A 72,089-nucleotide genomic window follows, 5' to 3' on the forward strand; every position below is an offset into this window, starting at 1 on the left:
AATATCATTGACGGGGTGCTTGTTTTAGTCCGTATATAGATTTCTTAAGTTTGCAAACCAATTTTTCACCTTCACTAGAGAAGAATCCTTCAGGTTGTTTCATAAACATCTCTTCATCTAGATCTCCTTGAAAAAAAATAGTTTTTACATCCATCTGATGTAATTTCAAGTCAAATTAGCAACTAATTCTATTATAATATGAAATAAATCCTTTTTCAAAACTAGAGAACAAGTCTCATTATAGTTGATGCCCACTTTTTGAGAAAATCCTTTTTACAACTAATCTAGCCTTGTAACGCTCAATGTTGCCTAGTGAGTCTTTCTTAGTTTTGTAGACCCACTTACACCCAATGGCTTTTGCCCATTCAGTTAAGGGGGCGTTCATTTCAGGGAAAGTGGGGGGAAGTGAGGGGAAGTGGTCTGACATCCCCCACTTTTGGTGTTCATTTGTGCTGAAGTGGGGGAAGTGGTACTTCCCCACTTCCCCCACTTCCGACTAAAGTGGATTTTGAACTAAGCCCACTTTAATATTTTTTTTTTACTGAAGTGGGGGGAAGTGAATCAATCTATAAAAACCAACTTCTTTTCACTTTTAAAATTTTTTTCTTCCTGACTTTCCCTCACTTACACTGAAATGAACGCCCCCTAACTTGATTATATCCCAAACATCATTATATGGCATGCATTCCATCTCATCCTTCATAGCATCATACCACAATTTAGAATTACCACAACTTATAGCTTGTGAAAACATTTTAGGGTTATCAACGGCTCCAAAGTCATAGCCAAATTCTTATAAATATACAACATAATCACTAGATATTGCCGATTTCTTGATTCTAGTTGATCTTCTTATTGCCACATCATTATCTTTTTAATGAAGTTATTGCTCTATAACTTCAAATTGAAGTTGTGGGATTTGATTAACGAGATCAGCAGGATGTGGTTCCTCAATGATTGTTTGTTCAATGTTTTCCAAATCTTTATGGTTATCATGTGAAACAATCAATCTTTGATTAGTGTCCGGAGTTACTTTATGATCTTCTACAAGACCTAAGTCTAGAGATTGATCATTCCCACTAATCATGTCATTCTCAAGAAATTTACATTTCTTGATTCCATAATTCTAGTGCTATTTGATGGACAATAAAACCTATTGCCCTTGGATTTTTCGGCATAACCAATAAAATAACCATGAACAACCCTTGGGTCCAACTTTCTCTCATGTGGATTAAACACTCTTATTTCAGCTAGACAACCCCAAACATGCATATGTTGCAAACTCGGTTTTCAATTTTTTAAACAATTAAAATGGAGCTTCAGACACTGCTTTTGTTGAAACACGATTTAATATATACGACGCTGTTTTAAGAGCCTCAGTCTATATAGATCGAGGAAGTTTGGAGTTTCTAAGCACACCCCTTACCATATCCATTAAAGTGCGGTTTCTTCTTTCAGCTACACCATTTTGATCTGGTGAGCCCGATAAAGTGTGTTGAGCCATAATTTCATGCTCTTGTAGAAACCTTTCAAATGGATCTGGCACTTATTCATCTTCTGTGTACCCACCAAAATATTCTCCACCTCTATTTGATCTCATGATCTTTATTTGCTTACCGCATTGTTTCTCTACTTCAGCTTTAAAGACCTTGAAAGCATCTAATGCTTCACTCTTATTATCAAGCGAGTAGAGATACATAAAGCATGAATAATCATCAATGAAAGGGATGAAGTATCTTTAACCATACGAGTCCATTTTTGGACTGCAAATATCTGTATGCATAATCTCTAATAAGCATGAACTCTTCCTAGCACCTTTCTTAGTCTTGTTGGTTTGCTTCCCTTTTATGCAATCTTCACAAGTTTGAAAGTCAGTAAAATCAAGAGAGTTAAAAATTCTATCATTCACCAACTTTTCAATTCTCTTTATGGAGATATGTCCCAATCTCCGGTGCCATAACATAGAAGATTTATCATTCAAAACACTATTTTTAATACCAGAATTTACTTGATCATGCAACACATCATAAAAAACATTACTTTGTAACTAAATTTGAAAAAACCCATCACACAATGCATCATTCCTAACAAGAGAAGAATTATAAACAAACGAAAATATGTTTCATAAAACTTAAAGAAATATCCTAATGGTACAAGTTGTGAAACTGAAATAAATTTCTAGAAAAAAACTAGGAATATAAAATGTCTTTTCCAAATCTAGAATAAAAGCCTCGAATCTAAAAACTAATCTGCATGTCCCTGACAGCCTCCACATGTGAATGGATCTTATTCCACTGAATAAATAAAGCGCTCACTCTTTTGTTGGTTGATTTTTATAACGCAAGTATACACTATCTCAAATAAGTAATATAATGATAAGAGAGTATCGTCCCATGAGGATTGAGTTTATTAATTACCAAAATTAGTAACCCTAATTCTACTTGATTAATTAGATTGAAGAGGTTTAATTTAGAAAATCTAATTCAAGGACTAGAGAAAGATAGTTAGATGAGAAGAAATCAATGTCAAGAGATTTTTAGAGTTTACGAGTTCATCTAGACTAATTCCACCTAGATCATCTAGTTCAATCAATCAATGTTTGTTACTTATGTTGCTATCAAATTTCCCTAAATTACATATTGATTTTACTCAAGTATCAATAGCATATTCTATTAGCTAAGTTAACATCATCTCTAAGATAAATATGAATCTATGGAACTCATTAAGTTAAAGAAATTTATAATGATGCATACAATCTCATAAATATCTCTATCTTATGATGATTGTATGATATTTCAGCCAAGACCTAATTCGATTATCACATCTTAGTCTCAAATCAAATTACTTATCATGCAATTGGTGATTAAGCAATTACAAGCATTAAGCATAGATTAAAATATCCAACATAATCTTGAAATGAGCATCAGTTGAATTAAACAAACATGAATCTAGGTTTTCATAGTCTGGCTATATCGTATCCCTATAAAAAGGTTTTTAGAACATAATGATTGCAAAGCTTAAAATATTAACAAGGTTCATAATCAAATAAACAAAGAAAAACTAAAAACTAAAGCTTGATGATGATTCCCCGCCGAATCTTCGCTCTCGGCCTTTTGATTTCTAAAATTCTCTTTATTTTTCATCTTAAACCCTAGCCCTTTTTATAACTTGAAATCGCGGTAGCGCCTAGGCACTATAATTTTTTGTTTTGCACCTCTTAATGTTATAGTGCCTAGGCGCTAGATTTTCTGTTTTGTTTGTTCGCTCTTTGTTGAAACTTTGCTCTTTTTTCCTCCCATTTTGTGCTTTGATGTGTTCTTCCTTCAGATTATTCTTTTTCTTTTCTACAATGCAATAACAATAAGATTAGGAGTAAAATTGGTTCAAAATCATTCACATTTAATTCATCATGAGTTAAATAAATTATATATATATTGAGTGCAAATTATACTCATCATCTTCATTGGTATCCTTGGGCTTAAGAAGCCCTGCAAGGTATTAGAAATATGGATTGTAGTACCATAATCAATCCACCAAGTGTTATCACAAACATCAACCATATTAGATTTATAACGAACGAAAGAAATTTCGGTACCTTTTAGTAAGACGAGCCTTGAGTTTCGGACAATCCTTCTTCATATGCCCTTTCTTCTTACAAAAGAAGCACTTGGGCACCTTCTCGATTTGAATAGGAATTTTCCTTTATCATTTTTTATCTTGGTTTTTCCTTTCTTCTTACCTTGAGTAGCCACATGTGCACTTTCACTCTTTTGTAACAACAACCTTTCCTCCTCTTGAACACACATGGTCAAAAACTCATTAATAGACCATTCATCCTTATGTGTGTTATATGAGATTTTAAAAGGGTTATACTAATGTGAAAGAGAGTGTAAGATAAAGTGCACAAGGTAAGCATATGAAAAATCAATTTGCTCTAAAGCCTTAAGTTAAGCCGCTAAGTCTCTTAACTTCATGATGTGCTTTCACTTAGCTTTAACACTTGTGAGCTTCATAGATAATAATTTGGTCATGAGAGTGCTAGCAAGAGCCTTAGTTGAAGAGTCAAATTGATCATCAATTAACTTCAGCAAATCTCTTACATGTGCACAATCTAGGATTGCACCACGAATACTAGCACATATATGCGTCTTAATGTACATCATACTTAAGAGATTAGATTGCTCCTACTATTCATACAAGGCAATTGAACCTGGAGTGTTGTTTTCTATAAGTATAGTTGGTTCATCCTTCCTTATAGTATAGTCAAAATCCATGCATCCCAACTAGAGAACAATTAACTCCTTCCAAGTTTTATAATTATCACCCCTCAACATGGGAACATGACATTTCTCATCAAAAACATCTGATTTTATAGCTACAGTTTACAAAATAACATACATATTATATTTAATAGTCAAGGTTATAAAATAAGTTGGTATGCTTACCAACAGGGTGGAGCTAGAAAATTGTGAAAAAGGAGAGGCCAAGTATAAAAGTAAAAATGTTTAATTAACAAAAATTATTATTAATTAAAAAGTTTAAAATAAACACAATAAGAATAATATTTAAAATACAAAATAAGAATACCGCAAAATTAATAAAAATTAATAGAAAAATATATTTAATGTATTAAAGTTTGGTTTAAAAATAGGTAAGTATATTACTACTAGTCTATGGTTAATACTTGGAGGTCTATCTTTTCATGCACAACTCTAGGTGTCCAGGTGTAAGACATGTGATAGATCCATCCGAATTCAACATGATCTCAATGCATACTAACAAAGGTTGATTAAAATAACAAATAAACCCCCACAACATGAACTCATCATTGAAAAACAAAAACAAAATTTTATTTGTAAAGTTTTATAATTTTTTTTAATTTTAATTTTTGAAAAAATATATATTAATTTATAGTTTATGAAATACATCAATTTTAGGGATTAACATCCACTCTTCTTTTATCTCTACACAATATCCCAAACAAACTGTTATTATCATCACCTAAACTATATAAATTTTATTTTTATATTTTTAATAAATTAATTTAATTAATTCTTTTTTCTCTCAATTGGATAAAGTTTCAAAGCCAACAAAATCTCTCACCTCTCACACATAACGACCTTGCGGAATCATGGATAGAAGAAGCATAAGGGGCAACTAGTTAAGGAAGAAGGGTTAAAACCGTAGAGAAACTTGGGGGAGGATGATGTATAGAGAAAGAAACCAAGGAAAAACCAAGAAGAAGCACAGACAACAATTAAGAAGAAGAACAATGAAAACCCTCAGTTATTCACTTTCATAACAAAGTTATTCCCTTCATTAATATTACCCAGCTATTTATGTAAAATGAACGACCCAAATTATAACATCAAGGTGGGATCCCAACTAATTAGCCCATCCTACATTTGAACACACACCATGCATCCTTCTCATAGCCAATCTCGAGGCACAGACACTCATCAGCCACATGTACAACAACTAATCCCCATGTAACCCAATGATTAGCCATGACTTACAAATTAACTAATTTTTGAACAGTAGTTAACCCTTTCCATCACTCTGTCTTCATCCAAAGAACAACATACCAACACTCAGCATCAAGTACAACATCACCTTTCTTCTCCAAAGTCCACAAAACACTCCACCCTAAGAACTCCCAAAAACCCAGAGCAACACCACTAGCTTCCCTGTAACACACATCGAGGATGAGGGGGCGCTAGGCAAAGGGACGGGGGGCAAAGGGGTCGCCCGTGATGGGGGTCCCTGTCCCTCCGTCTTTGCTTATCAATGCAAGCCATACCAAAAAGAAAACATGAATCAATTTGTTATCACAATCTACCTATGGGTAAAAATATAGATACAAAAGTAGATTCACAACCACCGATAAAAGTAATGGATAATTGAAATTCCTTAATTCCTGTGGGCTACTTATGTAATAAAATTAACCAATATTTTATCTTGATTAATTATGTAAATATAACAAAATCCTTGTGGGGCAAAATCATTATGTCAAACATATTTAATCACAACTTGCCACCTGATAAAACTAATAAATAATTAAAACTACTTAATACATGTGGGCAACTTAAGTAATAAAAATTATTTATCATTTTATCCTAATTAATTATGAGAAACATATCCCTGTGGGGCAAAATCATTATACTAATCATAATTAATTATAATTCATGTCATTTAAGCTAGATGTGATCCATCACACTCATAATGTGTAATTTATACTTTTTAAAAATAAAATCATGAATGTTGTAGCCACTCCATAATTAGAAAAAATCCATTCAATCACATGACATACCAACCATATACATGAACAAATTTAATGCAAATTAAATAATTATACAAATTATAATTAATCCACTTGATATATGAATAATTCATACAAACAAAACCCTCAATAAATAAACATACATGGTTTAACATACAAAAGCGTACTTAATATGTTTAAAGCAAAGGAATTTTGCACAAACACCTATTATTCTATTTTATTTAAAGATATCCTAAATAATGAATAAAAATTAAAACATAACGAATTAAAATTACAAAATAAATAAAACAAAATCAACATTCGGATTTTATCCTAACTTTTTCACGATCAGCCACCGGTGGCCTGCGCTGGCTGTCGCAGGTTAGTAGGACATCGTCGGATCAACCGGCAGCAGCCAGCCATGTATCCGAGCAGCAAGCTCCTGCTTGGGCTGGACAACGCATGCACTTGACATTAGCGCATGTTGTGCAAGGTGTTGCGCTCGTTCCAGCCCGCTGCCAGCCGCGGCTTGTCAGCAATGCGTATGCCCGCGTTGCGTAGGCATGTTTTGTGCAATAGCATGCAAGGTTGTGCTCTACTAATTGTGACACACACACACACACACCAAATCTTAGATCCGCCTTGCGCGCATGGTTGCACACTTTGTCCAAGATGGGCTTAGTTTGACCCTAATACTCAATTCTTTTAAACCCTAAATCATGCATAATTTATTTGGTAATACATGCGTAAATATTAAAAGGATTCATGTCATACAAACCCTAGACCCTAGATTTCATGCATGTTTACTACAATTAACATGTATTTATGAGTATACATGAAAATAATGCACAAGATTCAAACAATATGTAATTATGAAAGTTACATATCCAAATATAATCAAGCTAGGCAGAGGTATGAAAAATTGGCTTGGATGCCAACTGTTAGAGTTTTTCATTAGAACTTGATTACGACATCTATGTCATATAATCATATCGCGAAGTAGGATCACTTGCCTCCATCCATAGCAGGTTGTAGAAGACAACGAGAGTCTTAAAGTCCACTCTCAAAGTAACCAGAGACTCTTCCAATCTATCCCGTCCTCTACATTTAAAAGTTCAAGTAGATCATTATCCAAAGTGCCAATTAGAATTAACTTAGAATTCCATTAGATAAAGTCATGGACCACTTTATTCAGTTTGAGTTCAGATTGGATTAATATCATCACGAAGTTAATTTAGAATAGAATTCAAACTAACATTCAATCCTTAATTGGCATTGCTTTTTGGTTGTTTTTCTTAAAATTATATTTGTTATTCAAATTTATACAACTAAATTTGAAGCAAAGAGTTTCAATGTTTCTTTAAAAATCACAAACTAGAAGATATATTTATTTTAAAATTTCAAATTTGCATATGGAGATAAGTATATGAATATGTATACGTACATAACTATATAGATAGTTGTAATTTATAACCTACTAAGAAATAAAAATATATGTATTTGAAAAATGACATTTTACCGAATGAATCTTGGTATATTAAAAATTTGTCTTTTTAGATATTTTTGGACTTGTCATTATTAATAGAATAAATTTTAACTACATTGAGAATTGTTGCATTGAGAAAAAAAAATACACAAATTTAATCCTTACGATGGGATTGATAACTTGTAATATTATTAAATTTATATTTGTTAGAAAATGTAAGCTTATATAACTAAATCCTACAAACGAATTTCAATGTTTTTATAAATTATAAATTATAAGATATGTTTAATTATTTAATTTTAAAGTTACATATGAAAATAAGTGTATGAACATGTGTGCGGACATACATAAATAGAGATTGATGATTAAGAATGAAAACAAACATATGGATAGAATTTAATACTACAAAATCATGCTTCATTCCTTGACCAAACATACATTTTGCCGAATGAATCTTAGTAGGAGAAAAATTTATTATTTTAAAATATCTTTAGGACTTTAGTTATTGATATAAATAAATATCAAATATATTGAGATTTCTTTACGTCGATGCAACTAATATTGTATATATATTCAATCCTTAGTATGAGAAAATTAATAAACCACATGCATTAAAAAAGAAATAGAAACAAACTAACCACAAGAAGTGGAGAAGGAAAAAGATGAAAACACAAAAGAAACAACAAGAAAATGAAAGAAAACAACACAAAAGCAAAATGACAGAAAACAAATGGTCACTCAGTCCCAAAAAGGGTAGTTGGAGAACACAACATCAAGAGAAACTACTCCATTGGAGCTACAAATACCCCTGTCTGGCCACCGAGAAACTCTAGCTATGCTTAGCAGCAAGAATTGATGCTTCCAATTTGGATTTTTTGGCATCCGGAGCTGCATAAATCCAAGACAAGAACATTTAAATAACTTTCAACATCATATAATGATGCACAGAGTGAATATTGCTAAAGATAAGAGCATTTCTTTCAAGCCAGACATTCCACAGCAAAGATCTAGCAATTAAGTCAGTAGCATCCCTAAATGGTTGAGGAAAAAGATAGTGCCAACTTTCCCACAAGTTATCAACATAATGAGAAAGGCTGCCCACTGTTTCGATATCCGTGTTACACATCACACAGGTAGCTGTCGAGAGTTTGTTGCAACCTTTAGTGGTAAGGTTATCCAAGGTAAGAATGCCATTATCCCAAATGAGCCAATTGAATAAAATGATTTTCTTCAGACAAGGGGAATTCCAAATCAATCAGGTAGTTCGACAGGTGACGCCTTTATGAATAAGAAAGCTATACATTAACTTGATGGAGAAGAATCTGTTAGCAGTAAAGGACCACCGCTTAATGTCACCGACTCCTTGATCGAGTAAGACCAAGGTTTGAGATTCGGGTAGCCAAGGAAGCATGGTCGGAAGAGAACCCAGGAATTTTTGGATGAGATGGAGAGTTTTTTGATCGTACTAAATGGCCTATCCGAGGCATTGAAAAGATTTAGCCATGATTTTTTTGGAGCACAGTTGTCAACCCGCTTATCGATAAAAAAATGTAGATTCACCATTGTGCACAAATATCAATTTATACACTTAATTGGCATGTATTAAAACCATATTATAAAATTCGATCCTAAATATAGTGTGTTGTGTATTAACGGGCTTAGGGTAGTGCTTAAAGATGAGGGATAGCCAAAAGAAGCATTTTAGACCTTAAAGCGATGAAGTTGGATCTCTCTTGACATTAGTAGAATAAGGACAAGACAAACTGCGTGGCTTTACGGGCAGCTTTACGGTGCGTCCCTTACGGTCAGTAAGTCAATTCCATAGGACCTTGCGGGCATGCTTATGTCCGCAAAGTTAATTCAGAGGACCTTACAAGCAAGGCTTATACAGTAAGGATGCCCGTAAGGGAGCATCTAGAGGAGTTTACGATCACAGTATACGCTCGTAAGGATGGTCACAAGGAGCAAAATAGTGAAACTTACAGTCTAGTGCTTATGGCCGTAAGCTGGACCACATCACAAATAAAAGACCTTACGGATGGGGCTTACGGCCGTAAGTGACCCCGTAAGACTCGTGACCATCTTCTCCAACTCCCTTACGGCCTCGTCCTTACACATGTAAGCAGTCGGGTAAAAATAGAAGTTATGAGGATTTCTAGGGTATTCTTCTATTCTATTCTTCTATTCTTTGGAGATGATTCGTGGTGGCAAGGTTGATTAAGATAAAGGGTGAATCTCCATCACTTAGGGAGAAATTTTAAGAGGGATTCGGCTCTACATTCAAGGGGATTGAAGATCGTAGCCGTCAAGCTCATCTTGGTGGCGTGCATGGAAGCTTACCTAGGATTTCTCTAGCGATTCTTCATCAACAAGATTGAGAAGGGGGTTTTCATGGCTCTCATGTTTTCCTCTATTCTTGAATGCTTGCCCTCCATTAATGGAGGTCTAATTTGTAGATGTTTTGGGCATAGTTGAGCTCTAGGATTTATATTTTTTTGACTTTGGTTGTTGGATCTTTGATGCTTTTAATTGATTTTTTTATTTGTAATCATATCTATTTAAGCCCTAAATGTGTAAATGAATGCTTGATTGCTAACGAGGTGAAAAGTCCTAGCTATCATATCTTGTATTGCTATGTGACCAGAAGAAATTCCCACCTAGCATGGACTTGCCGTAATTCAAGATGATAGTGGGTACATCTCTAGTTAGGGTATCTAGGAGACTTTGTCTCCCACTATCCTTCCGAGTGGATTGATAATAATTTCCATACTCTTTGCAATCATGTGGAGTATATTTTAAGAGAAATTACATTTTTTGCTCTGCATTCAGATCAGGGATAATTTCTCTTTAGGGGAAATTATCTACTTAAGAGATTATATTAGTCTATAATAAGGTTTCATAGAGTGTTAATGCGATTATGTGGATGTTTGTATTAGCGATGCACCTTTTTAGTTACACTTTGCATGAGAAATCCTGGTTTTGTATATTTCTGGAAACCTTACAGTTCAAATAGGGTTACATGCTTAGACAACCATTGTCCAGTGGCTTATAACCCTAGAGGGATGCTATGCTCGGACATCACTTTCTTCCTTGATTTCTCTCCTATTACCTCTCTTATTTTCTTGTTTTCATTTGCTTTTGTTCTCGCATCACATCACATCATCTTTTAAGCTAATTTTTCAGATTTAGAGTTATTACTAGTATCCACCTCCTTCCTCGTGGACCAACACTCTACTTTACACACACTTTATTAGGCGATCAACATGTTCGCTTGCGTCCCTATCAAAAATCGAAGAAACTCCAGCTTGAAAAGCCAAAAGACAATGGAGCAACCCATTCCAAATAAAAGATCTTCAATTCGGTTGTCTGCTGTGGAAGTTCCAACCTTAAGCATTGTTGGAATAGTTGAAATGAATGATTTTATCCCCATACCAGGGAACACCAGATTTCATTTTTCACCACCAGTTTGGCAACAGTGCTTTGTTAAAAAGTTGAAGATTTAGGATACCCCAACCACCAAGCTCATGAGGCCTATAGATTCGGTGCCACTAGACTAGTCTCATTTTTGGATGCTCAATTTTTTGGACTAGACTACAAAAAATCTTGTCGAATCCTATCAATAGCTTTAATAACTCAGCAAGGAAGTTTAAAGATAGACATTTAGTAGTTTGGGGTGGCTGAGAGGACTGAATTTACCAACGTAAGCCTATCTCCTAGAGGTAGGAGTTTACCTTTCCAAGTTTTCAGTTTTGCTCTAATCTTCGAAATTAGCTCCTCCAAGTCCTGGAGAGTAGGCCGACACCCAAAAATGGGTATCCCAAGATAATTCACCGGAAAGGTACCTCTACCATAGTTGAGAGTTCTAGCTAGATTTTTGTCAGGCAGAGTGACCCAATCAGCATACTGGAGGTGACACATTTAATCTTTAGTATGAACCATTCTTTATTAAATTTATATTTGTGATATATATGAAGCTATACAGGTAAATTTTGAGAAATGTTTTTTAGAAAACACAAATTCAAAGATATATTTATAAATTTCAATTAAAGTTGCACATGTAAATTAGTATATGAATATGTAAATACACAAATGCATACATATTGATGATTTTTAAGTTACTAAGATAGATAAAAATATATTTGTAGAATTCAATATAATAAGATCATATTTTAAATCTTTAAAAAAGACCAAAAGAACATTTTGACTAATGAATTTTTGGTATATTAAAACTTTATTGTTTTTAAATAATTTTAGATTTGTTGTTATTGATATGAATAAATTTCAATTATATTGAGATTTGTTTGTGATAAAAATAATATTGCATACATTCGAGTAAAATTTTCAGGAGGTTACCCAACTTTGACTTTTTTTCAATTCGGTATCCCAACTTTAATTTGAATAAAAAAGGATACCTAAGTATGATATGATTTCACTGGCTGGTAACCCACAAATTTTTGGGCCATATGCGCTGATGTGGAGACCGGAAATGTCCCAATCAGCAGCAGGGGTTTATAAAATAATAGCCACGTGTGTTGTTTTACCATGTTAGACCAACTTATACAACCGGGCTTGCCAGGTCAACATCCGATGTCCACCTCAGGCAAGGTCACGGGTGAAAAGAAGATGGCCATGCGTCAGTAAAACCCCTTCACGGTCGCCAACTTCTTCTCAGGTATACAACATAGATTCCATCATTCTCGGGCCCGAGAAGGAGACAAAGGAAAAACAGGGACAAGTAGCTAGGGTTGAAGATCGCCATCGAGATTGAACGAAGTAGAGCACTGGCTTATTGTAAGATCGTCAACTGGGAGGTACTATAGAAGTCAGAGAAAGCACTGGCTTATTGTAAGTGTCTTTGACCATCTTAGCTATACACCATTTGCAGTGTTTGTCAAACTTTATCTGAAAAGAAAGCTTGTGAAATTTGAATTGTAGGATGAGGTAAGCTTTGTTTGGAAAGAAAGGTTGTGAAGTTTTAACTAAAGGATGAAGTGGTTGTTAGGGTATGTAGGGTTTGTAATGTTTTAGGATGGAAAGGAGGGTAACAATTTTTTATTTGTTTCTTTTTCAACTATGGAAAGTTTTAATTTTTCTATTTTTTCTTTGGGTTTTCAAATTGGGGGGTTTGCTTTTTCTTGAAATATGATCTTTGTTTCTTCTTTTTAAAGAAATTTGAGATCTTTAACTACCTTTATTTTTCTTTATGAGATTGAGATCATGTTTTTTGAGTGTTTGTTCTTCCTCATTAATTCCCATTTGATATATTTATTTATTCTTTTTTTTATATAAAATTTTAGGCCTCTATTTTTCATTTGATATTTTTATTTATACCTTTTTTATATATGTTTACTCGCATTGTATATGTCTCTATCAAATTTAAATCTTAGCGTTTGTTTTCCGACTTATGAAATTTTTAGATCTTCAATTACCTTTTATTTTTGTTTGATGAGATTGAGATCATGTTTTTTTTGTAATGTTTGTTCTTCCTATCAATCCCTATTTGATATCTTTGTTTCTTGTGTTTTTTTTTTGTTTTTAAGAATTTTAGGTCTCCATTTTTTTCAATTATGTCCTAACCTTCTTTATATATGTTTGTTGCATTGTATGTGTCTCTATCAAATTTAAATCTTCGTGTTTGTTTTTTGACTTGTGATTTTTGAGATCTTCAACTACCTTTATTCTACTTGATGTGATTGAGATAATGTTTTTTTAATTGTTTGTTCTTCCTATCAATCCCTATTTGGTATCTTTGTTTCTTGTGTTATTTTTATTTCTAAGAATTTTAGGTACCTATTTTATTTTTTCAATTATGTCCATACCTTCTTTATATATGTTTGATGCATTGTATATGTCTCTATCAAATTTAAATCTTTGTCTTTACAGTGTTAAATGCTGAATTATTCACCGTAAGGCTTCATTACATGGTAGATAAAATAGAAAGTTTTGTTGGTTACATAGACTACTGTTGTGCTGACCAAATTTCCAAAATAGAGCTAGTAAGCATGGCTAGAGCATTAGGTGTGGATGTAGAAGGATTTTTCTCTATGGTGGTTAGATGAGTGGTGTTGGAGGTTATAAAGAGGTGAAGACTAATAATGATGCCCTAACAATGGCTCATGTCTGTGGCATCTAATTGGGAGGTTTTTGTTTGTGTTAGACTTCCCGAGTGGTGTGAAACATGTAGGTCAAGCTAGTGGAGTTTCCACTATTTGAAAAGCATGATGAAGAGAAAGTCGTGGATGAAGTAGATATGGAAAAAAATTATTGTAAGTGGTTGTGAAAAAGAAGAAAAAAATGTGGTTGAAGAGGATGATCTTAATGATTCAGATTATAGCTTGAGTGATGAGATAGAGGAAGAAGAAACTATCAATGTTGGAAGGTCTACAACATATCATCGATATTGGTGGTGATGATGCACATGTGGAAGGTGATTCAGAATTAGAATCTAGTTATTATGTTTCAGATGAACTCCACTCCTGTTCTTCAACAAATGAAGAGTCATTGGTCCAAAATAAGCCTAGGTATCCTGAGTTTAATGATGAAGTAGACATGAAGAACCCTCACTTCAAAATTAGGATGAAATTTAGGGACTTTAAACAGTTTAAACATTCTGCCAAAAATTATGGAATAAATAATAGACATGTTATGAACTTTAGGCCTAACACCAAGAAAAATGCAAGGCATACTGTAAAAGAGGTTGTCCATTCTACCTTTGGGCCTCACCAATGGTGAAAGACCGAAGCACAGTTCAGATAAAGTATGGAATTCTAGTACATGAGTGTTGTATAGAGAGCACAACAATAATCATATTAATGCAGACTGGATAGCAAGGAATTATCTTGACCAATTTAGGGTTGATCTGAGTTGGAAAATTGCTGGAATTGTATAGGCTATCAAGAGTAAGCAGGATGCAGACATTAGTAGGCTAAAAGCCTATTGGGCAAAGTGCATTGCACAAAGGTATGATGCTTGAAATAAATTTATTTCAATTCCAAGAATGTTCAAATTTTCTTGTGAATTAGTTTTGCCATAATTGAGTACTAACTTAATTGTTATGTGTTTTCTTTTTTTATGAAGTATCATAGACGGTGATGAAGAGTCACAAATGAGGGTATCATATAACTCTAGATTTGAATTGATGAGGACACACCCAGGGCCATCAATTGTTATTAAGTGCAATGATCAAGTCTTTAAAGGTATGTATGTTTGTCTAGCTCCACTTAGAGTTGGCTTCTTGGCAGGTTGCAGGAAATTAGTTGCACTTGATGGATGTTTTCTAAAGGGGTTAAATGGAGGCCAACTCCTATGTGCTGTTGGGATAGATGCAAAAGACTGCATCTATCCCGTTGCATGGGTTGTTGCAAGCAAAGAAAACAAAGATATATGGACATGGTTTCTGCAGTTTCTTGCAGGACTTCAGGATTGTCGATAGTAATCAATGGTCATTCACGTCTGACACGCAGAAAAGACATGCTTGAAAGAAATTAAATGTTTGAAAAGACATGTTCTGTTTTTTCAATTCATGTATTTTACTACAAACATTATCCAACCTACTTCTTGTTTTGATTTTCCAATTCATGTTTTTTACTACTTCTAAATGTTCTGTTTTTACAATTCATGTATTTTAATGTTCCAAACATTGTTCTGATTTTTCAATTCATGTTTTTAACTACTTCTTGCACAACATTCTGATGTTGATGTTTTGTTGTGCCTAAGGGGTATGGTGTGACCTTTACTTCACTCTTTTTGTCCAAAAAAACTATAAACATTAGGGACTAATGCCTACAGTAGCTGAATTGTTCCCAAACAGTGAGCATAGGTATTATGTTAGGCATATCCATACCAATTTCAAAAAAACATTTAGAGGTAAGGCACTAAAGGATCAACTTCGGTCTTGTGCTATTGCAACTTACAACTCAGCCTTTAAGAGAACAATGGAAGGTCTGAAAGAGATGTCATTGGGTGGATGTGAATACATTAAAAAAATTGATCTTAGGCATTGGAGTAGGTCACATTTTAAAACAAAATTTAAATGTGACATTCTTTTGAACAATTTATGTGAGGTTTTTAACAGCAACATCCTCGAAGCTAGGACTAAGGGCATTGTCACAATGAATGAAATGATTAGAACACAATTAATGAAGAGGATCCAAAGAAGAAGAGATGCAATGAAAAAAGTGAAAACCACCCACTGCCTTAAAATAATGATGAAACTTGAGAAGGCCAAACAATTAAGTTGGTTATACAACAATAGATGGTCTGGTGGGGATAAGTAGCAAGTATTAGGCCCTGATGGGAAGTTTGTTGTGGACAAGATTGAATGCAAGTGTTCTTGTAGAAAATGGTTGCTTAGTGGTATACATTGTAGTCATGCAATATTAGTCCTATATTATAACAGAGAAAAACCAGAGGATTACATTTACCCATGTTACAGTGTAAGCACTTTCATGGCAACTTATAGGCATATATTAAACCCTACACATGATAGAGACTCATGGCCAAATAGTGATGAAGGTCCCATCATCCCCCCCAACTAGTGAACAAGAGGAAAGGCAGAAAAGCTATACTTAGAAGAAAAGAATTTGATGATAATAGTGGCTTCACCAAAGGAAAGGTATCTAAGAAGCGAGTACAGATGAGGTGCAGCATCTGTAGTAAAACAGGACACAATAAGAGATTTCATTGAGTAAATCAGCTACACTTGTGATTTTAGTGATATTTTACTAAACATTTCAAATTGAATTTAATTATATACTTATCTCTACTAGGGAAACATAAGTATATCAAGTGGCCATGAAGGGCCAAGCCGAGGTGAATCATGTAATCATCAGGAACAAAATTTTCAGGTATCTTTTCTTCATTTTAATTTTTAATTTTTTATATCAAGTATGCTGATTTCCATTTTTTATAATGTGTCATATGAAGTCGAGTTTGATAACTCATCGATGTTATTTGGTTTCCCAATAATTGCGAGTTTTGTACGAGTACCTTCAAACTACACATGGCGCTAATAACGCAATTTTTTTAGTTGAAATACCAACCAATCATCTCAAGAGGCTAGATCACAAGTTAGTGCATGTAGAATTACTTAATTGTATTTATTGGTTATTTGGTTCATTTATTGTTATGGTCATAAGTTTTTAATTTAATATGTGAATGTAGGTGGACAGTGTTCAAGTGGAAAGATTACATATGGGCTCTTGCTAAGGAAACTCAAATGAGTAGGCCAAATCTATGTGGAAAAGATGCCACATAAATAGGGAAAAATTATAAGGAATCTGCAGCAATTGAATAACAAGGTGTGGAGGGTCCAATACAACAGGTCAGTGCTTTTAACATGTGTACTCTGGAGTTATCATGAACTCATCTTGAGGTTATTTACTTACAAAAACTTCTAAATATGTGTAGATGTCTCAGTCATGGACAAATCCTACAACCAAAATAGCAACTAGTGCTTCAATTATTCTTGTGGTAAGGTCTCAAGTGAAACAAAAACAAGTTAGAGATTGCAACACAACTGGAGGTACTGACAAAAAAAAGGAGAATATGGATGCTACCAGGAGTTGGACCCATAGGTGGTGTATCTAATCCTTATAGAAAAGCTCCTTGAGATACATAGATGTCTAGAGAATTCCATTTTTGTTTTTTGATTTTTGTAAGTAAAGCTGAATTTCAGTGTTAACATGTAGCAATTTTGTAAGCACTGTCCTACAGTCCCTTTTCTTTTTAATATACTACCATGTAAATTTTCAGTTTTAATATAATGATTTCATGCATGCTTTTGGGATTGTTATTTTAATTTTAATTAAACTATGAATGCAAGTTTGTATAGATTTGCAGATGCAAGAGACCTGATATACAATTATATTTCTTCCAATGTAAATTATTACCATAAAATTAATTGTTTAATTAATTGTATAGGTCTGCAGGATGCAGCTTCCAATAGAAATTATATGGATTTGTAGGTTTCTACAGATTTGCAGATGCAACAGACCTGATATACAATTATAGGTTTGTACCTTAAATTATTTGTTTAATTAATTGTATACATTTGTAGGGACGCAACTAATAATGGAAATTATATAGATTTCCAGGTTGCTAAAGATTTGCAGATCCAAGAGACCATTTAATTAATTATATAAATCTGCAAGATTTGCAGATTTGCAGATGCAGCTTACAATGGAAATTATTACCATTAAGTTAATTGTATAGGTTTGCAGGGATGCAGCTTCAGGAAGCATTCTCCTTTAAATTAATTAATGCATTGTTCCTTCGAAGATAAGAACTAAATTAAATTTTACAAATTAACCAAAATAAGAACCATAAAATTTTCAGAAACTCAAACACATTTATGTTTGCATGTAATAAGCCATTAACCCATTCAATTGCAATTGAGATTGTTAGGGGGAAAACTGAAACAAAAGTGATGATACAATTGAAACATTGTAGTTGGAGGTGATTCTCCTCAAATAAATCAACCTAAAGAAAATAAGAAAAATAAATGAACAGAAAACAAAACAGGACCATTGATCCCAACAATGATCCTTGACTCTCTTTGCCGGCAATCCTCGTTGTTGACCGCAAGGATTTTTCCATATTTGACACCAGTATCTCACTCTCTCCCTGGAGAATAGACATAGCCAAGTCGTCGTTCTTCCTCGTCATGGTCTTTCTCCTCCTTTGACAATTCCACACCTCAACTCTATCCCAGTGCCATTACTTGAGAAGAAGCTGGTGACCGAGAAAGGGCTTTACTGATGCGTGGCCATCTTCTTTTCACCCATGACCTTGCCTGAGGTGGACATCGGATGTTGACCTAGCAAGCCCGGTTGTGTAAGTTGGTCTGACTTGGAAAAACAACACACGTGGCTATTATTTTATAAACCCCTGCTGTTGATTGGGACATTTCGGCCTCCACATTAGCACACATGGCCCAGAAATTTGTGAGTTACCAGCTGGTGAAATCATATCATACTTAGGTATCCTTTTTTATTCAAATTAAAGTTGGGATACCGAATTGAAAAAAGTCAAAGTTGGGTATTCTCCTGAAAATTTTACTCGCATACATTCAATCCTTATCATGGCATTGGTACCTTGTTATTATATTAAATTTATATTTATAACTCAATCTATTGTATTGTACTACTCTCATCCACTCTTCTCCATTTCGTAATCCCCTTTAATTGATTCATATTGATTAATATTAGGAAAAATTACTTATAAGTTCTTGGTAAGTTTCATCCTTTCTATTCAGTCTCTCTGACATTGCAAAGTTCCATATAGTCCCTCTTTTTTTCAGGCAATTTCCTTTGAATCCCTAGCTTGAAGACCTTCAATTATTTGCATATGATTTTTCCGAAAACACCCATATGTGAAAAAGTAAATTTTTGGAGGGATTTTTTTCCTCCTCGCCACATCTTTTTTTGAAAAAAATGTACGGCCAAATCCCAAGCAAGCTTTTATTGTCCTAAGCTTTTTCATTTTTTTCTCCTCCTTGTTCTTTTTTTCTTCATCTTGTTTTTCCTTTGGAATTGTTGGTGAAGCTCCTGTTATTTCCTCCTCCATGTATTCTTGCTTTTGTTCCTTCTAGGAGCTCAAATTCGTAGTAGAAGTCCTTTTATTTCTCTCCACTTCTTCCTCTTATTCTCCATCTTTTAGAGGCCGTAGAAAGTGCTTTCTTAGGTTTTGTATCGTCTCATTTTTATAGTAAGACAAGTACTAATAGCCGATAACCTTATAAGCTTTTTCAAATTCCATGTAGGTGTTCATAATCTATGAAAACTTTTTGTGCTATGGAGCAATACCGAGGAGAAGGATGTTTACTTCAATTCACCATTATAAGCTCATAGCAAACAGTCGTGTGTGACATATGTGAGTGGTAAGCACTGGAAGTTTCTTGGGTAAGAGTGAAGTTCGTGATACTTAGCTCATACAAAACGCTTTGCCCAATTGAGTCAGATGCAGACTTTCAATGCATGTGTCACATATACCATACTTTCAATAAGACTGTCATGGACATCACTGTCAAGGACGTGAGTGGCTCAGCGGATGGCAACTCGGGCTCCTTGATCCCATCATAATACACCAATGAATGCTAGTGTTGGTTACTTTTAATTTGTGTTTCCCTGTGTATTAAAATGCTTTCATGTGTATTACATTAGTGTCCTGCATAGTACCAGCACTTTTGTGTATTACCGATACTTCCTATGTATTATAAAGTCTATGTGTTTTAAAATACAACACTACTATATATGACTATATGTTTCTACATAGTTTTTATGTTTTCTTTGTAATATACATTGTTAGTGATATTCTCTTTATTATGTATTGTCATGCAGGGACTCCTCCTCAGAAAGCATAAATGCTGTTGTCGAGACTTTTTTGTCCCAACATCCTCTTGTGGGGGCACTCAGTATTGCTCGGTGTTCACAAACATATGATGGATCGACTTTAAAAGTATACCAACGCTTTGACATTGTCGACCAATTCAAAGATGCCCTACACAGCAATTCCATAAGATAAAATTTTAACTTTACATTTATAAAAAAAAATGATAAACTTTGGGTGACTGTCTAGTGCACTGCTCCGAATTGCCAGTACCGCGTGCATATATCCAAAGAGAGAAACATAGGCAAGTTCTGGGTCAAGACAATGCAAGCAGCACACATTTGCAGTGGAGTTATAGGTACAACAACGCACCTGAAAGCAAGCAAAAAATGGGTCTCTCACTATGTTATACAGAAACTTAAGGAGCACCCATTGTATAGAGCTTTCGATATACAGAAGGACTTATTGCAGGACTATAGTGTTCGCCTAATGTATAAGTGTGCTTGGATGTGAAAGGAGGTTGCTAGGGTCATCATTTATGGTTGCTAGGTTAGTAGCTACAATTTGCTTCCTTGGTATGTAAACAAAGTGGCAGAGATGAATCCCTGTAGTGTTGTCATCATTAAGAATGACAGTGAGAAGTTTAAACATGCTTTCTTCTCTTTTCAGGCTTGCTTGTTGGGGTTCAAGCAGATGTTCAGGCCATTACTTTTAGTTGGTGGAACTCATTTACTTGGAAAGTACGATGGGATTTTGTTAGCTGCAATCGCCAAAGATGGCAATGAGGGTCTCTTCCATTCATCTTAGATCAGTTCGAGGGTTTTGTGAAAGCAGTTGCGAGAGTCTCCCCTTCATTGCCGCATGGTTATTGCCTGCACTGTTTGGAGATGAACTTCATGAAAGCCAATGCCAGAATTAGGAAAGCATTGAGAGAGCAATGCTGGGCAGTAATCATCAAAATTACGTATGCATACATATCAAAAGAGTTTGAAGATGTAGTCTGTGAACTTGCGTCTACATCAGGTGATGCACACACTTGGTTGCTACACAAGTCCAACATTGATTGTCACGCCACAACCAGCGGGCCCCAGGATGCAACAGCCGCCATGATGACCCGATGAGGGATACCTCACCACTCTACCCTCAAATCGCCGCAAGGCTAATAGAAACCCCGAAATTTCCACAATTCTGAACATGAATAAGCAAATATTAAAAAAATATATAACAACAACACATATGCTCCAAAAACCAAAGATTCTAGTGGATCTATGAACTTTACAAAAATATAAACATGATCAAAGATACACACAAGGGAACGGGGAATGAGAAAAGCGTAAAAGACAACACATGAGGGGTGCCTAATACTCCATGCCGCGACGCTGCTAACAACTATAACCTAGAAGAGAGGGAGAGGGTGAGTAACCTAAGTCACTCAATGAATGGGTTAACATAATTCTAAAAGAATATCAAAGGAAAACCATGATTTTCCAATAAACCAAGTTCAAGAAGTAACACAAATAGACAGGAAGTCTTTCAGTAAAAAAAGTATTGCAAACTTGCGAGATAATAACCATTGGCGCACAAAAACCCAAAATGTAAGCTTACACAATTGCACTCAAGGCAACAAAGCTTTTCAATAAGTAGACCAATACGAGTATATAAATCTCATATAGCATGTAAAAACACCAATCACATCAAATCACGATTTCAACTTTCACAAATATTAAACTTGGCAAAACATGAGTTTTTTTAAAAAAATCTCAAAAGAATTTATCCATGTCCTATAAATACTCTCCAACTTTGCACTGCGTCGCGACTAGGTCGAGAGCTGTCAAAGTCTTAATAACTTAAATGTTGGCTCACCGTTCCGCATGGTGACTCCGACCTCCGGTGTATCATTCAAATCGGGGTTCTACACACCACCGATGAGAGCTGGGGAAACAAGTCCTCCACGCCACCTCTAAAAAGGCGGCCTATGGGGACCCCAAGCTGCAGTAGGCAGGTTACAACTCCATCACCATCAATATCTAACAATGTAATAATATCTCAACAAACGGGTCCATAAATAGGACAATATCCACCTGCCGGTAATGAGCATCATTCTATATAATGAAAATCACAAGCATTACATGCTTAAGAGTGCCAAACCTTGCTTCCAATGTGATAAAATAACATAATAAATATCGGGAAAGAAATCCCCATCCATAGTTTTTCACAAGTCACATCACCTGGTCCTTGACTAGGGACAATAATCATAATTCAAAAAAATAAGAACATTTTTCAAGTAAAGCAATGCCACAATTGTAACATGTTCACAAAAAAATCACTTTAAACTCAACATATAAATAAGGTTGCCAACCTTTTGCAATTAAAACTCGATAATTTCTCATGTAAATCGATGTTAAAGAAAACATATTGCAATGACCATACTAAGGACATTCACAAGTATCACAAACCATTTTCCGAAGTAAAAACCAATGATAATGTAGGAAACAGTAAACATACATCTTGAAATACCTCACAAGCCTTGAACATGCACTGAGGAATCCCACAATACGAACATGGATATTGGTTTGACTAGCATTCAACCCATAAGTGACTGATTTCCAAATACCCAAATTAATAATGTATACGACAACCATAGTCAATATAAATATAATTAGGTCATTACCTCTGTCTCTGCATAACAAGAAATCAATCAAATCTTTTCACAGATTATCTTCCATTTAAGTTTATGATTGCCATCATATTTCACCATCAATTGACCTAATTAAATTTCTTTACATTAATCTTCCATTGAAAATAACCAATTTCTCAGATAAAACCTTCACAAATTCAATGGATGCCTCATCAAGAAATGATACGATTTCTCATCTAAGACAACAAGTATAAGATCAAGTATCTGACCATCTCCACTTGATATAAACCAACTTTCCCCTATGAACGAATATACACGTCAAGCTCATGAATTTCAATCAACTTATCTATTGTTGCTATCCCACAACTATTATATTAATTATAACCTCAAGCTACATTCGATCTCCATGCATTTTACTCATAATAACATACCTCAAAACTTTATCAATTATACAATACAAAGATAATTAGAATTCACATAATTTACACATAGTGTTACACCAATGCTACCTTCAACCACATGAAAAGGATACCCAATAACATACATATAATCATTATTCTTCCTCAATTATATCACAATACAAAGCTATCCATTAGCTTAATGAGTTGCTAATATTATTCACCAAAACATTTATGATCTACCTCCATTATTTCCAATAAGCTCATTATGGTTAGTATGCATTCACAATCCTCATTCAATTAACAGATGCCCATCTATTTCCCCAGAGTGTATAGACTTGACCAACGTGTCACTAATTCATAGCAAGGTTCTTCCTAATAAATTTAAAATAAAGCACTTAGCACCAACCTCATCATAGCCGCACTCTCACTACCTCCCCAACCAAACACACACAACCAACATCAAGAATTAAACAAAGAAACATGAATAAAACCCTAGGTTCAAAAATGTAAAGTAACCCTTATAAGGCCTAGGGCTGATTCGCAACTGAGTTTGAAGGTTGGCAAAGAGTTCCTTGGGTTTTTGGCTTCACTCTAAACTAAAGAAACAAGGAAAACAATCAAAGTTCACCGGTGCTATAGTAATGCTACAGAAATGACGATTCTAGGTTGCAACAATCTTGATGGGAAAGGAGCTACAAACACTTCTCACAAGTTTTACAACATCAATCAAGAAGAGAGAGAGAGTGAGAGCAAGAATCAAACTTTTATGTTAAATCACAACCCTAGATCATCATCCTAACTCAAAAACAAGAAGAACAAGGGAGAAAGAAGAAAAAAGTATTTACCTTTTGATCTAAAGAAAGAAGAAGATTGATGGCTTCAATCCTCCAAGAAAAAGACGATCATCCAAAGCCTTCTTTTTCTCCAAGAAAGAACAAAGAGAATCAGAGGAAGAAGAGGGAAGAAGGTGTAAGGGTTAGGGTTTACAAAAAGGCTCAGAAAGCCTTTAAATCAAGGTTGGAAAAGCAAAGCACAGGCATGCTTCACAATAAGCACGGGCGTGCTTCATCCCTTGCATTTGCTATAGTAACTTTTCTACATTAATAGTGCTACAATAAAGAACATGTCTGGACTTCGCCAGCAAAGCATGAGCGTGCTTAAGGAAAAAACATGGGCATGCTTCACCCCATGCATATTATTGGAATTTCAAAAAACCGTTAACACAGATAAGGGTCTCTGAGCATGGTCGTGCTCTCCGAAGCACGAAGTGCTTATTATAGGTTGGCCAGATTTGCTGCAGAATCAAGCCGAAAGTCCACCTGTAAAAAGCACAGGCATAAGCATGGCCTAAATATGGGCGTGCTTATATTTCTAGATTGAAAAAAAAAAATCAAAAAAGACTATTTTACAACCGCAAACTCCACCAACTGAATCAAACACTTTGGAACACACTTGAAAAAAATGACAAAAGCAATGAAAAGGTCTCTAGTACCACATTGATAATTGGTCCAACTATTTGTTCAAGGGTATGCGGTGGTGCGAGATGTATTCTAATGTAGTAATCTTTCAATGCCTAGATCAAAAGAAGTACGACATCTAACGGTAACGAGCGTGGTTGATTCCATAAGGTTAGATTACATTAATGTATTAGAGTATTTCTTTGTATTAATAGTACACGTTTGTATGTAGAGTCCCTACGTTAGTGTGTAATGTTGTTCGTTTCTGTGTATTAGTCAACGTTCGCTTGTACAGTCCTTCAATAGTGTGTAAAACGGTTCATTTATATGTAATAGTAAACGTTCTTGTGTAGAGTCTTACATTAGGGTGTAATGCCTTTTGTTTATGTTTATTAGTAAACGTTATTGTGTACATTCCTATATTACTCGTGTAAAATGGTTTATTTATGTTTATTAGTAAACGTTCGTGTGTAGATTCCTACGTTAGTGTGTAATATTGTGCCTTTTTATTTATTATCCACAGTTAATTGGTTGTTCACATGTTAACTTGTAGGTTTAAACTTATGAATATGTTGGATGAGTGGCACGAATTGTTAACCAGTGGGATACATACCTTTGCCCTAGGATATGCAAGAAGGCTTAACAAATTATCGAAGATAGTCATTTTTTAAGGGTAGGCCGATCGAACGGTGACACTTATGAAGTAGTTGACGATCACAACAATGTTGTTAGCCTCGCTGGTTTTGGAAGTGCTATCGCAAGAGATGGGAATTGCATGGACTCTTGTGTAAGCATTCATCCGCCACGAGTAATGCAAAGCAGGACATGAATGTGTATTGTTACATAGAGGAATATTCTCTAGTTGAATGGTATCATTGTGCATATCTTTGAACCAATATATCCGATCCCTAACACCGACAAGCCCTATGATGACACCCGTGAGCCGAGAATGCGACCACCAATATCAATGAAATAACTTGGCCACCTGTGAAGGAAGAGGATCGAGTTATAGGCTTGGATATAATCGTCAATCATTTAATGTAATCATAACGGACTAATAATGAACAACCTATGCGTAACATGGTGGTGGTCCCTTTTTACATTTTTATTTTCCCTGTGTCCATTTTGTTGTTGTTGTTGTTGTTGTTGTTGTTGTTGTTGTTGTTGTTGTTGTTGTTGTTGTTTATTACTTACAATTTTCTGTGTAGTGATGTTCGTTTGTGTGTGGTCATAATTTCTTATGTGTAATACATCTGTTTCTTGTGTAGCATTTGAGGTTGATGCCTATTCGGCTATTTTCTTGTATTTACTTTATCATTCATGGAGTAATTTGTAATGGATTTGTATTTGCGTAAGACACTGGGGTGAAATGTTTTCATGTAGAGTCGGAAAATGTCAAGATTTTATTTAGAGTCAAAATAGTTCAAGCTTTTATGTATAGTTATAAAATGTTTACATGTATGGTCCTAGAGTCAGAAAATGTTTTCAATAGTTATCCGGTGGGCTAGAGTCTTCACATGCATCTTTGGCTTCATCCTTGGCCGTAGTTGCTTCCGCAGTAGGTTTGGGCTCCTGACAACATTACCCACGACTACAGGTTCCTTTTCATAGGCATCATATATCTTCTCCCAGTAGGTTTTGGCTTCCTGGAAACATTACCCCGACTACTGACCTCCACAACAATGTCTCCCTCCCTCGCAGTAATCTCGCCTCCCGGTGTGTCGTCGAGGTCTACGCTTTATCGTTATCATTTTTCTTGGCAACATCCTCTTTTGTGGTAACGTTGTTCGCCACATCGTCAGCCGGTATAACTTTTCTCCGCATCCCATCCAGCAGTACCCGTGAGACATAGCGTAGCCTTAGATATGGGATGTCCGACCACGGTATGTCCAATTTTTCTCCATTCAAAAGTTGCTCCATATAGCACTCACAGAGAACTGGAAAGTCATTGCTTCTGAGGGGTTGTTTGGGCCAATCACGCACATACTGCAGAGGAAAATCTTTGAATTTGTTGTGGACCGTGTTAATCTTGATGCACAGTTCAAGGAGATCCTGCTGAAATGTCAGATCCGATCATTAGTAATGAGTATATAAAATAGGGAATGTGTTCAGAAAGTATGGTAGAATGGCTTACTATGTCAATGATGTCTGAGTCATATACAACCAACAAAAAGGAGGAGTAGTGCTTGTACTTCTCATTTGGAATGTCAAGAGTAAGCAGATGACAGTGGCCGTTGAGGATGATGGGCATAAGAATAAGTTAAGCATCTTTGTGGCCATACATAACATCCTCCATCTTTATACAACCTGGTCCTCAGCGAATTGCAACTTATGCATTGCAAGTGCCAGAGGCCGTATGACGATAGCATGCTTCTTGTATACGAAGGGATTTGTCAGTAATTGCTCATAAATCATGAGGATGAGGATGTCAACAACATCATCGGGGACTTGATCTTTGCCTTCAAGGAGGATGTAGATTCTGTTATGGGTCGTAAACCAGCAGTCATCCCTGCAAATAACTAAACTGCAAGCCAAAATAGGTCAGAATGTGTTAGACAAATTAAGTAACAAGTAACAACAGGTGAGACATTAACATTATACACGACATGATTAAAGTACACATGAAAGGTTACTACCACACATGACTTATGTATATTACAAAGCTATAACATAGTTACACAGTAAAGGTTATTACTATACATGAGTTATGTATATTACACAGCTATAACATATTTTACACAGGAAATTTTACAAATACACGTAACGTATATATTACACAATATAATATATTATACATAGTGCTACTTCACATGAAACACAATTGTTAAACATGAATGGTAAATATACATATGAAGAAGCTAATAACTGATGTTCTTGTATAGAAGATTAAATTACCTGTCAACTCAGGTATTTAGGTATATTGAAATGGTTACTTATTTGAACTAGTTTAGCTCTGCGATGCCTACATAGTTCTTTTTTTCTCGGAAAGAAACCTGTTTCAACCTTCACTGCGCCTCCACAGTACACCTTGCCTTGTGATGGACCCTTGTATGGAACTATTCCTAGCAAGTCGCTTTTTGGTGTTTCATTCTTCAAACTGGTCAAGAATTCGACAAGTATGTCAACAGCTTGTAAGGACTCCTATTCTGCCTTTGATATGTCGACTAAAAGTCTGAGTCAAATGCAAATGTTCTCTTCGACGGAGAGTTCTTCAAGCAATGGCCCATTTAGTTATTGCTCTCTTTGGTGCAGCTTTCTTCAATGTAGCTTTCTTCGGCGGAGCTCTCTTTGGTGGGGCTTTTCTCACTGGGCTTTTTTTTTGGGTAGAAGCCTCTTTGGAGAAAGTTGGTAAGGCTAGCTTCACTTGTGTCTAGCATAGCCTTGGGGGGTCTCAATTTTACCACCATCGGCGGTGGAAGTCACTAGAATAGGGGCAGACGCTCAAAAAAAGGATTTTCAATGTGTAGGGGGAGGGGGTTGCAGAACAAGGTTTATTCGTCTGGGGTGTTTTCGGGATCAGGAAACTCGGCAGCCATTTTTGACATGTACACATCCCGACTTTCTGTTACAATTTTTGGTGGTGGAACCTCAACCTCTAAGCAAAGTTCTGCCTCCACAGGTTGACGATTTTCTTCATTCGTAGTTGTCCACTGTGTTGGCCAAAGCGGCCTTTCTAAGACTACACTAGTCGCTTGAACCTCATACCTGAATGAGGAGGAGCGTGATCCATTGTTTCCAACTGGATGTTAGAATCTGGAGGCAATGACCTTGACTTGGCCCTCTGGCGCCTTTCATCCTTCAGCGTCTCACTCATCTATACTGAGCTCGCAGGGTTCATGAAATTCAACTAGTACCCTCTGCAATAGGGTGCACATATCATCATCATCTAGCGATACATTGTTTGGTTTCTCAACCGACAATCGATGGTGGATGAATTTTGCGGAGTTGAGTGGATGGATCCTCCCGGGTCACTTCCTTGCCGAATCTTGACTTTGTTTTCCAGAAGACTCCATAGGGGCATGATTTTTTTGTCACTGACCTGGTTGGCGTGGAACGTTGTTCAGTCCTTTTTTTTTATGTCGCCCACTTCGGATGACCTCTCATAGCCTTGCTTTCGGGTCTCCTACTTGGCAATGCCAACCTATGCATTCTCCTGATCATTTGGTAGAACAAGTTCGAATAACTATGAAGCAAGCGCACATAAGTTTAAATATTGTACCCATATCTTACATTGGTAATACAAAAATCTATAGAGAACCGGTTAAAAGGATACACAAGTAAACATCATTATACACAAAAATTGAATATAATACACACGAAAAATTATTATACACACGAAAAGAACTTATTACATAAATTTTTGAAAACATAATATGTAGGTAGATGGCAAACTTACTTCTTTCTCTTTAAGCGACTTTAATAGCGGACTGATTCAAGCCGCTTTTATGAAACTTCTTTCTCCATAACATATTATTTTTGGTGTCTTTCCTAGGCATTGTTTCCTCACACTTCGTCACCTTATAGAATCAGATGATTGGGGCAATAGCGTACCCTTTCAACTAGCCTATCGTGGTGTAATTTCCTTAACACCGCTGCTGCACACGTGCTGGTGTCGTTGGAATATCGGTCATCAACCACCTGTGAATGGCATGGACCCAAGTGTAATGGCCGAGTGAGGTAAGATCATTAGCATACCTTGCTACGAATGTTGGCTCATTCATAGAAGTTTTGAGGAAGAAGATGGCGGTCATGACGTAGACCACGAGCAGCTTCACAAATGTCTCCTCTTCATCGTCTTTCCTATGTACAAGCTTGAATAGGTTTTCCTTTATTGCATCATGGTAATGGTTATGCATTTTATTGAAAAATGGCTGCTTAAACTCAGATTGAACCTTCTCGTGTTTGATACAATATCTTCATCGCAGCAAAGGCTGAGAATGACTGCCACGTTTTCTATCCTGAATGGAAGCATGCTATCTCCTATCTTTAAGAGCTATTTGCTATCATCATAAAACTGCAGCAGCGTGCCAAACACCCTTTTCTCCAGCATCATAAGTGCGACATCCATCAAATTGCAAAAAGGCATTCCTCGGACGATCTCCTAGTGCCACCTGTTCATTTCCTTCCTCAACTCCGAGATCATTTCTGCAACAGGAGTAAAATAACACCGTGTATTTACTAGGTCATCACCATCTTCTATTGTCGTAAAAAAGCACATAATTAGTCAATAAATGAAACACAAACACCTTATTTTACACAGAAAGAGAACATAATACATAGGAAAATAAACAACCAGAATGACAAAATAACCAAATACACATCACAAAATGTCTCATTTTACACATAAACTAACTAATAGTACACAGGAAATAAACATCCACACTGCAAACATTAAAAATATACACCATACACGGCATTATCGTCATCCTACTTGAAGGGCCGATCCATGCATTTGTTCGCACCTCTTGGCTGTGATTTTCTTTGAGGATGTTGCCAAAATACCTTCAACGATAGAGCAACGGATGTGGACAAGACGAAAAAAGAAATGTCGCGAAGAAAATGACTGCGGGGAAGAGAATCTCCATCGGCTTCAACACAATAAGTAGAAGGCAATTGTTGCACCTTTGGTGGAGAAAGGGTTTCAGTGGATCTTAACCATTCGTAAATCCAATAGTCCAACCATCGGTAGTTTTTTTAAGTATTTAGAGGGTGTTTTCATCATCACTAGACTAGGTTTGTTTCTCCACTTAGTGTTAATCGGTTAATTTCTAGAGCCACTTAACCGCAGGTTTAACACCGTTTGTTTGAGGAATCTGGATTAATGAAAAAGAATAGCACTATAAAGGAGTAATCTTTAAAGAAAACAGAAACTTGGAGGGATTTATTGTGAAAGTGCAAACTCTACTGGGATTATTTAATACTTTCCTGGTAATACTATTTTATTTTTTTGACTTTATGGATTCAAAATATTATGCTTTTGTTATATTAAGGTTTAAATTTTGAAATTTTAAGTAAAGATGGTGCACACATATTACTCATTTTTCTTTTAATTTAGCATAAACATAAATAATATTTGAAATGATAATTAAATTATTCTAAATATTTATTATAGTTTATCAATGATAATAATATTATTACTGTCTACATGGCTTTGCGATTATTTTTATTTTTTTAATTATTTAATGGAAAACATACATCAATTATTATCACATGTAACAAAATTAAGTCATTTTAATATATATAATTAAAGTAGAATTCATTTCATACAGATATGTTACTAATTATTAAATAAAAATAATTAAAATAATTAAATTAATTGAAAATTTTATTAGTTAAATAATTAAAATATTTAAAAAATTAACATTAATATAAACTAACAACTCTTATATAGGTGACTATTTTCCCTGAGCTAATGAAATTTATTTATGAAGAAACACTAAAAATGTATATATATATATATATATATATATATATATATATATATATTTTTGAGAAATGTGACAAATACCATAACCCCAGAGACGTGCACATGTGAGGAGCAAGGCTCAACGCCAATTGACCCAAAGGCCGTTGGTATTAAAAATATATTTCTATATTCACATTCATTATCATTTATATATACTCAATAAAACGCAAAGGGATACATCTATTCTCTTTTCTCTTTCATCTAACCAAAAACATGATTGTAATCCTTTATCTTCTATTTGCATATCGTTATTTATCTTCATCCAATGAATAATAACTTACAAGTATAAAATACTAAAAATATAAAATATATTAACTCTATTAAATATTTCAAAAATATATGACCCAAAAGACATATTTAATCTTTTAAAATATTATTTAGATTATTATCTCCACTAATACATCATTTATTTTTTTAATTTTAAAAAGAAGTATTTGAATAATTTATATATTTATATAACAATAAAAATAAGTTATTAATTTCAACTATTTGAAATCAGCAACACAAATTCTCCATTTCACATTATTTTATTGAAATCCTAAAACTTAAATAAACCAAGTTATGCAATATGATAAGGAAGAATGTTGTTAAACATTTAATTATATGTATTTAATTAATCTAACACGAAAACTAGAGTAGACTAAAGGTTCAAAGCCCGTTGACATTTATTTATCAAGAAGTTGTCATAGAAGCCATGTATGAAGGTTATCTGGTGATCAACCTTGCTTGATTGAATTGATCTTTGAAATTTCAAACTATGAAGTTAGTGGTTAGCATTCAACCCAACACAACTATGACTGCCTTTTTTCCCCCCTCTTGCTCATCATTCAACACGTTTCTTGATAGTTGATGCCCGGGAAGTCAACATAAGATATTGCATGCCTACTCTTGTTTGTGCTGTGATGTTATGTTATCCATTAGAGGGAAAAAATGAATATTATATGTTTGACAGTACTAATTAGTTTAATGTGTTTATTTCATTTAAGCAATATTATTTTTTTTTTTAAATTATTTTACGGTTTATGAAAGTCAAATTATAAAAAATATAATATTTATGTAAGTCACTGGTTGCAAGGCAACTCAAATAAATATAAGCTGTCAATATAAGAATAGACAATAAATCTCTATTTTTTTTTAAAAAAAAACTAATGTTTGTTATCATTATTGAAATAGTTTCAATATTTTCAGCGAAATATTTTTTTTTTATAAATTGACGGCAAACACATTTTTATTTTTTTACATTGTGTTTGAGAGATTTCGAACTCGAGAGAGGTTTTGAACTAGAGACTTCTCAAGCACAAACAAGCTAGAAAACTACTAGACTATTTCTTGGTTTCTCAGCGAAATAATTATTTGGGGTGATTCAATTTCAAACTTAGTAAAACTTAAACATTTCTTAAATATGCTAGTTAATCAGATCGAAATGTAATTAATTCCAAAGTTTTAGTATGTTTAACTTGCCCAAAATAAAAATAATATCAAAACATAAAACTGAAGTTGTATAAAATATAAATACAATAATTCATTATTAACAAATTTAATTACTGCAAAAATTTTTAATTAGATATAATTTATTAAATTATTTTTATAAAATTTAAAATTTTACATTTAACTAATACGCCCTCGAGTCTGTTTTACTTGTTTTATTTTAGAATTTTTTTTTGTTTTTTTACTTCTCTATTCAAAGATTTTCTTTGTTTTTTACTTCTCTATTTTAAAAAATTTATAAAGCATTAAAAATTTTTTTCCCCAAATTTAATTATTATGTATTTTTACAACTTTTAATAAATTGTTATTTTAAACTATATATTTTTTTAAAATATATTTTAAATAAAATAATTTTTAAAAATTAATATAATTTTTATAATTTTTAAATTATCAACTAATTTTAATCAAATTTCTTTTTTCTAATTTATGTAATTTAGATAAAATGGAGAAGCAAAAAACCGGTGGTGCTATATCAAACTTAAATTTTAACCCAAAAATGAACTAAGCGGACATAATCCGTTAATTTGGTTCAAACTTCAAACATCATGTTTCACGTCCTAATAGTACTCCTACACATAATAAATCATTAATTATTAAATATTTATAAAAAATAAAAATATTAATTTTTTTTTAATTTTTTTTAAAAAGGCATCCCAAACTTCAAGGAAGCAAGTCAGCTAGGTTCCCGCTCACTTGCCAGTCACGCCGCTCACACGTCCCTTTCTTATGTGCCACGTCATAAACACTTAGTCCACGTGGCACTCATTCACAGCATCACTCTTTCTCTCTCCCCTCTTCGTCTCCTCCTCCCAACTTCGATGATGCTCGATGTTCTCTTCTTATAAGTAGCCCGTAAGCTCCTTCGAGCTCGCAACCCTCCATCCATGGCGGACCTCTCGCTGCGCGAGAAGCGCAAGCCTCTTCTTCTTGGCCGCTACGAGGTCGGCAAGCTCCTCGGCCATGGCTCCTTCGCCAAGGTCTACCACGCCCGCAACGCACGCACTGGTGAGAGCGTCGCGATCAAGGTGATCGACAAGGAGAAAATCCTCAAACGAGGTCTCATCGCCCACATCAAGCGCGAGATCTCCATCCTCCGCCGCGTCCGCCACCCCAACATCGTTCATCTCCACGAGGTCATGGCCACCAAGGCTAAGATCTACTTCGTCATGGAGTTCGTCCGCGGCGGTGAGCTCTTCTCCCGCGTCGCCAAGGGTCGGCTTTGCGAGGACACTGCGCGGAGGTATTTCCAGCAGCTCATCTCTGCCGTCGCCTTCTGCCATGCCCGCGGTGTCTTCCATCGAGATATTAAGCCGGAGAATCTTCTTCTCGATGAGAACGGCGATCTCAAGGTCTCCGACTTTGGTCTGTCCGCCGTCGCCGATCAGACCCATCAGGATGGGCTTTTCCACACCTTTTGCGGCACGCCGGCGTACGTCGCACCGGAGGTCCTCGCCTGCCGTGGCTACGACGCCGCCAAGGCCGACATCTGGTCCTGCGGCGTCGTCCTCTTCGTCCTCATGGCTGGTTATCTCCCGTTCCAAGACCGAAATCTCATGGTTATGTATAAAAAGATTTACAAAGGTGAGTTCCAATGCCCTAGATGGTTCTCCGGCAATCTCACCCGCTTCCTCTCCCGTCTCCTAGACACCAATCCCCAGACGAGGATCACCATCCCTGAAATCATGGAGAATCGCTGGTTCAAGAAGGGTTTCCGGCATGTCCGATTCTACATCGAGAACGATCAGTTTTTCAGCTTTGACGATTTGGGCGACCCTCCATCACCGCCTTCCAGTGAGAAATCAGAGTCTGAGTCTGAATCCGAGCCTGATTCCTCCTCCCCTGCATTCAAGCAAGGCTTATGCTTGCCCAGACCTGCAAGCTTGAATGCCTTTGATATCATATCATTCTCCCAGGGATTCAATCTTTCAGGATTGTTTTGAAGAGAGAGGGAGGAATGCAGGTTTGTTTCCGGGGAGCCAGTGTCAAAGATTATTTCTAAATTGGAGGAGATTGCAAAGGTTGTGAGTTTCACAGTCAGGAAAAAAGATTACAGTGTTAGTCTTGAAGGGACAAGGGAGGGGAGAAGGGGCCATTGGCGATAGCCGCTGAGATATATGAGCTCACTCCCGAGCTTGTAGTTGTTGAAGTGAAGAAGAAGGGTGGGGATAAAAGGGAGTATGAGGAGTTCTGTAATCACGAACTGAAGCCTGTGTTGCAGAAATTAGTGCATGTTGCTGCCCACCGGGATGATATTGTCTCTGATACTGGGTAGGAAACTGATGGTAATGCTTTGATTTTTCGGCTTTCTTGTACACACTCCCACACATTCAGACACACACAAAAATTTGGTAAATAATACAATGCATGATTTATACAATGTATGATTTCTACTTTCTTTGCTTTATAACTTGATATGTTTCGATGATGTATCTGTATCATATTGATTCTTGTTGTGAGAAGTATGTTTGTGCAGGAGGCTTGAGGTGAATAATTTGTTGTCCTTAATTACTCCTTACTTCAGAAATGAAAATTGTGTGAGTTTGAGAACTTTCTTTTTCTCGGTTCTGATAATTTATTTGGTACATGAACCTCATTTTCGTGGACATGAAAAATTGTTCAGATGAATGACAATCCATTTTTGAGTTCTGATATGGGTTTGATTTCCTTGATTTTTCAAGGAAGAGTAGGATTTAATTAACTTACAATGTCTGGGTTTTGGTTTATGCATCTGGATGGAAATGTTTGAGAATTTGGATTTATTTGTTGGTGCACCATAAAGTACTTTTTGTTTGAATTAGAAGCTGAAGGAGAGGCCATGCAAAGATGTTCTGAATTATGTATGCTGCTTGTCTACAGGCAATAATGAGTTAGGTCTCTTCTACTCTGCTATAAGGCAATAATTTCATTCATTAATGGTTCCCATTCAACTTTTCTTTATTACAATTTCTTGTCTACGAATCTCATGTTTATCATCTCAGTGTGTACATAAAAGTTGTTCCAATGAATTCTAGTGCAGTCTTGACCTCTGATATTTGGGTTCATTTACCCTGATTTGCCAATGCATAGTAGAATTTAATTGTCTGACAATGTTTGATGATTTGGATTAATTGTCAATGCATTGTGAGACACATTTTTGCATTAAAAGTTGAAAAACAGTAATTTGAACTTATGCCCTACATTATGCTTTTGCACCAATAACACAATTGATGTTATATGTTAGGCAGCAGCAGGCAATAATGCATCAGGTTTGTTGTGTTTTTAATGATTTCCAGCCAAACAGAGCTGAATGGAAATTTCTTTCATAATGCTTCCTGTTCAACTTTTCCAGCTTTTATTTTTTATTTTTGGAAATGCCAATTCTTTAAGGATGCAGTATGATGACAGATGGGGTGCCATGTTCCTGTCACTCCTTTTGCTTGCTAGGTTCATCTTAACTTTTAATTTCCTGTTTACGTTTTCCTTCATATTGTAATTAGGTCATCTGCAGACATTTATGTGTTTATTTTGGGTATTCCCTATATTTGTTTGTTCGTCTTTAATGAATAAGACTTGCAACAGATGGTTTGTTTCTGCTATTAAGTTGGAAATCAAGAGCAGCACAAAAATGTAATTTTTTTTTTTTTGACAAGATGATCCAATCAGTCAATTCTTAATAGTTTTGAATTGCATCTGCTGAATATGCATCTTGAAACATATTATGGCTCTGTTCATTCTTACCGTTGAGGTAAAGCTAGGGTGGAATTGAAGGACTATATGTGGGTCCATAATCTGTGTTTTCTATATGTGATTTGTCATTTAATTTGTTTATCATTCAAAGAGTTTGGTGGAAAGGGTATACTATGGACCATTATATCATTGCTCTGGTCTGTGTCATCACTCAAAGTTTAATGATTTGAACAGTAATCAATTAAGGATAAAGCTTGTTGGCAATTAAAAGCTGGTCTGCCTGAGTTTAGTTATGTCAATACACAAAATATAGTCTTCCTACCCTGAATCACAGAATTTAGATCTACATGCAGACTTGTTTACAAATTTTTTTCAACTGAAAAACAAGAACACTACTTTGTATGAACGACAAGAACGGGCCGAAGGCCAGAGGCCATGCTTATTTTGTTTGGCAACAAACTCGCAGGAAATCTAAAGAATGGGACTTCATGAGTGATGAACTTCTCCAGCTCTAGCTCCTGCATTATAATAAAACGTCGATGAAAAATGGTTGTCCAACTTCAATCTCAAATATGTATATAAATCCACTCACCTTGTTCATATATCTCTCAACAACAACAGGGAGATCAGAGTGAAGCTTGCAGTTACCAAAGAATGTTCCCTTGAGTGTTATTTCATTGAGAACATTCATAGGGTGCGTCTTAAACACAACATCTTTTTTTTTGAGGGAAAGAGCTCGTAGAGCTATTTTATTAAATAACAAAGAAATTACAAAGAGTTAGATCACAAACCAGGAAAAAACAAAACAAAGCAACAAAACACAAAAATAGGAAACTACACACAAAGTAAATAAAACAAAACTAAACAAAACCATTAGATCTAAAAATCTTCATCAGCCATTTGGGAAGCTCCCTACCACTGTGAAACAGGGACACTTTATGGTGAGTAAGCCCATATCAAGCTCGAGATTGAGGAGCTCGACTCCAGTTCCAAGGGATTGCATGAATTGCTGGATTACCCAACTCTGCTAGTAGCTCAGACATATCTTGAAGGTGACAATTGTATCTCCAATCTTCAGACTCAGAGCCTCTCTGAATGACTTGAACAAGCTTTTTGCTGGTTAACAAGATGGTCTTGACCTTGATGTGTGGACTCCAGTTTAGCATGACCTGCGAAGCAAACTTGATAGCTGTGGCTGCAGCGTTCAGAGAGGATATAGCCGGGCAGCCACAGCTTCCTGAACAAAAGTTACTTGAGGTTGAATTGGTAAGAATAAAACTAAGGCCAACTTTGGATAAATCTGCATTGAATATAGATGCAACAGTTAAGATAGGATAATCAACCATGTTAAAATTACTCATAATGAAATTATTCTTCAAATGACACGAGGAAGAGAAGCAGAACTCCCTGACATGCCCAATGGCTCTGTGCACTACATTATAGCAATTTATCTCTTCAAGTTTGAAAATTTTGCTGCACCTGGCTTTCCAAAGAAACCAAGTCGTAGCAGCTATCACAGATTGTATAAAATTATCATTACCTAACAATTCATGATCCAACCAACTTCGGGAATACAACCCATCAGACAAATTAATAGCCTTACCAACAGTCGAGCAAGTGATATTCCATACCTGTTGAGCCTTAAGGCAGTTGAGAGACAGATGTTCCACATTTTCAGGAAAAAGATTACAGAAAGTACATAGAGTATTAGGCCCTAAATTTAATCGAAATAAATACTCATTATTTTTCACAGCATTGTGAAACAACAACCACATAAAATGCTTGACTCTAGGAGCAACTTTAAGACGCCATATTTTACCCCAGCCCTCCCAATTATCACCTGAGCGATCTCTTTGATTAAAGAAAGAATAGATCTTAGTGGAGATTTTAGTGCCTGAGGACTTCGGGTACCAGACCCAGTGGTTAGAATGCTCATAATCTATTTTGATCTGCCCAAGTATGTTAACATTAACATGATTTCCAAAAATCTCACGAAGTCTGGACATATCCCAGTGAATATCAACAAGAAAATCAGCAATCTATAAGTTTTCATAATCAATATCCATGTTTAGATAGGTAGGTTTAAGAGCAATTGGAATTTCAGAGTACCAAGGGTCATTCATAAAAGAAGTTATACCAGGATTGAATGAATGGACCCAAAGGAAAGGTCTTATAATATAAGCGTTGCGGTACAAACCGCTATAGAACCAAGAACATTTCCCAGGAATAGAACCTTTCCAAACATCAAAAACACCATACTTGGCCTCCAAAATTGAAGTCCAGATGACATTATCCTTGTTAAGCATTCTAAAAACATTTTTAGCCGTATGAGATATTTTTGATATACCCAAGTTTCGAATTGATAAACCCCTTCTCAGATCGGTTAAGAGTAATTTCATCCCAGCCAACTGAGTTGATGCCCTTTCGATTGCTATCCTTAGCCCAAAATAAGTCCCTAGCAGCTTTAGAGATAGCATCTTTGTGAGGCACTCTGACAAGAACAACAACACCCCAACCCTGTGACATATCAACAAAATTAAGTTTCATTAAGAGTATACATACATTGAGATGAATACAAAAATAAGGAAGAAGAGGAATGATAAATACATCATGAACGCATTCAAAAGCCAATATCATGGCATCAATGTTGCCGGTGCATTCGATGCTCCGATCAACTCCACCGTCAGTCATTTCAGCAAGCACCCGCATACAATTATTTACATTAAGAAGTCCAGACGAAGCTCCAGTTTGAGGTTTGGAATAGTAATGAAACAAACCTCTTGAACTGACTTCTGATAGTCCTTTGGATTCACAAACTCGTTGACATCAGACTTTTTGGCTGGTTTACAAATTACAAACAAGAATAGTTAGAAAAGTTCTGGTACCAATCAAAGCAATGTAAAATTTCATATAAACAAGAATAATCTTCAAGAAATCTTTTTGGATTCACATCAACACCAATAAAACATAAAAACTATAAATCAACACCAAATGTACCTTCTCTTCTTCTTCTTAGAGTTTTCAAGCTCAGATCGGAAGCTCTAGAACGTCTCCAAGCTTTCCTCTTTGATGGATCTTGAAGATCTAGCCCAAAACCCTCTTTTCCTTTCTTTCCTCTCTCAAAAACTCTCCCGAATGCACTGTATATCAAAAAGAGAATGAAGAGTTGAGTAAGTCTTTCGTGATACTACATTACCCATATGGGTTCCATGAGGATTGTATGCCGCTCGCATGACTTCTCTCGAAACTTGAGGGTCTCTTGCGGCCTGCTATAGCAATTGACACAGTACCACTTCATTCGGTTGCTCTTAGGAAATTCTATATGGGCATCATGCAGGCCGTAAGCCGCCTGCATGACTTTTCCCGAAACTTGAGGGTCGCTTGTAGAATGCTACAGTACCACTTCATACAACTGCTCTGGGGAAACCTCACATACAACCAGCGTGCCCCCCTCCCCCCTAAAAATGACTGGTATAATAATTTTTGCACAATTCAATTTGAGTTGCACATTTTCTAGAGTTTCAAACAAAGGCTATACACCTTACAGAACCTTGATTACCCATCCTCGATCATCACTCCCCTGTCAGTGTTAATCTTGAGAAGGATGTACATGTTGCTTTCCTTTGACTTGCAGTGAGCACAATCCTTGCACTCTCCAGTGAACATTGGGAGGATATGATCACCCATTGCAAGGTTTGTAACTCCCTCTCCAACACTCTCCACGATTATACATAGAATAAAATGAAAATTATATTGACACAGTAATATTCTTCACAAATAAATATCATACTTGATATCATGATTTTTTTTAATCTTAAAAGCTCAAGACAAGTGCTTAAGTTAAAGCCATGGAAAATTTGATAATAGAAATTCTCACCCTCCTGCTTCATGTCCAAAGATCCAAGGAAACATGGGTTTCTGCCTCTGCAAAATTTTGAAAACAATTGCCAGCAGGTTATGAAGCACGGACACGCCGGGGAGCTCGGCGTACCAGTGTCATACCCGTGTTGACACTAACACACCGTGGACAGCACATGACACAATGTTGGATACTCATGGACATGGCAAAAGTAAAAAAAAAAAAAAATGGACACCGCTAATACATATGTTAATGATTTCTCTAAAATACCAATGTATATTTTTTTAATTATTTCAAAATACGCAATATTAATAAATTAATATATAGGTAAATATATGGCATATATATAAGTGTATTACATGATATATATATAGATTTATATTTATAATAAATACTTTATACAAATATATAGTATTTTTTAATACCCGTGTCATGTTGTACCCGTGTCGTTAACTTTTAAAAATTACCGTGTCACCTTGTTGGTGTCGTATTGTGTTACCATGTTCGTGCTTCTTAACCCGCAGGTGAGAGACCCGGACTTGTATATTTATATACCCAAATACTTAAAACCAATTTTTCCAAGACATTAGTGTGACAAAGTGAAGTGAATAGAATTTTGATGCGAATCTCCATTGCCTGAGGAGGAGCCACTTCGACCTCCTTAATTACCAGTAAGACGTTATACCTTTATCCTTCCATCCATCTATCTATCTGTCTATCCATCTATCCATGATCAACAGATCCGTCAACCAATAGATAGATCATCGATTATGAATTGATCGATGGATGGATCAATAGATAGGTCATCGATCATGGATCTCTATTGATCTATCTATCTATCTATCTATCCATGATAGATGACCTATCATGGATCCATGATCGATTGATAGATCATGGATCATGGATCATGGATGAATGGATAGATAGATCATCGATCATGGATCTATCTATCTATCTATCTATCTATCTATCATCACTCTATCGATCTATCTATTTATCATCTATCCGTCCGTTCATCCATCATCTATCTATCTATCCATCCATTAATAGATCATCGATCTATCCATCTATCAACCCATCTATCCATCGATGGATGGATGGATTGATTGATCATACTTCATGGATCCATCTATCTATCTTCTCTCTATCGAACGATCTATCGATCTAGCAATAGATAGGATTGAAAAAAAGTAAAATTAAATTAGTTGCCAATGACCTTCTTAGTTGATTCTTAGATTTATTTTACATGCTAATTTCATGCAATTATGATATTTTATTTATTTATACTATTTGATTTTTAATTTAAGTAAGTTTATTCCAGACTTGATGAACTTGCGCAAAGTAGAGGGGACTTAACTCTCATGGTGGACAAGTCAAGCAAGTTTTTAGGAGCCAAATGAGCTCATGAGCTAGTTTGATCTTCTACTTTATTATGGATAAAAATACTCTCTTGTCTTTACAAACTCCAAAGTAAAATAATTTTCAAAATTCTTCAAAATTTTCTTACTCTTTTTTATGTTCATTATGCACAATTTTTCATATCCAAAAATTTAAAAAATTATCCAAATTTTATTACTAATACAATTTAATTAGTGTGTTTTCCGCAATACTTCTTTTATGTTATCAATTATTAATGACATAAATTACGTAATATTTTTAGTAAATTTTAATTTATATTAATTTTTTCTTATATCTTCATTAATTTGATAATTATTTTTATTTTTTTTATAAACCAAGGATTAAATAATCTTTAAAAGATTAACAATATATTATTTTGTAGAAATTCAAATTTTTTTTAAAAATATTTAAATAATGTATTTTAAAAAATATAATTTTTATAATATATTATCTAATTATTTTCATTAACTAATGAAATAATTTTATGACTTAAATATATTGATAATGAAATGTACATTGTAAATAATTGAAATAATAGAACAAAATGATTGTATCTCACAATATAATATAGAAATAGTTTAATGGATTAATACGATGGCATAAACATTAAACCCATGAATAGTCTAACCATTAAAGATGTCTTTAACTCATATACAACCATTAGCGGAATCAGTGGGCATTAACTGATAGTTATTACTTATGCGGTCATATTCCTCCCCTATCAATTCAGTTAGAGCTATTGAAGGTCAGTATAACACATCTTTGGTAGATCCATTAGTTCATATTTATTCTTTAGGGATTCATATTCTTTTCTTGTCACTTCAATTAGAACAACTAGTTGGTCATCTTAACCACTAAGCTATTCTATGGTGACCATTATTTCTCTTCATTCATTTTCTTTCTATTTATTTTTATTCTTTTTTCTTCCAGCCATCTTAACTCATGCAAGAAGAATGAACATTGTTAATGGAATTTTACAATATATATGAAATAAAAAGAATAAGAAAAACATGGACAAGAAAGTAGAGGAAATACTTAAACACAAGATTAAAAAAAGAGAAAAACAATAAAAAGATGAACATGTACTAGAAAAAAAAGGGAGAATAACAACAAAAGGAGGAACATTTACTAAAAAAAACGAAGGAGAAATAGATGAACATGGATGAGAGAAAGGAAATAGGAAAAGATGCAGGAAGGCACTTTTACGATTATAAAAATTAAAAAGTTAATTTGATGTCTACATGGGTTGCAACATAATTATAGATAAAACTAGAAACATGTTAATCATCACAAGAGTTAGACTTTTTGGTCAGTATGTAAAAGTCCAAGGACCTTAAGTTATTTTCCCTTATCTTACTTATGTTTGATGGCATATTTTGTTTTTCAGTTGTATTATATAAAAATCAAATTAATGATAGAGATAATTAAATTGAGAAATGATTCTTTGTGTTTCTCATAATCTTAAAATAGTTCATAATCTATAAGGTAAAATATGATTTTGTACTTATTATTATTTTGCCAAATATTGGGGTTCATTTCATTTATACCTATAAATGTTGTACTTTATAACGCTATGGCCAATTTTTTTTTTTTTTTTGTAACACAAAAACCATTTAAATTTTCTACAGTTGCACATGAGTCCATAATGGCCTGTTTTAAGGCCACTATGAAATAATTATTTACAATCAGAAGTCAAGAAGAAACTCCAGATTGTAGTTTGGAATAATAATGAAATGAACCTCTTGAAATGGCTTTTGATAGTCCTTTGGATTCACAAAATCGTTTACACAACTTTTTTGGCTGGTTTACAAACAAGAATGGTTAGAAAAGTTTCATACCAATCAAAGCAATCTAAAATTTCTTACAAAAAGGAAAAACCTTCAAGAAATCTTCTTGGATTCACATCAACACCAATAGTCCTTGAAGCCCCTGTTATTCTAGCCCCTTCTACAGCCTTAAAATAAACATAAAAGCAAAAACTGCATAATTTTCATTTGAAAGGAACAAAGGAAGAAGAAAAGGCTCACAGCAAGGTTGATAGCTCCCAATCCAAAAGCAACAACTGATGATTCAGGAGTTGCAGTCTCTTTGAGTGAAATTGTTTCTCTGCTTCTCTGCTTCTTTGTCTCCATCTCCGTCACTCCCCTCTTGCCATGGCAAGCGGGTATCGGCACTTGATCCCTTCTCCTCCTCCTTCATAGCCCAAATCCTGGGCACAAATCACCTCCTTCCTTCGACAGTCAGCAGATAATTCTCCTTTGCACAATGTTCACATCCTCAATAAACTCAAAGAAACAACAACGGACTTTGTTAGAATTGACAGAGATACCATGAGCCGAGCTAGAATGAAGTTTCAACATGCACTTTACGGGAAGCTTTTCGGCAAATCCCCACCCTTTGCAGAAGTTAAAACTGATCTCCTTTCCAAATGGAGTGAGTATGGAGAGGTCATTATCTCTGACCTCCCCAAAGGGTTTCTCCTGATTAGGTGTTCTTCTCAGAACGCAATGCATCATCTTCTTCTTAACGGACCTTGGTCTGTTAATGGCATAATTCTTCAGCTTTCACCGTGGAAACCCTTCTTCGAGCCCACTTTTGCCAAGCTCAGCACTGCAGCTATCTGGTTGTAGCTCCACAATCTTCCTGTGGAGTTCTGGGAAGGTGAAACCTTGGAGTCCATAGCTAGCTAGTTTGGAACTCTACTCAAGGTTGATGATTTCACGTCCTCTCTCAGTAGGTCCAAATATGCCCGTATCTGTGTCGAAATTGATATGTCTAAACCACTCAGTCATGACTTCTGGATTGGCGATGATCTCCACAAAGTGTTTGTTGTTGTTCAATATGAGCTCTTGCCGACGTTCTGCTATTCTTGCGGTATCAGATGTTTAGGATCAGCGCATGGATGATGTGGATCCTCCTCCGAACCACCCCTGTCGAATAATGTGGAACAAACTGTGCAAAATGTTTCAGACTCTGATTTTGGTCCCTGGTTACTGGTGGTTCGCCGGCGTGGTAACACCCGTGGTCGCGAGGGCGGTACATGTACCGTTCACGTGACCCACAGTGCCACAGCCGAGATGAGACCCGAACTCAACACGTCTCAAGGTACTGACATGCACAGCATACGTGGCGGAAGGAGAACTGTTCTTAGTGGCCGGTCACCCCTATCCCTTGTCACATCTCCTGTTGGCGTTGTCACTGATCAACTCCCTAATCAATGCACCTCCACTAGCCCGCCCGTTGCCTCTTCATCTCCCAACATTCCAATTAATACCTGTGAGTTCCAAGACGGAGACCCTCTTCCACTTAGTACTTCACCGCCCGTAACATCCAATCAAAACACATCCCTCCACACATCCCCAAGTAAAGAAAAAAGTAGTGGGTCGCACCGTTCAAAATCCCCCCTCCCGTACTGTGTTCTTTGATACAGCCATCATTAGCGTCCTCTTCTCCCCAAAACCCTAATCCCCATACCAGTCTTGTTGACAAGGTTTCTAATGCTCTTGATGTAGAAGACATGGAAGAAGATGATAGTCAAGGTGAGGAGTACTCGAACGAAGATGATGATGATGATTTGTTCAAGGATGCTTTCTCAGATGTTTGCCCAGATGATGAAATGACTCTTATGTAATATCAAACGGAAGCCCGTCGGGAGGCCCTTGTTCGAAAAGGATCAAGCATGCATAGTACCTCTCCAAAGAAGAGGAGATTGGAAGCCGAAGAGCCTTGCTCTTAGTCGTCAATTGATCTTCTTCTCTCCTAGGAAGTGTCCCTCCTTACCTATCCTTTTTAATGGTTGTTATGCATACGAGTAAAATCATCTGTTGGAATTGCAGGGGCATCTTTGCTAGAGATACCTCCTCTCGTGTTTTTTGACTTGTTAAAGCTCACAAACCTGCTATTGTAGAGTTGATTGCTTTTGCAGGAAAATTCCTAAACATTAGGATTGGGTGGCTATCCTTTCCGATGGATTTTCTGGAGGAATCATTGTGTTTTGGCGTAAATCCATTGGAGCTGTCACTCCCATTGCAGCATCCAGACGTGCTCTTCATATTGTTATCTCCCATGATTTATCCAAAACCTTTCTTATCTCTGTTATTTACAACTCATCTCGTTTTAGATCTCAATGCTTTCTTTGGCATGAACTCTCTAAGCTTACTTCTTTGCATGTTCCTTGGCTAGTTGTTGGAGATTTCAACTCTATCCTCCACAGGATCGAACATCTGAGGGGTCCTTTCACCCACTATGATAGAAAAGCTCGGTTCTTTTGTGATTTCATTGAAAAAAATAACTTGATTGATCTTAATTACTCTGGCCCTCACTTTACCTTGTGTAATAACCAGTTGGGGCTGGCTCGTCATTGGGCTAGACTTGATAGATGCCTGATTAATCTTGCTTGGATGGACTTCTTTAAGCTTAACAATCTTATGCACCTTCCCCGCTCGTTTTTTGATCACTCTCCGCTACTTCTGACTTCTTCTCCTTCTTCTACTTTTTTTTTTTAAAATTTTTTCGGTTTAACAATATCTGGTTTGATTTTATAGGCTGTCATGACGCCGTTCGGGATGCCTGGAACAAGCACCCTCATGGAAACGCCATGCAAGCCTTCACACATCTTTTATCTTGTGCTTGTTATAATCTCAATATATGGCATCGCAGTAGGGTGAACAAGATTGAGTCTGACTTGATTAATATCGAAGCTGAAATTAGGTTCCTGGAATATTCAGATTTTAATTTAATTTCTCAATCCCTCTTAATGAATCATTATACTAATCTTTCAGTCTTGCAGTGTCAGAATAGTAACATTTGGGCCCAACGTGCTCATTTGTCGTGGATCAAGGACGTCGATAAAAACACTAGCTTTTTTCATGCGATTACCTGTATACGTGCGCATACTAACTTCATTTGGCAGGTTGCAGACTCTTTTGGTAACCAATATCAGGATCAGGCTAGCATTGAAGGTGCCTTTCTCACATTCTATAAAAATCTCTGGTGTACTCCTAATTACAACTCGGTTAGCCCTTTTGAAGCTCTCCCTAGTAATCTCCCATGCATTACTGCTTCGGATGCTGCATCTCTTATTCGGGAGGTCACTAAGGATGAAGTTTACCAAACCATCTTGGATCTTCCCACTGGTAAGTCTCCCGGACCTGACTGTTTTAGCGTGGAGTTTTATCAAAATTTTTGGTCTATTATTGGCGATCATTTGTTTTTGGCCATTCATTTTTTCTTCACCAATTCTGTTCTTCCTTCTTCATGGGACAACTTTTATTACCCTCATCCCAAAGAAGGATAGGCCTAGGTGTGTATCTGTTTTTCCCCCGATTTCACTCTGTAATGTTAATTTCAAAATCATTTCTAAACTTTTGGCCAATCTCTTGAAGCTTGTTCTCCCTAAACTAATTGGTCGAGAACAAGCTAGTTTTATGTCCGATCGGTGTTCATTCGATAACATTATTGCAGTGCAAGAGATTGTTCATTCTTTAGAAAATGATTTCAAGAACCCCCTAGGATGCTAATTAAATTAGACATTGAAAAAGCATACGATACTGTCAATTGGAGTGCAATTCTTGCGGTTCTTACTTGTATGAATTTTCCTACACTTTGGATCTCTTGGATTTCCACTTGCTTATAGTCCTATTCCTTCTCTATTTTGGTTAATGGTAGCACCTCCCTGTGGTTTACGTCATCCAAAGGCGTTCGCCAGGGTGATCCCATTTCTTCTAACTTATTCATTATGGTGACCCAAGTCCTTTCCTCCATGTTAACTTCCAGACTTGAGAGTGGCATTATACCTGGCTTTAACTCAAATCTTAATCATAACTTTATTAACCTCATGTTCGTGGATGATTTAATTCTTGTCACCCAAGCTTCTAGGAGGGTCGCCTGGAGCATTAATCAGTGTTTGGATGTTTATGGTCTTCTCACCGGTCAACGTCCTAATTTTTCTAAGTCTCAGATTTTTCTTCCAACCTGGTACAATAAACATATTTCCTCTCGTATTTGCTCCATTTTAAATCTTACTCAAGCTTCCTTTCCCTTTAAATACCTCGGAATCTTAATCTCTCCTAAACGTCTTGCTGCCTCTACTTTTAATCCAATGATTAAGAAAATCCGCAACCAGTGTAATCATTGGAGTAACTTCAATCTTTTACCATCTGCGAAAGCCACTTTAATTAACCTTTCCATCCCCCCCGTTCCTACGTAGTTGCTTTCTGTTTATTCAATTCTTGTAGTAGTTATTTTCGAGATCACCAAAGCTGTTAGGAAATTCTACTGGAGTAGGAATGCCAATGGATAGGGCATCCACAATGTGAACTAGAAAATTATCAATGAAGGTAAGCCTGAGGGGGGCATTGGTATCAAAAATTTATCTCTTGCTAAATCATCTCTTATGCCGAAGCATGTTTTTGGTTATTTAAACAAGGAGGATGTCATTTGGGTTGATATTTTGTGTCATAAATATGGTAGTTTGAACTTTTGGAAAAACTTAGCTCCTGTAAATTGCTCTTGGTTTTTTAGAAGTCTTTATAAAGCTGCTGCGCACATCAATCTTTTTGTCATGTTAATTCGATCAACCCTGATTTTACTTCTTTTCTTTGGGATCCTTGGGTTTTTGATATCCCTCTTGCTCTCAAGCCCACGTTTATTAACATGAATGCTGATGTTGATCTCCTTTCCATTTCTGACGTTGTTAATGAAGATAGATGGAGTGAGGCTCACCTGAATTATATGTTTGGTCCTAATGCTAATTTGCAGGAATTGAGTTCTACCTCTATCGAACTCAATTCCTGCAATCACTAGATTTGGAACCCTCCCACCAAGCAACACAAACTCTCCTTTACAGTTTACAGACAGTTAAACTAGTGTACTCCCCAGGTGGAGGATTGGCCTGGCTGGCGATTAATTTGGAAACTCAATATTGCCCCAGAGCTAAATATTTTTTATGGACACTCTTTCATGGCCGCCGTCTACTTCAAACTTCTTGTATCATTTGAAACTTGGTCCTAATGATCCTTGCATTTTGTGTGGACTCTCGCCTAAAACTATTAATCATCTTTTCTGTTTCTGTAACAGAACCAAACAGGTTTGGTCCTATCTCAGCTTGAAGATTAATACATACATTCATTTTCCTAATGGATTTGCTTCTGGTTGCTGGCTCACTGTGGGCAATTATTCCACTCACATCCATTCAGTCATTGCTACAACCGCATGGATGCTCTGGAAATCCAGATGTGATATTATATTTGACAATGCTCATATCAATTTCCCTATTGTTGTTTGCAGAGCGTTAGCCCATGTTCAGGAGCATGTCGAATGCAATAGTATATTACTCGGGCGGAAACTTATCTTAAATTATTTTTCTAGCTCAGATGACTTCATCTTATTCTCACATGCTAATGTCAATCAGGCCACCAAGGTAAGATTTGTTGGTTTCTTTATCTCTAATTCTAATTATGTTATTAACATCGCAAGCTGCTGTGCTCAAGCTATGGATAACTCGTCTTTTGATGATCTTTTCGCTCTCGGCATTGCACTTCAAACTGTTTCTGATCAATGACTTGGCATCAATCACATCTTTGTCCACTCTCCTACAATGTTAGCAACAATCACAAATCCCAATCCTGTTGTTACTTGGCGATTCAACTCTCAGATTGCAAATATCAAATACCTGTTGAATGAGCATGACTCTCTTGCCGTTCAATTCATCCCGCGTCATTGGTTGCTGCCGGCTGTCCACTTAGCCACACATGGGTTCAATTTCTCAGCCCTCAATCTCTTCCTCTTTGGGCGAGACCTTCCCTACTGGATTATGAATGCATTCAAAGAATCTGAATTTAAATTTTAATGTTTTAGCTTCTTGAACTAGATGTTGCTGCTTCCTTGTTCTTCTAGCTTTTGAACTTATACTTGTCTTCCTCTTAGTTTCTTTTTGATAAATTAGCCTCAGTGGTTCTCTTTAAAAAAAAAAGAAAAAGAAAACAACAACTGATGAACCTTTGGGAGGTTTTGCGACATTGACCTGAAAAAATTATCATAATGCATTGAAATCACATATTTGGTTGGAATAAGAATTTACCTTTGGGTGGTTTAGCAAGACAACCCACATGAACAACAGTGTGCTTACTGAACATTGAGGTTCTGACAAAGTGATATATAGGTTTACCATTAATCAAGAACCTTGATAGTCCATCCCCAATCATCACTCCTATGTCAGTGTTAATTCTGAGAAGGGTGGACATGTTGCTTTCCTCTGACTTGCAGTGAGCACAATCCTTGCACTCTCTGATGAACACAGGGAGGATATGATCGCCGGGTGCAAGCTCTGTAAATCCCTCTCTGATACTCTCCACAATTCTACATAGAACAAAATGAAAATTATAATGACACATTAATACTCTTCACAAATAAATATGAGACTTGATATCATGATTTCTTTTAACCTTTAAAGCTCAAGACAAATTTTTAGTTATAATGACACATTAAGATATATCACATGTTTATGCTTTGGGTGTCTGTACCTCCTAATCAGAAAAGGCAAAAGCTAGATGACTCATTTCAATCAGTCAAGAGAAGCCTGGAGTTTACAGAACCCAGGAGGGGTGCATCGAGTAGCCCTTGATGTTTCGAGCGTAGCGGGGCTAGCTTCTCTTAGTACCTTCACCTGAATCTCCTAGGGACCTCCTCTATTCCCTAGGTGCAGTTTTTTATGTGCTTGCCTTGCTTTTGTTGCTCCACGTCTAGTCGACCTTGTTTCTTTTTATGTTGCCCCTGGTGGCTATGTCACTATCGATGCTGTTTGCTGCACCTTAGTCTGTAACAATTTGATTTTGTTTCTTTTATCCACTTCGTAAAAAAAGTGTTTTTATCCACTTCATAAAAAAAGTGTTTAAGTTAAAGCCATATAAATTTTGATAATAGAAATTCTCACCTCCCTCCCCGGCGCCGCTTCATGTCCAAAGATCCAAGAAAATACGGGTTTCTGTCCTCCTTGGACACTACCAGACACCATGTTCGATACTCATGGACATGGCAAAAGTAAAATAAAAAAATGTACACGGCAAATACATATGTGAATGATTTTTATATAATACTAATGTATATTTTTAAGTTATTTCTCAATACACAAGATCACCAAATAAATTTATATGTAAATATATGATGTATATAAGTATATTACATAAAAATATATGGATTTATATTTATAATAAATACTTTATACAAATATATAATATTCTTTAATTTTTAAAAATTATCTTGTCACCGTGTGCATGTCGTATCTTGTCATTGTGTTCGTGCTACTTAGCCAACAGGTGAGAGACCCAGACTTATATATTTACATACCCAAATACTTGAAACCAATTCTGCAAAGACATCAATTGGTGAAGTGAATAAGATTTTGATGTAAATCTCCATTGCCGGAGGAGGAGCCACTTCGACCTCCTCAATCACCAGTGGCTGCCCAGCCTTCCATGCAACAGCAGCTAGACAACAAGATAATAATTAAAAAAAAGAAATTATGCCCCATCTAAGAATGCATTGATGCATAAAAGCAATAAATTCGAATGAACAATCTATTATAATAACATCATCATCATCTCAAACAACATCTTTTCAATATTAGTTTAAAAAAAAAGATGTGGAGAAAATTCATAGGCAATAAACCTCCAACTTCGATCAGGAAGGAGAGTGGACAAACGATAGTTGAACTTGTGATTATATTGACTTTTCTCATTATTACTTGATAATATATACAAATTATTCCCAAACAATAAGAATCTATAACTGCCAAATACATTCCAAGAGTACACCAACCATCACAAAGATCAAATCAAACAGAAATTCCAAACATAATCTCCACGAAAAAACACAAAACAAACAAAATTGAGCCACATAATCACAAGAAACAAAATTAAAATTCAAAAAAAAAAAACAAAACATTAAGACGTTATACCTCCATCCATCCATCTATCTATCCATCTATCCATGATCAATCAATCCATCAATCGATAGATAGATCATCGATTATGGATTGATCGATGGATGGATCGATAGATAGATAATCGATCATGGATCTATCTATCATCGCTCTCAATCAATCTCCATCAATAGATCATCCATCTATCCATCGATCGATCCATTGATCCGTCAATCGATTGATTGATAGATAGATCATCAATCATGGATCTATATATCTATCTATCATCGCTCTATTGATCTATCTATTTATTCATCTATCCATCGATCTATCCATCCATTGATAGATCATCAATCTATCCATCTATAAACCCATCTATTCATCGATCGATCCATCCATCCATTGATGGATGGATGGATCGATAGATAGATCATCGATCATGGATCTATCCATCTATCATCTCTCTATCGATCTATCTATCGATAGATAAATAAGATTGTAAAAAAATGAAATTAAATTACTTGTCAATGACCTTAGCCGATTTTTAGATTTATTTTACGTGCTAATTTGTTGCAATTATGATATTTTATTTATTTATACTATTTGATTTTTAGTTTTAGTAAGTTTACTCCAGACTTACGAAAGTTTTTAGTAGTCCAAATGAGCTCATGAGCTAGTTTGATCTTCCACTTTATTATGGATATAAATACTCTCCTGTTTTTATAAACTTTAATTAAAATAATTTTTAAAATTCTCCAAAATTTTCTTACTCTTTTTATGTTAATTATGAAAAATATTTCATATCCTAAAAATTTCCAAAATTATCCAAATTTTATTACTAATACAATTTAATTAGTGTGTATGCCGCAATATTTCTTTTATGTTATCAATTATTAATGGCATTAATTATGAGATATTTTTAGTAATTTTAATTTATATTAATTTGTTTCTTATATATTCATTAATTTGATAATTATTTTTATTTTTTTAATAAACCAAGAATTAAATAATCTTTAAAAGATTAACAATATATTATTTTGTAGAAATTCATAATTTTTAAAAATATTTAAATAATGTATTTTAAAAAATAATTTTTATAATATATTATCTAATTATTTTCATTAACTAATGAAATAATTTTATGAGATAAATATATTGATAATGAAATGTACATTGTAAAAAATTGAAATAATTGAATGAAATGATTGTGTCTCATAGTATAATATAGCAATAGTTTAATGGATTAATATGATGGCATAAACCGTGGCGTCTAACCATTAAAGATGTCTTTAGCTCATATACAGCCATTAGCGGAGTCAGTGGGCCATTAACTCATAGTTATTCCTTAGGTGGTCATATTCCTTCCTTAGCAATTCAGTTAGAGCTACTGAAGGTTAGCATAATACATTTTTGGCAGACCCATTAGTTCATATTTATTCTTTAGGGGCCGTTTGGTTCGCGGTAATGTAGAAAGATTACCACGTGTTACGTGATAATCTGAAGATATTACCACATTTGTCATTGCACCGGTGGTAATCTGGATGGTAATATCACATTACCAAATTATAAATATTACCAAGAAAGTTGGTAATCCTATTGCCACCAAATTTTGTGTCTATCTTGGATTACCGTGGTAATCTTATAACTTTTTATATTTTAGCAAATTGATTACTATGACAACCAAACACGGCAATGAACTATTCCGGGTAATAAGAGTTCCCAACTTAACATGGTTATATCAAATTACCGCAATATTCTCAATCATATAACATTCCTACTCATATTACCATGGTAATCATATTATATGGTAATATGTCATTACCACGAACCAAACGACCCCTTAGGGTCATATTCCTTCCTTACCACTTCAATTAGAACAACTAGCTCGTCATCTTAATCGCTAAGCTATTCTATGCTAACCATTATTTCTCTTCATTCATTTTCTTCCTATTTATCTTTATTCTTTTTTCTTTCGGCCATCTTAACTCATACAAGAAGAATGAACATTGTTAATGGAGTTCTATAATATATATGAAATAAAAAGAAGAGGAAAAACATGGGCAAGAAAGAAGAGGTAATACTTAAATACAAGACTAAAAAAAGGGAAAAATAATAAAAAGATGACCATGCATTAGAAAAAAAAGAGAGAATAACAACTAAAGGAGGAACATTTACTAAAAAAAATGAAGGAGAAAGAGATGAAGATGGATGAGAGAAAGGAAATAGAAAAAGATGGAGGAAGGGCACTTTTACGATTATAAAAATTAAAAAATTGATTTGATGTCTACATGGACTGCAAAAGAATTATAGATAAAACTAGAAAAATGTTGGTCATTGCAAAAGTTAGACTTTTTGGTCAATATGTAAAAATCCAAGGACCTCAAGTTATTTTCGATAGAGATAATTAAATTGAGAAAATGATTCTTTATGTTCCTCATAATCTTAAAATAGTTCACAATCTATGAGACAAAATATGATTTTATACTTATTGTTAGTTGCCAAATATTGTATTGGTATATGTGATAGAGTGGTATGTTTCAATCGTTAGATTGAAGACTTTTAAAACATTGTCTTAGATGAAACAATTGAGATAGATTATTGTTGTTATTCAGGTTCTAAGAAGCAATATAGATAGATTAGATTATATTGGAACTTGAAATATCTATATGTTTATGAATTAGAAGATAGGTTTATTTGTGATGGTTGGTTTGTTAGAGAAATAACCCAGGAAATCAAGAACTTTTTATTTGAATGTTTAGCACACCTCATTCACTATATTTCCAGATGCTTAAATAACAAACCTTTACAGCCGAAAGTAAAACCTATGGAATTAGAACCTAACAAAATAGGAATTATGCCAACTCATGAACCGTAAAACAAGGAAACAAGTTCTAGTAGCTTCACACAATACATGGAGGCAGGTGACTGTGCAGCACAGCTCCAGTCCAATCATGTCTAGATTAATAGTTCACATACCCCCTCTTAATCCTAACATGCATATGGATCACGAACACCAAGTAGTTGACGCATAGCAGCTAACTTCACTCCTGACAAGGCTTTCGTCAGTGCATCGGCACGCTGTTCACCGGTGTTTACAAATTCTACCACAATCTATCCTCTCTCCGCACAGTCTCTAATAAAATGAAATCTTGTTTCTATGTGCTTGCTTCATCTATGAAATACAAGATTTTTCATGAGAGCAATGGCAGATTTGTTATCAACAAAAAGGGTCACTGGTTTTAGATCTGTCCTGGTTAATTCACTAACAAGATTTCTCAATAAAAGGGCCTGGCAAGCTGCTGCTGTGGCCGCCATGAACCTAGCTTTGCATGATGATAATGCCACCATTTTTTGTTTTTGTGAATTCCAAGATATCAGATTTTCATTGAAGTAGAAAGCCATACCACTTGTGCTTCTTCTCTCATCCTGGTCTCCTGCCAAATCACTGTCCGAGTACCCAAAAATGCTCACTTCTTGATGTCCCTTCATGTAAATGAGTCCAGAGTAAATTGTTCCTCTCAAGTATCTCAGAATTTGCTTAACCACCTTGTGATGTATGACTGTAGGTCTCTCCATATATCGGCTCGCTATCCCAATGGCATATGACAAGTCTGGCTGTGTATGCAAAAGGTATCTAAGACAGCCAATGATTTTTCTATATTCTGTGGAATCAGCTGTTGTACTTTCCAAGTCCTTGTGCAACTACATCTTGGGTTCCATTGGGTACTTTGCTGCATTGCAATCTGCCATTCCAAATTGAGACAGAACTTTTTTGGCATAAGTTGATTGTTTGAGTAGTATCCGGTCCTTTTGCTGCTCTACTTCAATCCCCAAATAATAGGAAAGAGGTCCCAAGTCACTCATCTCAAATTCCATCATCATTTGCTCCTTGAATCTCTTGACTTATTCAGTATTGCTTCCTGTCACAACGAGATCATCAACATACGCTCCAACAATCACACTTGCCTCTCCTTCCCCTCTAGTGTATACTGCCTGTTCTTGAGTGCATTTACTAAAACCGAGTCCTTTCAGACTCCTGTCCAGCCGAGTGTTCCAGGCCCACAGAGCTTGCCGTAATCCATAGAGAGCCTTTGACAGTTTGTACACCATATGCTTTTGGTTTTATATCTCAAATCCCTCCAGTTGAGTGACATAAACATCTTCTTCCAATTCCCCTTTAAGAAATACAGATTTCGTGTCCAGATGGTGTACCTTCCAGCCCCGATTTGCAGCAAGTGCAAGAATAACTCGAACGGTGTCAAGTTTTGCAACTGGCGCAAACACTTCTTCGAAGTCGATACCTTTCCTTTGTACATAACCTTTAGCCACCAGCCTTGCTTTGTGTTTGATTATATGTCCATCTGAATCTTTCTTCAATTTATACACTCATTTCAAGCTGATGGGTTTGTGACTTGATGGGAGCTCAGTTAGGGTCCACGTGTTGTTCTTCTCAATGGACTCTAACTCCTTCTCCATTGCTTCAAACCAGCAGGCCTCGGTCACAGCTTCTCGGTAGAAGGATGGCTCTTCAGACATCACCATCATTATCTTACCCTCTTCTTCATTGCAAGCGACCACTTCTTCAAGGTTGGCGTAGATGTCAGCGAGGGACATGAAATGGACTGTCCCATCATGGGAGTTTAGTGTAGATGACATCGGAGATGAGGTAGTCGTCCGGGTGCTCGATGGTGGTGTAGACAAGCTTGATGCTTCTGTCGTGGGTGTCGTGACTCTCGAAGGTGGCATAGCACCTCCCGTGTCCGCCATAACATGTGGATCGTCGGAGTAGAATGTGTCCAAGACAATGAATTCCAGTAACTCCACTTCATTGCTATCACCTGCATTCCATTTCCATTCAAGATTTTCTTGGAAAACAACATCTCTACTTACTTGAAGTTTACCCTGGCACGGATTAAATAAGCAATGAGCTTTGCAGCCTTCCTTGACACCCAGGTATACCATGGGTGAGCTCATGTCGTCAAGCTTTTTGATATGAGGAGTTGTATTCTTTACGTACACCACACAACCAAATACTCTCAGTTGTGTGAGGTAAGGTTTTCTCCCCATCCAGGCTTCAAATGGGGTGCATGTTCCTCGTGCTTTGGTTGGGAGACTTTAAGCAAATAAACTGCATGCCTGACCGCCTCTCCCTAAAACCTTGCCGGCACCAGCATACTTTTGAGCAGTGATCTTGCCATGGCCATCACAGTGCGGTTTCAGCATTCCACAACACCATTATGCTGTGGTGTGTAGGGAGCCCTGAGATGCGGTTTAATTCCTTTATTTTCACAGAAACAGGTGAACTCCATGGACAGGAACTCGCTACCACGATCCGTTCGAAGCGTTCTGATCTTGTGTTCAGTCTTATTCTCCATTAATGTTCTGAACTTCTTGAATGCCTGGAATGCATCACTCTTTGCTGCAAGTACATACACCCACATCCATCGGGTGAAATCATCAGCAATCAAGAGAAAGTACTTGTTACCAATGAATGTACAGGGAGAGATCAGCCAGCATATATTTGTTAAGGCTGTTTTATCTTAATGTTGTATTTGCTTTCACTGTATGTTTGTATTTTTATAATTCAAATGTTCTGGTTGTATGAACTATGCTGCCTTACTGGCATGCATATTAGTTGCTTGTTTAAATGCTTGAATGAATTGAGGAAGTAAAGCAAGTGAATTTCAGTGCATCTCAGTTATCTCTTTCTTCTCTACATTGCTTCCTTCATTCCATTGTTGTATTAAGAACTCATTTGAGTGTGAAATCTGAGTGTTCAGTGTGAGATCATTTATATTCTTTTTCACCTGATCCTAACAGTGGTATCAGAGACTGTCCGAATGTCTAGCTCTTCATCATCTGCAAGGGAAGCCAACATCCCATTCTTTAATGGAGAAAACTATAACCTCTGGAGCTTGATGATGAAGACGATGTTCGGGTCCAAGGATTTGTGGACACTAGTGGAGAAGGGATTCAGTGAAGAGGGTGATGGAGCTAGATTGAATGAATGTATAAAAAAGGATGCAAAGGCCCTATATCTCATTCAACAAGCTTTAGACACCAGAATTCTTGTGAGAATTTCAGAAGCTAAGACAGCGAAGCAAGCTTGGGAAACTATAAAAACTGAATTCCAAGGAAACACAACAAATCAAACTGTCCAAATTCATTCTCTTCAACGGGAATTTGATGCAGTTAAGATGAAGCATGGAGAATCAGTCCAAGACTATGTTAGCAAGGTGCTGGACATTGTGTACCAAATAAGAGCTATGATAGAAGAACTCCCACAGAAGACTGTTGTGTCCAAACTTTTGAGAGGTCTCACATCAAGGTTCTCTCAGGTGGTTCACTCTATCATATCCGCGAAAGACCACAACACTCTCACAGTAGAAGAACTCAGTGGTCTACTGAAGAATCACGAGTCCATATTAAATATTGAAGGAGAACAACATCAGGAAGGAGAAAAAGCTCTTCACATTGGAAGAGGTTATGCTCAAGCTGGAGGAAGAGGACGAGGTCATCAGCACAACAGAGGAAGAGGAAGAGGGCGCGGCAGAAGCTTTGATGCTAGTCGCACAGAGGCTAGTGACTCAGGAGATGGTAGCAAGACACACAAAGGTGTTCAATGCAAAAGCCCAGTGTTGGTACAGAAACAGAGAGGCCAACGTTGTGAAGGAAAAGAAGGAGAAAGTAAAAGAAAAAGAGGAAACAGAAGTTGCGTTTATGGCCATCAGTGAAGAAATAGAGAAAACAGGGGGAGTCTGGCTCATAGATAGTGGTTGCTCTAACCACATGACCGGAGATGTGAACCTGTTTCAAAGTCTTGAAGCAGTTCAAAGTCAATTGATTACAGTGGGAGATGGGAACACTCTCAAAGTCGAAGGAATTGGGAGTGTGACTCTCTATTCAAGCAGAGGAAGAATAACTACTCTGAATGATATGCATTTCGTTCCCAACCTTGCTCATAATCTATTAAGCGTTGGAAAGATGATGGATTCTGGGTATGATGTTGAGTTCACTGGAGGAGTGTGCAACATCAAAAATGCCGAATCCAAAGCTCGAATTGCACAGGTATGCATGACATCCCACAATCTTTTCCCTCTGAAAGCAGATGATGTCGGATCTGCTTATTTGGCACAAAATGGAGAGGTCTCTGACCTCTGGCATAGAAGATATGGTCATATAAATGTGAAGAAGCTGAAGCAATTGACGGAGCAAAAATTGGTGTCAGGGTTACCAAACATCAGCAATGTACAAAGGAGTGGCAAAGCGAGTAGCAGCTCCATTGGAACTAATTCATGCTGACCTCGTCGGACCGATCAAGACTCCATCCATAGGAGGTAATGTCTATTTCCTCTTATTGACTGATGATTACTCAAGACACAGTTGGGTGTTCTTTATACAGAGAAAGCTAGAAGCTTTTGAAAAATTCAGAGAGTTCAAAGTGTTGGTAGAGAAGCAGTTGTCTCTCCCAGTGAAGATACTGCGCACTGACCGTGGGGGAGAGTTCACCTCCTCTGAATTTCAAACTTATTTTGGAGATGCTGGTATTCTTCATCAACTCTCTGTTCCTCGAACACCTCAGCAGAACGGAGTGGCCGAGCGGAAGAACCGGACTGTAACAAAGATGGCGCGCACCCTGCTAAAACAAATGTCAGTACTGCCGGAATACTGGGCTGAAGCCATCGCCACCACCGTTTACATACTCAACTGCTCTCCTACCTCAGCTGTGAAGCTCCAAACGCCTTTGGAAGCCATAATCGGAGAGAAACCGAGTGTGGATCACTTCAGAGTCTTCGGGTGCTTGGCTTTCATGCTCGTTGACCCGCAACTCAGATCCAAGTTTAACTCCAGGTCACTTGCGGGCGTTTTCATTGGCTACAGCGGAATCTCGAGAGCCTATAAGATCATCGTTCCGGATTCTAAACGCGTACACATCAGCAGAAGCGTTCGCTTTTTTGAAGAAAAAGCGTGGGATTTGCTGAACCGTGCTGACTCAGCCACATCAAACTGTGAGCCTGCACGTGAGGAAAACATGACTTCAAAGACTAAAGCTCATGCGTAATCCACACCGTTCGATCAGTTCTTTGAACGGCCGGATCGTCGTCTTCCAAATAACTCTTCTTCTCCAAATACTGAAGATCTCGTCGGAGAAGACGGTGGCGCTCCGACAAGGTATCGAAATCTCTCCGAAATCTATCATTCCTGCTCTTTTGCTCTCGCAGTTGGAGATCCCATCACTTATGAAGATGCAGCAAAGGATAAAAACTGGATTACAGCCATGAATGAAGAAGTTAAGGCAATAAATAAAAACAATACTTGGAGCTTAACCACACTACCAGAAGGGAAGAAAACAATCGGTCTGAAGTGGATCTTCAAGTCGAAATTCAATTTCGATGGAACACTGTTAAAGAGAAAAGCTCGCATTGTAGCAAAAGGATACTCTCAGCAAGAAGGAATTGACTTTGAAGAAATTTTCTCCCCAGTTGCTCGCATGGAGACTGTGAAGATCTTTCTGTCCATTGGTGCTCAACGAGAATGGACAGGATATCAACTTGATGTTAAATCGGTCTTTCTTAATAGAGAACTCAAGGAAGAGGTTTTTGTCTCACAACCGGAGGGGTTTATAGAGAAAGGAAGAGAAGCTTGTGTGTATCGACTTCACAAAGCTATATATGGCCTCCGTCAAGCTCATCGAGCATGGTATAGCCACATCGACACCTACTTCTCTCAATTGGGTTTCATTCGCAGTCCAAATGAACCGAAGGTGTATTGTAAGAAGGGAGGAGATCACAACGTTCTATTACTTTGTTTATACATTGATGATATTCTATATATGGGTTCCTCTGAGATGCAGCTGAGGGAATTCAAAAACTCCATGATGAATACCTTCGAGATGTCTGATCTCGGACCAATGAGATATTTTCTTGGTCTTGAAATTGCACAAAAGAAAGGATCAATTTTTGTATCCCAACACAAATTCGCTATTGATCTACTTCGCAAAGCTGGGATGGAGAATTGTAAATCAATTGATACGCCTATGAATGCAAATGAAAAACTCACTCTGTTTGACAGTTCAGGAGAAACAGATCCGGTGAGATATCTAAGGTTAGTTGGGGGCTGTTATATTTATCTCATACTCGACCAGACATAGCTCATGCTGTTTTTCTGTCATCTCGGTTCATGCAAAATCTGAGTATGCATCATTTGGGAGCTTTGAAGAGAATCCTACGCTATATCAGTGGAACAGTTAATTTTGGGATTCATTATAACAAAGGTGAAAATTTTAAATTATTTGGTTATTCTGACAGTGATTGGAGCGGTTCTCAGGATGACCAGAAGAGTACTACGGGATGGGTTTTCTCACTTGGTTCAGGAGCTATAGCCTGGTGCTCCAAGAAACATGCCATCACTGCCCTGTCTAGCACGGAAGCAGAGTATATTTCTCTGTCTGCTGCTGCCTGTGAAACTGTTTGGTTGAGACGTTTGTTGGGAGATTTGAATGAAGGACAGTGTGGCTCCACTATCATTTGGTGTGATAATCGGTCTGCACTCTGTATTGCCAAAAATCCTGTTCACCATGGTCGCACAAAGCATATTGACACCAGCTTTCATTTCATCCAGGATCTTATAAGAGATGAAGTAATTGATGTTAAACACTGCAAGACTGAAGTGCAACTTGCCGATACGTTTACTAAAGCGCTGCCAAGATGCAAGTTTGAAGCTCAGAGACATGAGCTGGGAATTAGAGACTTCTCCGATCAAGGGAGGATGTTAAGGTCGTTTGATCATACATTTCACTCGAAGCCACTCGCTGGTTGCTCCAGTGTTCTACACATGTTTCCGCCTCCACCACTCTCCACCACTAGCGAAGAGAAGTCAATTCAAAGACCTGAATTGGGATTCACATTATCCTAGCTTTTATCTTAATGTTGTATTTTTCTTTTCACTCGTATGTTTGTATTTTTTTATAATTCAAATGTTCTGGTTGTATGAACTATGCTGCCTTACTGGCATGCATATTAGTTGCTTGTTTAAATGCTTGAATGAATTGAGGAAGTAAAGCAAGTGAATTTCAGATGCATCTCGCTTATCTCTTTCTTCTCTACATTGCTTCCTTCATTCCATTGTTGTATTAAGAACTCATTTGAGTGTGAAATCTGAGTGTTCAGTGTGAGATCATTTATATTCTTTTTCACCCGATCCTAACAATATTAGCATGGAGAAGTTCAAGTGGCCTCTCCGCTCTGAAATTCGCCTGATGCGGGAATGGTGAACGTGCATGCTTATTAATTACACACGTCTCACATAGCTGATTCGGGTGGGTCAGCAGTGGCACGCCAACCGCCATCTCCTTCTCCCCTAAGAGCCTTAAGTCATGGAAATTGACATGACCGAGCCTCGAATGCCACAGCCATGCTAGATCTTCGAAGTTTTCTAGAAGACATACCGGCTTGACTGTCTTCAAGTTTATCTTGTATAACTGGTTTCGTGTCCATTTTACTGACATTAGGAGCTTCCCGCTCTTGTCAAGCACCTTTGCGGTGTCTCCTTCCATGAGCACTTCATTCCCATCTTCGGCCATCTGCCCAAGGCTTATAATGTTACTAGAAGGTTTTGGAATGTAGTATACCTCATGGAGAGCCTTCTGATCACCGTTCTTGCAGGTAAACACAACTGTTCCCTGGCACATGATCTGGACTATTGACCCGTCGCCGAGCCTCACCCTCCTAGTGATAGCTTCATTTGATTCTTGAAACTTCACGCGATGTCCAGTCATGTGATTACTAGCACCATTGTCAAGGTACCAGAGATCCTCATTTTCTTCCTTCCTATCGTCATGGTGCTTATCTAGTAGTGTTTTCTCTTCGTTGAGCAATGCAGCATCCTGCCACTCTTGCCAAGTGCATGCCCCTCCTCGGGACATGGTTAGTAACAGTGCAAGCTCTTTGTTGACGGTGCGGGTAAGATGAGCTTCATCGTCGCGTCGCTTGCCACGGCACTCAGACGCGTATTGGCCCATTTTCTTACATTTGAAGCATTTTATGTGACTCTTGTCACGAGTGCCACTTACGGCGCCGTTAGTGCTTCCTCCTGTACTTTCTTGATGTGGTGCACTACGACCGCCGTGGCCGCGACCGCGCCACCGTCCACGCCCTCTTCCATGATCAAGATTTCTGGAGCCACGACCCTTTTCTTGAGACTATCCCAGGTGTCCTTCTCTGTCTTCTTCATTGCGATTTGGAGAAGAATGTCTTCCGGGACGCACTGCAGGATATGTGCTCGCACTGCCTTGTCCTTCTTTGCATCTACTTGTGCTCCTTCTGCCTGTTCCACCACCTCCCATGTTCCCTGGGCATCAAGGATTGCCTCTATCCTTACCGCCCACGTTGTATAGTTTGAGGGGTTTAGCATCGGAAAACATAATGACACCCCGCCGCTCTCCTTTGCCACCTGCTGTGGAACAATCGACATTTTGTGGAGTCAAGGATACTTAGACGTTCAACCTGGGCTCTGATACCAGATGTTAGAGAAATAACCCAGGAAATCAAGAACTTCTGATTTGAATGTTTAGCACACCTCATTCACTATATTTCCAGATGCTTAAACAAAACTTTACAGCTGAAAGTAAAACCTATGGAATTAGAACTTAACAAAATAGGAATTATGCCAACTCATGAACCGTAAAACAAGGAAACAAGTTCTAGTGGCTTCACACAATACATGGAGGCAAGTGAGTGTGCAGCACAGCTCCAGTGCAATCATGTCTAGATTAGTAGTTCACATGGTTTTGAGTAATGATTAGCACTAGAGTTAGTTTGGAAAGCTTAGAAAAGTGTATGAAATATAATTTCCAAACATGATTTATGACAATTCAATGGAAAAAAATAGCTTTAGTATATATAGAATCAAGATGAAAACCTTGTTGGTGCAACAAGGTGCTCAAAAGTTATTGCTTGCCACAGCTAGATTGCCAGAATCCTTATTAAAATATGAAAAGGAAAAGATCATGAAGAAAGCTCATTTTTCAATTCCATTGAGTTTAACAAATAAAAAGTTATAATAAGTGGTAAAAATCAACATAGCTACACAGTTATATTGGAAACTTAAGGTTTTTTGTATCTGACGGAAATTCTAACCAACAAGTTATACATGAAATGAAGACTCTGCAACCCTTATATAGAAGAATATGCATATATGGAGCAGCAGATTATCAAGTTTAATGAGATCATTATGGAATTGAATTATCTAGAAGTAGAGATTACTTTGATGACAACCAAGTTTCATCTTGTTGTGGCATGTTATGTCCTTCATGTACTTATTTTGTGGATACATTGACTTGTGGTTGAGATATAATTTACTCAATTCCAGTATATTAGGAAAGTATATTGTAGAAAGTGAAAATGGAAACCCATTTTGTGGACTGGGCCACATATATTGCCATAAGAGATAGTAGTGTTTTTTTGGAAGAACTTCTCAAAACTTAGAAGCTGTAATTTATTAACTAAAAAGAAGAAAACAAAACAAAAAAATCAAAGAAGACAAGGCAAACTAAACTACACATAAAAACACTAAAGACATAACTAGAAGCAGACTTAAAAGGAAAACCCAAGCACATGAAAGGATCTCATAATCCAGTAGGGAAGCTCCCGGCCAACAAGATAACGGTTAAGATGTCGATGTCAAAATCCAAAGGCAGCCAGAGAATTGGCGGGTCTCATCCAGGAGGAGGGAATAGTGTGAATTCTGGGATGAATGCTCAAGTCCATGAGAAAATTCAAATTTGAGAGCTGTGGACGAAATCGCCAGGAGAGAGGGTGATTGAAATTGCAAATAAAGTCCAGATCGGGATGAGGACTACTGAATATATGCTTGATTGGGATTTGGAGATCTAACGTAGTCTGCAATGCAGCTTCAATAGCCAAGATTACATCGAAGAAGTTATCGTCCATCGGTTAAGACAGGCACCCTACAAGATAAATTTTGTAATTAGCATTAGAGATAAAAAATCCAATGGCTCTAACCTGTGTGTTATGGTTGGATATTGCATGGGTGAATAAAAAGGAACCATCAGCACTTGAGAAGTTGCATAGTATGAGTTTCTTGCCATGAGGGTCCATATTGCTGCAGGAATATTCCTGGACATAAGCAGTTGGTCTACTAGCAATGATAGAGAAATTGGGCCTAATATTCTTATAAACAGCATTGCACCTGGCAAGCCAAATGAACCAGGCACCCGCAGAGATTATAGCTAGGGAACGCATAGAGTGTCTGTACTAGATGGCCCAAGACATGTTGGAAAAACCTGCAGACAAGGATAAGGAAATGTTTTCTCTGTAGTTGAGATTATTCCAGAAGGGCTAGACTCTATTGCAATTCCAAAACATGTGATCAATTGTTTCCTTATGGAGACCACAGAAAACACAAGGGTTGTCCGGTCCCATATGAATGCTGTGAAGGAATGCACTAGTGGAAAGTCTACCTTTTAAGCATAACCGATGAAATATTTTATGCGAGGGGCAACTGGTATGTACCAAATAATTTTCCAGCCAATCCAATTCTCAGAAGAAGACCTTTGTTGACTGAGATAATGGTAAACAACAGCCGAGATTTTAGAACAATTAGACTTAGGAAACCAGACCCATTGATTGACACCAGATGAATCAATAGCAATTGAATTAATATCATTAGTATCAAGCAAATTACCAAATACAGTAATAAAGCAGCTGGGATCCCAATGATCATCCTGAACCAAATCCGATAAATTAATTTGATCAAGATCGAGATCCATATTGAGAAAGGTGGGTTTGAGAGCAACAGGTATATCAAACACCCAAGGGTCCCAAAGAAAAGATGTTGATTCTGGATTGACAATGTTGATTTTACAATAATGTTTAATGAGGTTAGCAGAGTGACAGAGACCACGGAAAAACCAAGAGCATTTAGCAGGAATGTTGTCATTCTAGAAATTGACTTTCCCATATTTATTAATTAAAATCTCCACCCAAATCTCACTATCAAAATTCAGATATTTGAAAATATGCTTAGCCATAAGGGAATGCTTAGCAAGAGTGAGATCCCTGATACCCAAGCCCCCCTCAGATTTATCGTTAATTAAAGAGTTCCATCCAACATTATGGATGCCCTTTCCATTGTCATGTCTACTCCAAAAGAACTTCCTAACAATTTTTGAAATCTCAGATAAGATGGTGTCAGGCAAAGGATAAACAGAAAGAGTGTAAATAGGAATCGAGAGGAGAGTAGTGTTGATCAGGATATTTTTAGCTGCTAGAGTAAGATAAAAGTTGGCCCATTTACCAGCAAAATGCCTAACTTTGTCGATCAAGGGTTGAAAGGAATGAACGGCAATCCTCTTAGAGGAAATGAGAATTCCCAGGTATTTAAAGGAAAAAGAAGCTTTACTAAGATTCAAGATTGAGCAAATACTCTGAGAAACATGTTGATTGAACCAAGATGGAAAGAAAATTTGAGATTTAGCGCAATTAGGTCTTTGGCCAGTAAGATCAAAATAAATTGAAATGCAGTGTTGTAAATTCTTGGCCACTCGACGAGAAGCATGTGTGATTAGAATCAAGTCATCAGCATACATAAGGTGATTGAAATTATGCTGAAGAGCGGGGTTAAAACCAGGAATTAAATTGCTAATCAAGCTAAAGTTAAGCATGTTGGTGAGAGTTTGAGACACGAGGATGAACAGATATGAGGAAATAGGGTCCCCTTGCCTGATCCCCCCTAGAAGAAGAAAACCAAGGAGTAGGGGTGCCATTAATCAGAAGGGAAAAGGAACTAGCATTAAGGCAATTCGAAATCCAAGAAATCCAAATTGTAGAAAAATTCATTCTAGAGAGAATGACAAGAATTGCACTCCAGTTCAGGGTGTCATAAGCCTTCTCAATATCTAGTTTGATAATCATCCTAGGGGGATTTATGGTATCAGTTTCAATAGAGTGGACAACTTCTTACACAGTAATAATATTATCAAAAGAGCAACGGCCAGCCACAAAGCCCACTTGTTCTTTGCCGATAAGATTAGGAATGATATTCTGAAGACGTTTGGTAAGAATTTTGGTGACGATTTTAAAACAAACATTGCTTAGTCTTCCCTTCTCCTAGCCAACAGTAAAAGGGTTCGGGTTTGATCAAGCCATGCATTCTTCCCCTCTGTCTCTTGCATCTCTAAATCTCCTTTAACAAAAGTTTCATGAGCTAATCAGAGGGCTTCAGAGACAATCTACCATCATCTCATTTAAGGAAGGGCTACATAGTTTTGAGTGTTAATCACTATATAGAAAGATGATTACATAAAGAACAACTTTTGTATAGAAAACAAAGATCGAAGACATCTGAGTTTGTCAGTAAAAATCATACAAGTGAGAGGAACAAAGGAAACCAGAAAAAAAAACTCTAATTAACTAACTGAATACAAGACCTTTTATATTTTACAACTTTGGTGACCAAAAAGAACCAACTCCCAGAGTCATCTTCTAATATGGTGAGCTCTGGTTAACCCAACTGCTTAACAAAGTTTCCTCTGTTAGAATGAGAGAGAGAGAAGTGGAACAAGTCCATATGCTTGAACACCTTGCATGAGTGACCCTTTGGGTCTACATATAGAATATGATAAGTATATATATACATCTATACATACATATACATGTATACATATATCTATAATACAACAATACATCTAACAACCTCAAACTTATGCTCATCCATTTGATGATGCAATCCTGATCGTCCACAGAAACCACAATCTTGACATTTCCTCGAACTTAATCCAATCACCTTGATGGAATCAATCTCAGCCATTCGCTCTTCCCCTCTCAAACCTCAATGGAAACAACTAACTTTCAAACACTTGAAAGGTCAACCTTAACCCTTGATCAAAAACTATTTCCACTGGGACAATCTCTGCAACCCAAACTTACTCTTCACTACAGCTAGCTTCAATCATATCAACAAAATTCCTTAGCACATGCTTAGAAGCTCCAAAATGTATTTTGGCAGGGTGATATATGTATCTAGCTAAAAATCCACTGCATACATGAGATCAAGTCTAGTATGTGTCAAATACAACAACTTACCCGCTAGTCTTCTATAAATAGTTGCATTAGTCTCTTCTGCTTCTTCATTTAACTGTAATTTGGTACTTTGGCTCATTGGGACACCTACTGCATTGCAACCTTGCATATTAAATTGTTTTAACAAGTCTTTTCCATACCTTTTCTGAGATAAATGTACACCATACTCATTCTGATTTATCTCCAGACCCAGAAAATAATTGATTAACCCCAGATTTGTCATCTTAAACTCCCTCTTCATACCTTCTTTAAATTCATTGACAACCATCACTAATGATCCCAAACATATCAGGTGATCCACATATACACACACTAGCAACACATCATATTGATTTCCTATCTTCTTGTATAGTGTATGTTCAGTCACACTTCTATAAAAACCCTGTGAATTAAACCAAGTGTCCAACCTAGCATACCATGCCCTTGGAGCTTGTTTTAACCCATACAGAGCTTTGATCATTTTATAAACATGACCTTCCTTCCCTTGTATTTCAAAACCTCTTGGCTGAGAAACATACACCTCTTCTTCAAGAATTCCATTCAGAAATCCAGATTTGACATCTAATTGATGAATTGGCCAATTTCTCTCAGCTCCAAGAGATAAAACCATCCTAATTGTATCCATTCTTTCCACTGGATCACACAACTCATCCTAATCAATTCCATATTCTTGGGAGTAACCTTTTGAAACAAGCCTAGCTTTATACCTCTCAATTTCACCATTGGGCTTCAACTTTGCTTTGTACACCCATTTTACCCATATTTTCTTTTTTACTTGCTGGTAATTCACACAGTCTCCAAGTATTATTTTGCTGAATTGATTCAATTTCATCTATCATTGCCTGCCTCTAATGTTTTGTTTACTCAGTCTCTTCATAACAGAAAGGATCAGTAACATTCAGGGCAAAAGAACAACTTTCATATAAATCTTTTAGAGTCCTAACTTTCAGTGTTGGTGACTCATCAATACTAGAACCACCTCCTGAATCCATCTGAGCTAAAGGAGAGCTATTTCCACTACTGCTGCCAGCTTCTGAACCTGACAAATTTAATTATCTATTTCCATTACTCTCTACAAATGGATCTGCCCTCATTTCTTGCAATACAACTGTTTTAGATGTATGCCCATTCACTGCAGTCCATTGCCAATTTTCTAATTAAACAAACTTTACATCCCTACTAATCAGAACCTTCTCAGATTTAGGTAAATAAACCCTATATGCTTTTGCATCTATACAATAACCAATGAAAATTTCCTCCACTGCTCTATCATCCAGATTCTGCAAATTTTTTATAGGAATATGAGTAAAAACCAAACAACCAAAGACCCTCAAATGTGATACCTTTGGTTTCACTCTAAACTAAACCTCGTGTAGTGTTTTCTTCCAAACAACATAAGTTGGAGAAGTATTGGACACATAGGCACCAGTTACAATTGCATCTGCCCAAAAAATTCTTTGGTAATTCACTAGATTTAAGCATACTCCTGGCCTTCTCTACTAAAGTTCTATTCTTCCTCTCTGCAACCCCATTCCGCTAAGGAGTGTAAGGAACTATTAATTCATGCTTCATTCCTTTTTTTCACAAAATTCCTGAAATTCTCTAAACAAGAACTCTCAACCTCTATCAGTCCTAATAATCTTCAATTGGTTTCCTGATTACCTTTCAACCAGTGACACAAATTTCTGAAATCAATTGAAAACCTCATGCTTGAACTTCAATATATATATCCAGCACATCCTTGAATAATCATCTATGAACAACAAAAAATATTTACCACCTCCAAGTGACTCAGTCTACATAGGACCACACACATCAGCATGCACCAATTGAAGCTTCTGTCTTTCTCTCTAAGACCTCCCAAAATTAAATGGAAACCTTGCAAGCTTGCCAAATAGACACTCTTCACAGTGATTCAATTTTTTAACATCAAGCAAACCTATCACCATATTTTATTGTGCCAGTACTTTCAAACCTTGAATATTTAGATGTGCATACCTCTTATGCCACGATAATGGCAAATCTTCCTTCTTCATAACTAAATTTACCTGTTCTTCACTTGAGAACTCAATTAGATACAAATAATTACAATTTCTCTAAACTTTCAACAGGATTCTACTAGTGTCTGCAGCTTGAATTACACAATCATTCTTTCCAAAAATTACATCATAACCCCCTTCAATTAATTAACCAACATTGATTAAATTATGTGCCAAAGAAGGCACAAATTGAACTCCATGAATCAACTTAATTCCATCTCCACAAACCTGAATTGTAATAGAACCTTTGCCAAGCATATCAACCTCTTTATCATTTTCCAATCTGACTTTATGCCTCATTGTTTCATCCAAACTATGAAACAATTCTCTTCTTACAGTCATGTGATAAGAATTTCCACTGTCCAATAGCCAAATAGAAGAGCCATGAATTTCCTCTCCATTGTGTACCATAAATAAAGTCCCATAATCACTTGTACTTGGATTAGAAGATGAACTAGTACCCTCATCTGAATTTCTTCTTTGAGAAGACCAACAGTGAGGATGATAATGCCCAATTTTTTTTCAATTTAAAACACTATACTTTTTGCAAACCTCCTCTACCAAATTACTACCCAAATTACTTTTGACCTTTACTAAACCTCCCAAAAGACCTTGGACCACCTCTGCCTCTTTCATTCATACATTGTTGCCTCTGTTGCACACCTTGCCTTTGATCACCACCTCTAGAGTTGTCTCCAAATCTTCCTCTACCTCTGACATTTCTTACCCTTCCTCTCATTCTACCACCTTTTGAATCTCCTTGCATTACAAAAGCCTCATGTCTTTCAGAGAACTGATTAAACCTGGCCTCATGAGCTTGCAAAAACCCACTTAACTCATCGAGAGACACTTTAGACATGTACTTAGTCTCTTCAATTGATGTCACAGCATGCACAAATATAGATGACAAACTCATCACCTTCAAAACTACATCAGCATCATTTAATTCACTTCACATACCTCTGATTTGATTTACAACAGCTAAAACCCTTGTAATATAATGTTGTATTATCTCTTCTTCTCTGATCTGAAGTAAATTAAATTTTTGTCTCAATGCTTGCTGTCTCACTAAAACCATTCAAGATGTACCTTGGTTTTCATTCTTCAAATGATCCCAAGCTTCTTTTGCTGAATTAGACCTAACATGCAATTCTGTGAAGAATTGTCTCATCCATAGCCTGCTGCAGTAAAAGCAAAGCCTTTACATCATCTTCAATCTCCTTTTCTGTTGGTTCATCTGTGCTAATACCCTACTCAACAACCTTCCACAATCTCTGAGATCAAAAGAAGGCTTTCATCTTGTAACTCCAATGCTCAAAACCATCTCCTTTAAAGACAAGTAACAGAGATTGTGAAATATCTAGTGTTGGTGCAGAAGATGAACTTGAGGCCATTTCTTTGGTAAATTTCAACTCCTCCTTACTCATACAGAACCCTTAAAAGACCTTTTTTTCAAAACACCACACCCTCACAAGGATCTCACAAGAACAAAACCTCAATTCAAGCACATATTAGTCACAGAAATCTCATCACTTAACACAAATAGCTACATCACCTCACATAAGAACAAGAAACAACCAAACACCAAATATAGTGCAGGAAACTCACCTCATATCTCTAATACCACTGTTAACCACTATATGGAAAGATGATTACATAAAGAACAACTTTTGTATTGAAAACAAAGATCAAAGGCATCTCAGTTTGTCAGGAAAAATCATACAAGTGAGAGGAACAAAGGAAGACAAAAAAAAAACTCTAATTAACTAATTGAATACAAGACCATTTATATTTTACAAGAACTTTGGTGACCAAACAAAACCAACTCACTGAGTCATCTTGCAACGTGGTGAGCTCTGGTTAACCCAACCACTTAACAAGATTGCCTCGAACTTATGCTCATCCATCTGATGATGCAATCCTGATCGTCCACTGAAACCACAATATTAACACTGCCTTGAACTTAATCCAATCTCCTTGATGAAATCAATCTCAGCCGTTCGTTTTTCGCCTCTCAAATCTCAAAGGAAATAACTAATTTTCAAACACTTGAAAGGTCAACCTTACCCCTTGATCAGAAACTATTTCCACCAAGACAATCTCTGCAACCTAAACTTACTCTTCACTATAGCTAGCTTCAATCATATCAATATTGAGATCATTGACGATGGAAGGGCTAAAGTTAAGAAGAGAGGTAGTTGGTCTTGTGCACTAATAGAAGAGGCATCAATCTCTCCTTAAGCTTAGTTTGGTTTCTATTTACTCGTACACCTATTAGAGTGTTAATAGAACCATTTCTTATGTGACATAGATCCACTCCTGGGAAAGATGCTTGGTGGGCACTTTATACCCATAGCTCCTTGAATCCATTAAGGACTGCTTCCAAGTTAAGAATTCCTAGGCATACTAGGCGAGGCTTCCTAACCCCTCTTAATTACTATCTCAAACCCAGACTATTCAAACAATGGATGGTGTGGATGCTATATATGTGGAAAAAAGGGTAACTTCTAATTGACTCGTGGTATAGGGAGTGGGAGAGGCAGGGGAGGTTCGTGGCTTTCTAATTCCCGACATATCCCATCAACC

At 36.5% G+C, this 72,089-nt stretch overlaps 1 protein-coding gene and 1 pseudogene across 1 annotated transcript; one reads left to right on the forward strand and one right to left on the reverse strand.

Annotated features, from left to right (window-relative positions):
- Window positions 1-33,406: 33,406 nt before the first annotated feature.
- On the forward strand, window positions 33,407-34,879 carry LOC120280709 (annotated as a pseudogene).
- Window positions 34,880-36,580: 1,701 nt separating this feature from the next.
- LOC120281185 (alcohol dehydrogenase 1-like) lies at window positions 36,581-50,934 on the reverse strand (the record flags this gene model as incomplete). Its single annotated transcript, XM_039288077.1, has 13 exons — window positions 36,581-36,706; window positions 36,781-36,888; window positions 38,652-38,705; window positions 38,796-38,892; window positions 38,967-39,027; window positions 43,324-43,399; window positions 43,473-43,529; window positions 44,039-44,065; window positions 47,723-47,763; window positions 48,447-48,452; window positions 49,526-49,807; window positions 50,392-50,436; window positions 50,799-50,934. Coding segments are annotated over 13 exons (1,116 nt in total), but the record flags the coding sequence as incomplete, so codon positions are not given.
- Between the last annotated feature and the right edge of the window lie 21,155 nt (window positions 50,935-72,089).

Source organism: Dioscorea cayenensis, chromosome 17, assembly GCF_009730915.1.
Source record: "Dioscorea cayenensis subsp. rotundata cultivar TDr96_F1 chromosome 17, TDr96_F1_v2_PseudoChromosome.rev07_lg8_w22 25.fasta, whole genome shotgun sequence".
Lineage (NCBI taxonomy): Eukaryota > Viridiplantae > Streptophyta > Magnoliopsida > Dioscoreales > Dioscoreaceae > Dioscorea > Dioscorea cayenensis.